Source organism: Ictidomys tridecemlineatus, unplaced genomic scaffold (assembly GCF_052094955.1).
Source record: "Ictidomys tridecemlineatus isolate mIctTri1 unplaced genomic scaffold, mIctTri1.hap1 Scaffold_46, whole genome shotgun sequence".
In the NCBI taxonomy this organism is placed as follows: Eukaryota; Metazoa; Chordata; class Mammalia; order Rodentia; family Sciuridae; genus Ictidomys; species Ictidomys tridecemlineatus.
The window spans coordinates 1,561,813-1,633,901 of record NW_027522984.1 but is presented as its reverse complement, the minus strand read 5'-3'; the positions used below and the strand labels follow the sequence as shown (position 1 = coordinate 1,633,901).

Here is a 72,089-nt window from a genome sequence, read left to right as displayed (position 1 = left end):
AGACACACATACATAAAGACACACAGACACACTATGCACAGAAACACATAAAGACACACATACATAAAGACACACAGACACACACATACCCATTGCAGCTTCTATGGGACGCACACAGGGGGCTCCCCCACCACAGCCTGCCCCTGCATGGGAGCCAAGTGTGCTGACTCCCCTGCAGGGATGGTGAGAGAGGAACTGCGTCCCACCTGGTGTCCCCAGGGATGAGTCAGTGATGGCAGTTGGAGCTGGCAGGCACTGCACACTCCCTGCTGTCAACAAGGCTCAGTGGACAGTCGGCTTCTGCCCTACCGGCTCCCACAGGAGGCTGTGGGTGGGCCCTCTGCTCCTCACTGCATGGTGTCCAGCGGTCCATCGGGGCACAGCAGAGGGGGCAGGTACACCTGAGGGAGACAGGTGGGTGGAGGGCAGAGAGCACCACCCGGCACAGTAGCAGCACAGTGGGTGCCCCGCCCTGGCTGAGAGCTGGGCAGGGCCCAACAGGAGCTGTACAGTGCATACCCTCCCAGCCATTCTGGGCACTGGCTGCTCTCCTGGGTATGGCTGGCAGGTGACCTCTCAGGCCTTGGCTGGACTCTCCACCCTCACAGCAGCTCTGGTCACAGAAGAGAGTCTCTGATTCTGATTGATGGGCGGAAGGGAAGCACTCTTCCTTCAGGGCACCTGCTCTCTGTGTTGAGTCTGGGAAGGTGGCTTCCCCCAGATCCCATGGGTTTCCTGGCACGTGTCTTCTGAGGCTCTGCACCAGTGCATGACCTGAGTACCCTGCACTGGTCAACCACATCAGGAGGATGGCTGTGACCCTCTGCATCCTGCAGATGGCCTGTTTCTCGGGATGTGTCCCCAGGCTTGTCATGGGCCAAGGTTGAGGCCAACACCAGCGGCCTGTGTGAAAGGGTCCAAGGCTGAGCCCACAGGCTTCTCGCTGGGCAGCTCTCCAAGGTGCTGAAGTGTGAAGGTGCAGGTGAAGAGCGACTCCAGGGCAGGGTAGGCAGAGAGCTGGCAGAGGGCCACAGTGGGGTCCCCTGGGCCAGGGCAGGAGCTTGGTGGCTTTTCCCTCTGGTGGGCGAACTTACAGTGGAGATGGGCATCTGCAGGCAGGACAGAGAACACGAGGCAGAAACCAGAGGCCTGTGGGGAAGGCTGGGCCTTCCTGACTCCACATACCCAAGGTGGCCATTTGCCGTGCCCACCAGAGCCACTGCCCAGCAGTGGTCCTAGTGGCCCATGGACTCTGCAAACAAGAGGCAGAGACACATTGGGATAAGTAGGTCGATGTCTCCAGAAGTCCAGGGCTGGTTGGAGCACTCCACACTTGTCTGTCTGCCTCCCTGGAGCCCACCTGTGGCCACTGAGTGGATGGCTCTGGAGGAGCCCAAAAGGACAAGGATGTGGGCACCTGTGTGAGTTTCTTGTCATAAAAGCTGGGGGCTTCCATTCCATCAAGGTTCCAAAAGAGGGGGCCATGGCTGGTGGAAGATAGGGCTTCACAGGAGACACAGGAGAGCTGGGCAGGGCCACCCCTGTGGGCATCCTGATCCAGACGGCCAGATCTGGAGCTTTCTGAACATGAATGTGATGTCACTCGTGAAGAATTGCACACCATGAAAACTCGTATCCTAACCCAAATTATCAATGTGTGTAAAATGGCCACCAGGCTGCGTGCACCAGGTGCACCTGCGCGTGGTCAGTCTCGGGGGCCTCGTCCTTCTGCACCTTGCTGTGCATATGCACAGGTTCCAAAATCTGAAAACACCTCAGACCCGCCACACTCCTGGCCCTGAGCATTTTTCATAAAGGGCACTCCACCCCACTAAACAGCGACTACTCTAGACCCGGGAATGAGGCAAGGGCTGGTGGAGCTCGGCACAGAGCCTCTTGCAGATGAAGGAGAAGGTAGAAGCTGGTGGCTCTGCTCCCAAGAGACTTTGATGTCCAAATGCACGTCGTCTGTGTGGCTCCCTTTGAAATGGCAACTCCAATTGCTCGTTTTCAAATCAACTCTATAATTACTGATGCTACACAACATCTCCCAAATAATTAGGGAGCAGTCCGGGAATCACTGGTTATGAGATGTGACCAGAGTTCCATGAGGCTCTTAATCTGTGGAGTTATAAATAATGTTAAATGGCCAGGAGCTTCAATTAAAAGATGTTTACTTGTGTAAAATGAAAAATGAGGTGGGGGGAGCATTTCCCGAGCCAGAAACTGGGACAAACACCGGGGTAGCTAAACCCACCTTCAATCGCGTCCTCACCTCCTTTGAAAGTTTAAAGCGCAGAGGCCTCTTCTCCCTGCCCCCAACCCAGGGCTGTGTCACCTGGGCCAGACCCAGGTCAGAGGGTTTTCAGCTTTGTCTGGCTGGTCCTCGCCTGGAGGGCCTTCTGCTCCCTCTTTTCCTAACCATGTCTGTCCCCTTCGCTGGACGATGCCCCGTGCCCTCTGGGCCAGGACAGGACTGGACTAAACTGTGCAATAAGCTGAGAATCATCCCTCCCCTGTCTCCTAGGACTGAGCAGGGTGCAGCTAGGAATGGCACTTCCTGGAGTTGTAGGAAGCCACAGTGTGGCACTTCCCGGGGAGTCATGGCTCATGATGTGTTAAACATTCCCTCAAAGGAAACGGCCATGCCACTGCCTCTGGTCACTCCAGAAACTAAGAGGCTCTGATGGGGAGGAGGTTTTAGGGGCAGACCGTGCACCTTTGGGCATTGGGCTCAGGCCTCTGTGGAGGGGTCGATTTTGAGTGGAGTCAGGACAGAACAAGGCACTTTGGCAGGTGGCAGGACCATGCCCATTGCTCTGCCACTTGGACGTGAGAAGCTACAGGTCGGAGTGGCCACAGTAGACTAGAGTGCAGCTGCGTAACCCTTGGAGTGACGCAGCTCAGAACCCCAGCATTGCAGAGCAGAGCCTGGGCCTCTCTTCTTTGAGGGCCACTCCCAGGTCCTCCTGGGCCCTGGTACAGATTGAAGCACCAAGTCAGTCAGTGGCCTGTGGCTGCTGTAGCAAGTGACCACAGACTTCGTGGCTTGGAAATCACTCAAGTTCATTGTCTTCACAGTTCTTGAGGTGAAATGGGCAAACCAGGTCTCACCGGGGCAAGGTCTGGGCAGGCGGCTCCTCCTGGAGGTGCTGGGGTGGGGGGGCTGGCCGATCTCACTCTGGGGTCACCTATGCTCCATGGCCCATGGTCCTCCTCTCTCCAAGACTTGTGTCCATGGCCACATTCCCTTCTTCTCTGATTCCTGTCTCCTCTTCCCCTCATAAGAACCCTGGAGCAGTGACTTTGGGAACGGCCACTCACCTGGTGGCAGGGGTTGGGTTGGGCCACTTCCATCCCAGGAGAAGCAGTGGGATGTTCTGTGGCCTGCTCACAGTGCTCATGGGCCCCCGGGAGGCCCCAGGACCTCAGAGTAGTGAGTATTTCAGAGGTGGTGCTGAGGGTCTGGGGGATCCACTGTGGAGGGGAGGTCAGGATTAGATTGATTTCCTTGCTGACCTCCAATCAAAGAGCCCCAGGGAAGAGGCTGGGTCAGGCACACCCCTCAGGAGGCCACTGCAGCAACCCCGGGGACTTATGAACAACCAGCAGAGGCCGGGCTGTGAGCTTCGGGAGGTGGAGGAGGCAGATGGACCCTGGTCCTCAGCGGCCATGCAGGGGGATGGCAGGAGGAGCTGCCCCCTCCCAGGCCTGTGTGTTTGGTTGGACTTTCATCTCTGAAGCTCTTCACAGGAGAGAGCACTCCTACCTTCCCGGGCAGCTCCCGTCTTCTCTAAAGGTTGCTCGTGCTCTCTCTAGATGGAATGATGATGGATAATGGGCTGGGAAAGCTGCCACGGATGCCGAGCAGTGGTGAAGAAGTGGATGTCACAATCAGAAGCACTGGCAATTCAGACAGAAACACGCCAGATGAGATTACCATGGGAGATGCTCCAGGCCCACTTAATATGTCAACTCTTCTCCACGGCGAGGGTGGGGGGGCTGCTACTCCAGCGGCTTGGCCTGCTGCTGGCAGTCAGCTGGCCTCTGGCCTGCCCCCGGCTGGCCTCTGGCCTGCCCCCGGATGGCACGGCCTGGAAACCAGAGAGCTCAGCTCTGCCTATTTTGCTCTGTAGTTATTTTCTTCCCCGGTTTAAGAAATAACTCCGAGCAAAAATCACAAGTTACATAAGGTACCGCAGTTGAGGACCACAGAGACTCAGGCTGGAAAGAAATGTGGCTACTCCTCAGTCCCGATCACTTGTTCTCCAGGAGGGAACTGAGGCCCCAAAGAGGGACTAAGCCTTCCATCACCTAATCTGCTCCTGGGTTTTGACCCAGTGCTTTGCAGGTTCTCCTGCTGCTTGGAGTTATTTAGGGAAATTTAAACATCTGCTGCTCAGGCCACCTCCAAGGTCCCTCAGCCCAGAGCCTCCCAGGTGGGACCGGGTGTCAGCATTTTTTGGGTTTTCACAGGATGCTGCCAAGCAACTGAGGTGCTGACCCGTTTGGGCCCAGCCTCACCTCCACACTTGTGGCTCCCGGAGTGCCTGGGCTGGGGCTCCGGCCAGGCACCTGCTGTCTTTCTGTTTGGGATTGGACCTGGCACCCTGTTTGTCCCTGGAGGTGTCTCTGCACTCTGCCTCACCCATTGCGCACCACATGGCTCCTTGTGTTTCTCCTGCTTCTGGGCGATGGAACACAAAGTTATAAATAGCCACAGAGCTGGGATGGCAGCTCTCCGTGGCTGTCAGGACCAGGCTTGTCAAAGGCCTCCTGTTGACAGTTGCATACATTCTGCTGCCCACGCCAGTCCGTTTTCAACAGGCTCCAGAGCTGGACCCCAAGGCAGGGGCTCCCTCCTTGGCCTGGGAAGCCTTGGATTCCAGGCCAGTCCTCCTCAATGTCCCACTTGCATCCTGGCCCTGTGAGCTGTGTCTGTCCCCTCTCTCCTGGGCTGGGGGGCTATGCAGTTCAGTTGTGAGCCTCTCCTATGTGTGCATGAGGTGGCTTTGGTGAGCAGGTGCTGACACTGAGGAGGCTTTCTCTGGGCCTCAGCTCTGGAGGCTCAGGGGAAGCAGGAGGAGGCAGGAGTCATCTCTCCCCACCATAGCCGATGGCAGCCATTCACCTGCTGGTCAGGCCACCGTCACTGCCCTGGAGTCTGTGGACAGGCACCGGGAGTCGGATCCAGATGTCACCTGTTTATGGTCTGATGCTGAACAATGGACTGAGCCCTGGGGACCTGGGTTTCCTCAGGTGCAAAGTGGGATTAAGAAGGGCACCACTCTCTGACCCTCGGGCGGCTGGCGTGAGAACCATGAGTAGAATCTCTGACACTATTTGGAAGAGAGAATGTGGTGTGTGTGCTAAAAGGAAATATGGGGGCTGGGGGGCTCAGCAGTGGAGTGGGTGCCAGGTGGGCACCAGGTGGGCACAAAGCCCGTGGTCACCCAGCGTTGCAGTCAACCCAGCAGCGAGTCGATGGTGATCCACTCAGGAACTTTGCAGTGCTGCCCCTCTCCATGTCCTCCCCATGTGGCTGTGCTGCCTGTTCTGCTGCCTCCCAGGGGTCACACCACACCACCCCATCAAACTGCTACCCCTGCCTGGCAGAAGGAGGCCCTGTGCCATCTCTGCCTGCATGGAGTCCTGGGAGTCAATGGGACCAGGGCTTCTGTGGACAGGCCGCCGGGCAGCAGTTGTATTCAGTGTGTTGGAACCGGTGGATTGCAGAGGCTGGTTCTCTGGAAACCCAACTCTAGGTTAGAACTCTCCGCTCAGAGCAGTACAAGTGGAAACTGGGTCTCCACACTGATGGACATGTTGCATCATACCTACCAGGGAGAGGGACAATGACACTGCTTCTGAATACCATGTGCCCTCAGGTGTTAGGGTGGCATCTCCTCCTCGAGTTCAGGCCACTGGATTTGTGTTAAAGTTGGCCACAGATTTGTTGTGGGCCTAGACAAGGCCACCAACTCACAGAGCCTCAGAGTCCGAACCGAGGAGGAGGAACACCCCTCTCTGTAAGTCACAGGGATGTGCGGAGGCCACTGGTAGAGGGAGTCCCCGCAGCCACGCAGAACCCTGGCGGAAGAGGATATGAGCCATCAGGTCTGGAGGAAAGATGGCGTTATTTAAATGTCAACAGAGAGACACGCGTATTCCCACACAGTGACCTGAGTCCTACCTAGAAGAGTGCGCCTGGCCTTGGGGAGGCTGGCCCTGTGTGAGGAGCTGGCCCAGGTGTGGGGGACAGGGCCAACAGCTCTCACCTGGAAGCCAGGGAAGGAGGAAGCACGGGGGTCTGGTGTGGCAGAGGGGCCCAGGGCATTGTTCTCCCTGTGGTGGGGCAGGAGACCAGGCCTGGCCAGGAGACCACCACCGAGTGGAAAGTCCTGGGGGTGCAGGCAGAGGAATGGTGAGCGTGGGCCACGGTCCCCAAGGGCGGGCGTCCTTTCAGGACCAGGAGTCTGGCCTGCTGCCATGCTCCCTGGGAGCCTTGGTGGGGTCCCTGACCAGGCGCCTTTTCCTCAGTGCTGGCCACGGAGTGACTCACCGGCCTCAGCACAGCAGCTCTTCCCCTGCACCCCACACAGCACCACTGAGATCCTCCTGTTCTGATTTCTGAGTAAAAAGTTATTCCAGGAAGAAAGCGCTAGACATGCTGCAGCTCAGGAGAGACTCTGGCATCCAGCAAATCAGAAAATGCATATACGGCCCTTGGGGGCATAGACAGTCCCAGTGAAAGCGTCTCAGGGCAGGTGGATGCAGGGGCACCCAGAGCATGGTTCAAGGCTGGTTGTGCTCCACAGGGTGAGGCTGCCATGGAAGTGGGTGTCCATGGGAGGGGGAAGGATTCAGAGGATGCCAGCTCCTGTCTGAGCCTGATGGGCTGCCATGTGCAGTGCAGAGCAGGTCGATTCCACATGGCCACAGGGACTACAGGGCAGATGGGTGGAGGTTGCAGGGAACAGATGGACATCCAGAAATAGGACAAATTATCAGAGCATACCTAACATTTGTTGAGCCAGACCGCGGTGCCAGGCACTGGTCTACATAATGTGCAGCGCAAGTCCCCGTCTTTAGGAAGCCTCCGGAGGCAGATGTTGCTGTTGTTGCAGGCACAGGGGCTCAGAAAACTTCTGCAACTCATCTAAGGTACCACAAGTGGAGAGTTCAGAATCCAGATCAGGCCTGGTTTGGCAAATGCACCTTCCTGGTAACTGCTGCTGACCTGTGCGCCTCCGAGGGACATCTTAGGCAAAGAGCTGGGGATAGACAGGTGAAGTATTCCACCCCTGCCTGACATGGTGCATTGGTCCGAATGACTTTCAGATTTTATGCTCCACCCTGACATGGTACACACTAGGGGAAGAATCAGTGATGCAGATACCAGTGAACAGATTGATTAGAATAGAGGGAGCCTGATTTGGGAACCAGTGTGTTGTGTTAGGAGGGGGCTGGCCGGTAGCTGCCAGGTGTGGCTGCCTTAATACAGGATGAGAGGACACACCTGAATCTTGATCTGGACCACATGGGGCCTGGTAGTGGTGTGGAGCAGAGCTGAGAGCCCAGTCTCACCTTGCTCCCGGAGCCCCGCCCCACGGCACTCTTTGTTTCCCGCGTATTCGTCCACTCTACAGACAGTGTCTGCGTCCCTGCATGGGCAGAGATCTCCGCTGGGGTGGGAAGGCCAGGGCGTAGCCATGCTCCTTCACCTGGACAGCTCACAGCATCAGGTGGAATCAATATCGAAGAAATAATTATGTCAATTAATCATGACTTATGCACAGAAATACAAGCTCATAAAGCAGAAGTGTGGTTCAGTGAGGGATGTTGGAATCACTGCGGAGAGCCCCAGGAAGGGCCTTCCATGGCGAGGACCCTAGGGATGACACCCAGATGATGGCAGAGGGGCGTGGGGACTGGAGGTCTGAAGCTGTTGAAGGCCTGGGTGGGTGTGTGAGGGTTCTGGGAGAGGAGACTGGCACCTGGGCATTGAGGAGAGGGGATGGAGGGTGTCAAAGGTGACAAGGGAGGAGGGTGATATCCTGGCATAATATGGATAAACGCTGGCATTTTTCGAAGAAAAGCAAGGAGACAGAGAGAGGGAGTCCCTGCACGTGGGCACTGTGTGCATGAACACAGACCAGATCTGCGTCTGGAGCTGGGCTGGACTGCAGTGAGGGGGCTGCAGGGAAACCAGGAGGCAGGCAGTCCTCTAACCCAGGCAGCAGAGCCAGGTCGGAAGCTTGACCTTGGAGTCTCTGCACACTCAGGGCCAGTCTGGTCCTCGCTGAGCCCTAGGCCTGCCTGGTGCCCCACCTGGTGCCCCTCTTGCTCCACCTGCAGCCCAGCTCAGCACCCCACGCCCTGCAGGAAGGAGCTGCTGGGACGCACTGGTCACCTCTGCTCGGAGCAAACACACCACCGTGCTCTCAGAGCATTGGCCAGAGTGGTGTGTGACCTCGGCTAACTGCAAGGGAGGCTGGGCAGCCCATCCCACCACACAGGGGAGCCCATGCATACTTCCGCCCATGTGGGAGATGGTGGGAGAGAGACGGTGACAATCTCACACCCACGAAAAAGTAGAAGGAGGCTGCATGTGACAGCCAAGGACAGGGAGGGAGCTCTCAGAGGTGGCTTCCTCAGCCTGGGAAGTGGCCAGGTGGTGGTGCTCACTGAATGGCCCTAGGGTCAGGCTGGGTGAGGACAGAGTTCCAGGGTCAGCTCACATTTCTTTGAGAAGCCCCAGGGAAAACGTTCAGGTGGACACGTGGGTCTGAGGTCCAGGGGGAACCTCAGGGAGGATCCAGGCCCCATGTGACCTTCTTGGTGGCTAGCCGCCTCTTGCGTTTTGCCTCATCACCCTTTGGTCAGTTTTGCTAAGGTCCTGTTTCCTGGGCGACGGTCATCCTCCTAGCACTCCCTGCTTGAACGCTCCTGGTCTTGCTGCTTGGCGGCTCCTGGCAGCCTCTCCGACCACTTCAGGCTCCCTCCTCAGCCTGCCCATCCTCTGGGCTGACCTGTGCCTTTCATTCTTAAAGCGTAGCCTCTGGCTTCCTGTCCTTCCTGGTCTCCCCTCCTCCTTTCTGTCCTCTTGTTCTGTCCGCAGTTTCACAGGACCCAGCAGGACTCAGAGCCCCTGTGACCCTGGGCCATCAGGTTTGGTGCTGATGTGCCTCAGTCAGCCCAGAGGGGCCCCTGGTCTGCAGAGCTTAGAGCTAAACAGGGAGGACAAAGAGCACAAAGCACCCTGGATGCAGCCCACATGTGGCCACACGTTTGGCAACAGTCCTGCCTACAGACCTCAGGGTGATGCAGGAGGAGCAGCTGCCCTGTGGGGGCAGCCTCATGCTGAGGACATCCCGTGCCATGCGGTTTAACACCCCGTAGTGTGTCTTTATCACTGTCACGTCCCGTCTTTGGAGTCATCAGGCCACACCTAGAGAAGCCGATGGTGATCGTCTCCGACTCTTGTTGTTACAGGGTAATCCATCCCTCGGTGCGTTCTAGGAACACCAGTGGGATATGACGCTACTTGGGATCTCGTCTGCAGGGGCGCCCTGCCCAGCGTGCCTGGTGTGGACCATCAAAGGAGCAGGGCAGCCTGGGCTCCACGGGGGTGATTCAGGGCCTCTCAGCGTCGGAGACATTGATGGGTTGTCTCCTGAGGAGGATGTGCATGTGCAGGTGGCCGTGCTAGTAGCTTTGCCGTGACAAAGTCCCCAGATAATCCACTTACAGTAGAAAGGCTATATTTTGGCTCTTGGTCTCATTGTCTCAGTCCTGTGTCACCACCCATTGCTTTCAGCCTGTGGTGGGGCAGGACTTCACGGTGGGAGGGGTGTGCCACCAGGAAGCAAAGAGGAGAAGGGGCTGGAGTTCCCGAAACCCCTCAGGGACACTCCTGCAGGACCCACTTCCTCCCACAAGACCCCACATCCCAAAGGCTCCATCACATCCTGATAGCACCTCAGGTGGGGACCAAACCTTCAAAACGAGGGTCTTCAGGTCATTCAAGGCCCAACCCTGATGCTGCCTAAAGTTGTTTTTCTTTTTAAAAGTAATTGAAAAAACTATTTTTTGATGTTGTGTAATTGCTTATCTTGGGATGGAAAAAGAGAGGCATGAAACCCAGAAGCTGTGTAGACTTTAAGTGTGTGTCCTGCAGGCACATCCAGAGGAGGCCTCAGTGGTCACTACTAGCTTCTTCTTTTCCCAATGTTTTGCTTGCCATTCTGAGCTCTCGAAGTGCCCTCTGCTGCTGATGCTCATGCAGGGTCCTGGGTTAGGAACTTGTCCCTGGGAGCTAAAGCAGTACACACATCTGGGTGTTTTCTCAGGGTCATTGCTCCTGCTTGGGGGCAGCAATCACACCCCACCCAGCAAAGGGTTAACATCTGGGGATATCGTGGAGTATGCAGCGGGAACCTGAGGCCGATCTGCTGGGCAACTGTGCACAGCTGCAGAGTGATTCTATCTCTGGGTTATTTTTAATCACCATTATTAAAAATCAGAAATAGTTTGCTAACCTTGGCCTCAGTGGAGCAGACTTGGAACCTTTGCTCCTGTTTCCTGAGTCAGGACCTTCCTGTCACCCCAGCCCACATTTGCTACAGGGACATCCCCACGGAGGTGTTTCCTGGCTGCCCCTTATCCTTGTTTTGCTGCATACCTAGAGTTAGGAGGCGGAGTCTTTGTCCCCGATAGCCTTCTATGGCTCATGGTTGCACCCCACCCCCTCAAAAGAGTCAGGAGCTCTCCCTGTTTTGGCCACCTCAGCCCAGGCTCTGGGGACCCTCGCCCCAGTGTTCTCTGGGCAGGCAGGCAGCCTGGCTCTTCTGGCTTTAGGTTCAGCATCCTTGGACGGAGGGATGGACCACCAAACCCCACCTGCTGTAACTGTGGAGACTCTCCAAGTCTAAATCAGGGACAGCACAGGCCAACAGCAGCAAGGGGCTTCCACAGCCATCGAAGCACAAGGGAGAAGACCAGCCTCAGGGCCTAGCTTCCCCGGGCACAGCAGGCCGGGGAGTCAGGAAGCAGGCAGGCTGGACAGTGGCCTCCCTGAAGCAATGGACGTGGGAACCCAATGTGTCTGTGATTATTTATTCAGCTCTGACACTACATTAAACAGCCTCCCGGGGAGAGCGCAATTGGATTCCCGTGAATTAAGGCACACGGTGAGGAAACCACAGCGGCAGCAATTTAATTTAAAATGACAGCGTTGCTTCTGAAGGAAACAACCAACACACTCACTGAGAAAAGCCGGGAACCTCCAGACAAGGCAGCCTCAGCACACAACTCCTGTGTCACACAGGGGAGTAGAGGGCTTGTGCTGCGTCACGCGAGGCTCCAGGGTCCACTGTCCACCGCTGAGGCCAGCACCTGGGGCTCTGCAAGTCCAGGCCTGTCTGGGCCCCACACAACGTCCCCCAGGCCCTCTGCTGTGTCTAGAGGTTGGCTTTGCCCATCTTGTGGGATTTCACTGGACAGAGGTAAGAGGTGGCCCAGCCCCTGGCCAACCCCTGGCTCATAGTAGATGTCTGTGTGTTGCACGCAGGGGCGTTGCCAACTATGCCTGGTGGTTTAATCATGTGTGGGGTTTAGGACCCACATATGCATCGAGGGGAAGGATGTACAACAGGGACATTGTAGGCATTTCCAGTCCTTGACCTGAGATCTGGAGGTGGGCAACTGAGTGGCCTACCCCTCACAGCCCAGGGACCTGACCCTCCTGCCCCACTTCCTGTGTAGCTCCCTTTCCTGACCCTCCGGCCAGGCCACACAGGCATCCTGGCCCTGACCCCACCCACATTTTCCCGTGCACTGATTTATGATCTGCTGCCACATTCTGAAAGGTCATATTTTTGATTTTTTCATTTAATTCAGGAATTCTATCTGCAGACAGAGATTAAACTTTGAGAACATTTGGAGAAGAAATGTTATCTATGTACAAGGGGCGATTTCTGGTGGGTTGGGATCAGTGGCTTTTGAGGGCTTGGGGAGAGAAGATGTGAAGGCAGAGATTGGCCTCAGCTCTGTTTTGAAGAGCGCCAAGACCTGCTTGTGCTTTGAGGGACTCAGTGTGGAGACAGGTAAGGCTTGCTCAAGTCACAGGGCAAAGCCCAAGGGAGCAGGAGACACGTGTCCAGGCAGGGGCGTGGCTGGCTGTGGCAGACACTGGGATCAAGGCCAAGAGCACAAACTAATGGAACCAACCCCCTGAGCCCCCACTCTTGGCCAGAAGCTGTGCTAGGGTTTGGGGGATAGAGAATAGAGAAATAAAAGACATCACTCAAGCTGAATGGAGACTGACCTTGGGTGAGCCATCTCTAGGGGACTGCCAGACGGTTATTACAGCCGCTTAGCAGGAAGCCGAGTGCCATCTTTTCACTGTAGAGGCCGGGGATCAACTCTAAATGATCCTTAAAGCCCAGGAAGATTAGATGATTGACTCAATCACTGAGTATTGATTTAGTGCTGCAGTAATTAAGGTGAGTGAGATTAACTGAAGGTTGCTGTGGTGAGGAAAGAGGCCTCGCTGAACGGGAGGACTCCTAATGAAGAGGACAGAGTAGGGTGCTGGGGTTCCTACAGGCACACGGGGTGGGCAGTGCAGGCCCTCGGCCTCTTCAGGCAGCTGAGCACGTGTGAGTGCCCCCAGAGAGCCCAGCGCTGCCACTGCCCACAGCCTCACAAAGGCCTGTCATGGGCTTCTGGGACACACACTGACCTCCTCTAGGATATGGAGGCTGTTTGGGGCGGCCTCAGGCCACATGGCTGATCTGATCACCTGTGTTGACTCTGCTATATGCCTTGACCAGGGCCCCAGGCCTGTGCCCAAACCTCATGAGACTTGGCTCAGGAGCAGCCATGCATCAGGCCCAACTTCAAGTGCTAGCCACGGAATAAACTATTTGTAGAGGAGAGAGCCCAGGGACACATGCTTCCTATTTCACCCCTGCACATTCCCAGGCAGGGTGGAAGTGTGCCTGTATTCTGATAAATAAAAGAAGGGAGAGGAGGGACAGGTGGGAGAAGTATTCATGGGTGACTTGAGGGGTGGACAGAGGGGTGGACAGAGGGTGGACGGAGGGTGGGTAGAAGATGGATGAGTGGGTAGATGGAGAATGGATGGATGGGGGAATGGGTCCTGATGGATGAGTGGATGAGGACAGATGGATTGATCTGTGGGTGGATGAATGGGTGTGTAGATGGACAGATTGATTAATGGATGAATGAGTGTGTGGGTGAGAGTATGGAGGGAGGGAAGAATAGGTGAGTGGGTGGAGGCAGGGAGGGGTCAGCAGCTGCCTGAAGAGATGGATGGATGAATCAATTGATGGATGAGTAGATGAATGGATGGATGGATGGTTGGATAGATGAATGGGTAGGTGAATGAGTAGATGGGTGGACAAATGGATGAGTAGGTGGATGAGTGTGTGGGTGGGTGGAAGTATGGCTGGCTGGATGGGTGTAGGGTGGGTGGGTGGAGGTATGGGTGGTTGAGTGGATGGATGGATGAGTGTGTGGGTGAGTGGATGAGTAGATGGGTGGATGTATGGATGGATGGATGGATGAGTGGGTGGGTGGAGGAATGGATGGATGGATGGATGGGTATAGGGTGGGTGGGTGGAGGTATGGATTGATGGGTGGATGGATGGATGAGTGTGTGGGTGAGTGAATGAGTAGATGGGTGGATGAATGAATGGATGGATGGATGAGTGTGTGGGTGGAGGTATGGATGGATGGGTGGGTGGGAGTAAGGATGAAGGTAAGAGTAGGTGGTGGCTGGAGGCAGGGAAGGTACACTGGCTGGATGGATCGATGGCCCAATGGATGGATGAACAGATGGATAGATAGGCTGGAGATGGGTGGACTAGAGTAGCCAAAGGCCACACTTGTTACTCTCCAGTAGTGGCAGTGAGAAGGAATAAACCCAAGAGCAGAGCACAGAGCAGAGGGGTTGTGGAGGCGTCACTGGATCTTAGACGTGGAAGAGGCTTCAAGGGCGTGTTGGTTCTCACTTTCCATTTTATAAGTTAGTAATAAATATTCCCTCTCACTTAGATCAAACTGCATGTGAATTCTATGCCAGAGTGGATTTCAGAGCAGAGCAGAGCAACTGGCTGTCCACCACAGCAGGGCCAGCATGACCCCATGGCTGGAGACCCACCCATCTCCCAGAAGACCCAGCTCCAGGGATGTTTGCCTGGGGGCTTTCTTTACCTGTCTGAGTGATCCTAACAAGCACTATGTCCTCTGATGCAATGCCTGCAGCTATGCAACCCTGACCATGATCGACGCTCCTGCCAAGCTGACCTGTCCCTCACAACATGCCCCTTGGGTAACCACGTGGGCTGAATTGCTGAGTCCACCCCATTTTTCAAATACTCCAGGATCATGGAGAGGACAGAAAATCATGGCATCATATAAACAGGGGGTGGGGACACTCGATCCCTCAGGAACTTCTCTCCCACTGACCCCAGCTCATTCCCTGCTCAGCCCTACGTGAGCCAACCTGATGGCATTTACTCTTTAGTCATTTGAAGAAGGACAGTCCCCAGGAGACAAGGAGGGGCACAGCTTCAGGTCTCTGGCATAGGGCCTGAGTGCAGAGGCGATGGAACCACGCCCTCCCTCCCCCCACTGCCATCCCCTCCTGCCTCTTGCTCTGTCTCTGTTTCCTCCAGTGAGCTCATTCTCCAGCAGCCCCAGGGACCCCTCGGCAGCACAGCAAACAGACCTCAGGCAGAATTCCGGGGCATTGTAAGAAGGATCGTAAACAGCACAGATCGTCTGACCCACAGTCTCTGCTCAGCGAGTGTGTGCGTGTGTGTGCCTGAGGGCAACATGGTGTGCAAGTGTACCAGCACGTGAGGGCTCACACGGGCCATACAGCCTTACAATCCACCCTGATGCAGACCATGAAGTGCAGCATCGGTGCTGTTTCTGCAGGTGGCCGCAGCCCGGGGAATGGGTGCAGTGTGTGCATGGTGAGCACAGAGCCACTCTCTTCTGCCACTTGGTGCCTTTCTCCCTGGTGTGTCCCTCAGGCCACCTTCCCATTCACAAACTTGGCCTGCAGAGCTGTCACTGTGGAGCCATCAAACTAGGGTCAAGGGTCAGCCTCAGGACTGCCCCAGAGACCTCCAGGTACCTCTGTCTCTGCCCCCAGCAGAGACTGTGTCCCCCAGCTGTCCTGTGTCCCCCAGATGCATAATGACTGGGATTTGCTATAAAACGGCTCCTCAGGAAGGCTAGGGAAGGGGCAGAGCATCTCACTTTAATACCTGAGGCCATGCCATGAGGAATGAGAGATTTTGGGGAACAGGAAACATTTTCCCTGAGACAAACTAACAAATGACAGCATCCTCCTGGCATTCCAACGATCATGTGCTCAGGGAGGGGATGGCTGGTCTGGATTCACAGCCCAGCTCCTTGGCTCGGGTGGCTCTCCTGGGCTGGGAATCCTCACTGGTTCCTCAGACTCAGCTGGAGAAAACACTAACGTATGCTCTGCCACGGTTAAATATGTGGTGTCCCCAGAAGCCCACATGTGCAAACTGGAGGAAGAGACAAGCCTTCCCTGGTTATGAGTGTCTTAACCTAATTAGTGCATCAGTCCCCTGATGTGATTCTCTGGGTGTCAGTGGGGTGTGGCTGGAGGAAGTAGGTTCCTGAGGGCCTGCCTTTGGGGATTACAGTTTGTCATTGGTGACAGAGCTCTCTCTCTGCTTCCTGGGTGCCAAGTCCTGAGCTGCTTTCCTCCTCCACAATCTTCTGCCTGATGTTCTACCTCACCTTGGACCTGCAGCAATGAAGTTGGCCAACCACGAACTGAGACCTCTGAAACTGTGAGACAACTTTTCTCCTCTAAAATTGCTCGTCAGGGCTTTTGGTTACAGCAATGCAAAAGCTGACTCAAAAAGCCTCTTGATTTTCTTTTCAAATATTCAGAAAATAGTGGGAGCAGGGCTTTCCCTCAACCCACTTAAACCAGTGCATGTAAGTCACTCTCTAAGGGCTGCTGGGGCAGGAAGACTGGCAGAGGAGGTTGCCAGGGAGCCAGGGAGCCATCTGAAGCCCCAGCACTGAGGTGTAGACATCACACTGGTCCCCACTGGCCCACCAAGGTGCCCCCAGGGAGCAGAGAGGCAAGCAGTGGTGTTGAAGGACTTTAGGTGGCTGATAGTGGGCATCTTCCCTGGGAAATAACAGCATCTTCTCTGCACAGCTCTGTGATAGTCCCTGCACCTGGACCACCACCCTGGAAATCTCATGAGTGGGACTCCAGTTCCAGGGTGTTTTGAGTACACAGAGAAGCCAGGCACTGTGCTAGTCGAGATCTAAGATGCCAGAATGAAATATGCCTCACAGAGAGTTAGGGAAGTCAGCATCTTCCCAAAATCAAACCAGAGAAGGATGAACTTACTGAATGTTGGAGAGATAAGGCTGGGCCAGAGGCTTATAACTTTGACCAAGAAAATATCGAGGACTTAATATACAGGGCTTGATAAATCCTGCCTCTGTCAGAACTGCTCTGTCTTAGAACACCGGGTTAATAGGAAGAGATGACAAGGGCTAGACTTGGTGTGACGTTTTTTTGGAACTCTGGTCTCCCGCTGTGGCAGGCACGTCAGCACCCTGGAGAGAGCTCCACGAACACCTCCCACTTGATTTAGCAGGTCCTGCCACCCAGAAATACAATACAGACATTCTCAATACTCCAGAGAGAACAGGGGGTTCCAGGACTTAGCTACATGACAGAAACTCCCAGCAGGAATGAATCCTTGAAACCAACAGGGAGACGAACATTTCCAGACAGTGCCTCAAACTTGAGAACGAGATCTGAATATTGAGGACGGGAGGCCCAGCTGGATATACTGCAAAATCTCCATCATGAAGCCCTTGCAACAGATGCCAGATTCACCGGGCAGTGGTCCTCCCCCTTTACGGGTCACTTGCTCACAAACCAATGGCCCCAGACCCAATCCCAACCCTACGTGTGCCTGCATGTGTGTGCCTGCATGCACGTTTGTGTATGGAGATGTGTGTCTGTGGTTTGCAGCTCATTTTTAGACCTTTCCTTTTTTGGCTCTTTCTCTGGCTGGGAATTTCAAATGACTTGTGCTTGAGAAAACCTATACAGTGGAACATGTGGATTTTGTAGGGTGAGAACAAATAATGAATACTGATATATTTTGGTTTATTATTTTGACAGTTTCAAATTCCCATAGCACCCTTAAAGCCAAATCTTGCAAAAGTGTTTCTTCTATTGTACTGGCCAGAATGAACACAAGCCTGAGAAGCGCTTTTGCCTTGTACATTCTGTATTCCTCTGCTCAGACTCTTGGGCCACCAAGAGCTGTCCTGAGCCATTCTGTGCCTGGCTGTCCTTAGTACCTGGAGGTTATTTGGGGTGTACGGGACAGAGCCTCTGAACACTGAAGAGGGATTTGTTCTCCCATAACGTTGTGATGAGCTGGATTTTCTCATCATTTGAGCAGGTATGAGAATAATATTGAACAATTAATGTTTTGTGAAAGCTCAGGTGACGAATGGACCCTGGTTGTTGTGCCACCATGGCACTAGGCAGCCCTTGACAGGTGCTGTGGTCATTTTCACCCTTATCAAGGGGTGGTAGAGAAAGTCTGGGATCTTTACGAGGGGCTTCACGAACTGCCGTGTCCATTTGCTTCTGTACACGTGTCAGTGAGAAGGAAGGACAAAGGATGACATTGTGGCTGTAAATCATGGTTGGGAGAGAATGATAGGGACAGAGAATCATCATGTGCACACACAGGAGGAAAATGGAGGAAATCTGTCCACCAGTTGATAAAAATGTGTCATGAGGCAAGAAGTCCCCAAATCACTCAGTGTCTCAGGTCTCAGAACTGCCTGACGGATTACTGGTTGGAAAATTTAGGTCAGGCAGGGCTCCGTTCATCACCCACAGCCACAGCAACGAAGGGGAAGAACCAAACACGGATCCCTCCTGGATGGGACAGTGTCCCTTGACCCCACCTGACCCCACACTGCCTCAGCAGGCACACCCAGGGGCAGTGCCTGCTGCCTTTTCAGCTGGCCACCATTTTGCCCACGAAGTCTGATGCTGTAACTCCCAGAGTCCCCTGGGCATGTGTGTTGGTCAGCTGTCCATCACTGTAAAAAAAAAGACCAGAGAGAAAATACTTAGGGGGAAAAGTTTACCTGGGCTTGGATTTCAGATTTCAGAGGTTCTGGTCATGGTGGCTGTGCCCATTGCTTCTGGGCTGTGGTGCGGCAGACAGCCATGGCAGGGAGGGTGTGTTGGAGCAGAGCTGCTCCCCTCATGGTGGCCAGCAAGCCAAAGAGAAGGGAAAGGGGCTGGGAAAAATGTCCCCTTCCAGGGCACACCCCAGGCTCTGCTTCCCTAATGAGGTCCTAAGCCTCCACTGCCCCCGAAGCACCAGCAGCTGGGGACCACACCTGCCCATGGGGGCCTGGGGGGACATTCCAGGTCCTCAATGGCCTCTGACTGAGTGAGGACTGGACAAGCAGCCTGCGAGAACCACAGAGGCCATGAGTGTCATCCCCCCGAGGCTGAGGGTCAGAGAGGTGAACTACAGCAGTGTGGAGCCCCTGGGTCAGCTGCTGGCTGGCCAAGTGTGCCCACCACTGACATCTCCTTGCCTCAAAAGGTGGCTGTGAGTCCCAGTTGGAATATTGAGAAGAACAGGCCACACTTGTCCTCCCCACTCATTTATTAAATCAGGGTCCCTCTGTTCCAGGCATCGGCCTCAGCTTCATGCACCAGTCCCCAGCACCCAGCCACATCCTCCAATGGTATGACATTGACATTGACATGCAAAATATACAGCATGTTAGAGGCTGGTAAAATTACAGATAAAAATAAAGCTGAGGCATGGTGAGGCTGGATTGCGGCTTTAAACAGGACCATCAGGGAAGGTCTGACTGAGGAGGTGAAATTGAGAAGAGACCTGAGGAGATGAGGAGTGCAGTTGCCAGCCCTCTGGTCAAAGTCGTTGGATATGATGGTTCATTTTAAACCCCTGCACTGCTCATCAAATTTTATCCTTGCAGAAACTTTTCAGGAAATTTCAAGAACTTTTCCTTCAAAAGAGAACGCAATAGCCTCTCTGTGTTAAAAGCAGTAAGGAATGAGCAGATCGGGCTGTAAACCCTGCAATTTATTATGCACCAGCTCAGGTAGGGACATAAATACACCCTGTTGCCTGCACACAGACGAAGCTCTGTGCACCAAAGTGTAGCGTGCGGAAGCCCGGGTCTCAGGAAGAAAGTCAAGGTGTCCACAATCTGCCTAGGAGCTGCGTGATCACAGCAGTCACTTAGAATGCCAGAGTCTCAGGCTCTCAGCACGATAGAGAACCTCTTCAGCTATGTTCTGCCTGCAGAGCAGCTACGGGCAAAGGAAGAGGACAGGCTCATACTCTGAAATCAGGCCCCCAAGCAGGAGGCTCTGGGCTGGGAAAGCTGTGGTCTCTGCACTTCAGAAGCATGTGAGAGGATCCCAGCAAAGGAGTGAGTGATGCCAAGAGGGACTTCCGGCTTGGACAGTGGTGGGTAACCCCACTGGAAGCCTCCTGCATGCCAACAGGTGGGGCTGGACTTCACGTCCGCCTTCCCAGAGTCCCATGAAGCCTTAAGAAGAGGACAGGAGAGCTTCACAGCACAAGGCCAGTGAGCAGAAGTGGAGGACCCTCTGGTCTCCAAGGTGTGCTATGTCCCAGGAGCTCTGGAGACTGGACCATAAGGGCTGCAGGTGACCTGTCACTTGAACCCTTGTGAAATTGGCACCCCTCAGGGAACAGTGAGCTAGGAGAGAAAATCCCACCCACCTCCAACCTCAGGGAACCAGGAAGTTGTCCTCCCAGTTCCTGGGAATAAAATGACAGGAGCCATGGAGAATGGGAAGCCCCTTGCCAAGTCGGGGTCACCGCCAGGCACACTGTGGGGCAAACACACATCCCCCAGGGACTCAGTCCTCCCCAGCCCCCACCCCCGTGACCTCCACAGGTTCTAAGAAACCCAAGGAATCCTGGAAGTAGTGAAGTCAAATAAAATACAGCAAGGGGGAGAGGAGCCAGCAAACAACCAGCAGATAGAAGCAGCCCAGGCCCAGACCCTGCTTGTGAAGGGACACGGCCCGTGTTCCCGTCTCCAGAAGCCGCTGCCTATGTAGAGCAGGAAGGAGGTGACTCCAGCAGAAGACAGGTGGCCCTCACTCAGCACCCAGGGTGGAGCCGCTCGCTGACCAGACCTCGCTGTCAATGGGTGCCTTGAGTGGAGGTCGTCAATGAGGATTGGGGCCAGCAAGAGTGGACGAGAGGTCCCAGTTAATGGTCCCCAGTACGCAGTGTGACTCAGACATGGGAAATAGGAAGAGAAGATTCAGAGGAGCAGGGGAGTGACATGAAGAGTCGCTGTGGTGACTTCTAGGAGAGCATGGAGGAGGGGAGGAGGGAGAGTGGAGACAGAACACAGGCAGGATGGCCGAGGAGGGCGTCTTGGAGCTCAGGACCGCAAGGGGTTACCAGACACCAAGGCCATGAATCCCAATCAAGATAAATAAAAACAAGTATCAAGGTGCCTCAGGGAACAGCCCTAAAATTCATGGGAAGAGAAGATTGTAAACGCATCCAGATTACTTAGGAGAAAATGTCTCACAGCAGTAGCGTGTGAACATGGTGAGAACGGAAACCAGAGGAAAGTGGTTCTGTTTTCAAAGAGACACACATGGTGACTCCAACTGTGGCACATCCTCCAGATCAGAGGGTCACACCTGGCAGGACTTACCTCCTGAGAAAGCTGCACCCCCCGCCCCAGATATAGGTACCTGTTCCAGGAGGGAGGGGAACCACAGGACAGAGACATCCTGGGCTGGCCAGTGACCCTCAGCAAAGTGCTGTCCACACAAAGTAGCAAGGAACATTTAGTTCCAGAGCTCAGACATCTACAATGCTCTTAATTAATCACCACACAGGTGTTAAGAATGAAAGGACAATTCCAGGCAGCTGTGTCAGGTCAAGAGCAGGTGGTGAGGACAACCTTGGGCCAGGCACAGGGCTTTGGAAGGTGAGAGATACCAGCCCCTTCTCTGGAGGACCAGGCCACAGATGGCTGCAGCGATGCAGCCCTTGCAGCCTCTGTGCACATGACCCCAGCCCTCACCTAGCCCCAGTCTGCTCTCCAGTGCACCCAGGGACCGCCCTCCTGGCTTCCTGCCTGTACACCTCCACATCCCACCACAGTCTCCTAAGATCACCTGCAGCAAGGACCGCCACCTTCAAGGCCAACCCCCAGCTACTCTGTCTGGCCTGTCGGTGGCTCTTCTATTCCTGCCTCCTCATTCCAACCCCAACTTCAGCTTGTAGGGTTGGTCCCCAGCTGAGCGACCCTTCCTACCTGTGCCTGAGCACACGCATGCCCACACCTGCACACTCCACATCCACATGCACCACGTGCTACTGCGGTCCGGTGTCCTCTGTCACGACCTCTCCCTGCCACCCAGACCTTATGGGAGTTTGTTGCCCCATGAAGCTGGGTCCTCAGGGAAGCCTCCCTGCCCACCTTTTCCCTCTGCCTGTCTGGGTTGCTATGGACTGAAGAACTATGTTCCCAAGTCCTTGTGTCAAACCCTTTTTCTGGCTTCAAGAAATGTACCCTTGGCTGATTTGGCCCGTCACCCGCATTAGGAGTTCTCATGAAGACATCTTGTGTGGTCCTCTCAGTGACCACACATAATTGAGAAATTGACTTTTTTTGTAACTTGCAGAGGAAAGGAACTCGCATTCCAGGAGGATTTTTAAATATATAGAAACAACTTTGGAAGCATGTTCCATTCCCTTACAGTAGAATGGCGGTGGGGGACGTATCTGGTAGGTATTTGAAGCCCAGGTTCTGTGGTGATTTTCAAGTTCAGAGTTGGGTTGTTCTGCTCTCATTAATGAAGTTCCCCAGCCCCGGGCTCTGCGGTGGCTGCTGTGCCCCATTAGGACAGATGCACCTGCTCCTGATTAAGGCATGGTCTGCCAGCCCCCTTCACTCAGGCGAGTCGATTAATGTGGCAGCGATGATTAAGACCACAGTGGCTCCAGTCACTGTCCCCTGCTCCCAGAGCGAAGCAAGCTGGGGAAGGAGGCAGGGAGGGAGTGACATTCGACTGTCCCTGTAACTCAGGGGACTAGGTAGCCAGTCCCTCCAGAACCTCAAGTCACATTCTATATCACAATCTACCCTTTTCCAAGTAAGCCCCCATCTGGAGTGAAAAAGTAAGGTCCAAATCGTTTCTCCTGCACACAGGGGTAGGGATCCTCATCAGAGTACATGGATGGTGGCCCAGAAATTGTCATGGCTGTGTCCTGCGTCCAGGTGCTTCATGGAAGATTCCTTCTGCACAGTGAAGACTCCGGAGCCCTCCTCCTGTCTGGAGACACCAGCTCCCGGGGCAGGCACCAGGCACCGAGTGCACATTCCAGGCTGGTGCTCTGGAGAGGCCTCTCTGTGCTCAGGGATGTGCCTGGTCCCTCTGGTCTCCTCAGGGAGTCCAGGGGTGATGGTGGAACTGAAGTCCTCTCTGGCCACAAACTCCACTGCAGCCAGCCTGGCTGGCTCCATGGCCTCTCCCTGTTACCTCCGTGGCCTCTCCATGCTGCCTCCTGTAGCATGCCCCTCCCTCCCCGTGGCCATGGCTTGCAGACCCCACCACTCCTCCCCCAAGCCCCCCAGCTCTGCACCTGGGCACCTGCTAGTGAACATCCAGACCCAGCTGGTGCCCCCGGAGCCCCCAGGAGAGCTGGCCTCTTAGCATGGGTGGCCTCTGGGATGCCCACACTGCCCCTGAGGGGCTGTGGTCCACAGCTCTGCCTCCAGGGTCCTCTTCCTTCACCCTTCCTGATCAGCTTGCAGGTCCCTTTCCAGAAAGCTGTCAATACTCACATCCATGAGACTGGCCACCGCCTTGGGGCCTCCTGTCTCATGCTCTGGAGGCTGAAGTCTAGGGTCAGGCCAGCAGGGTGGCCCCGGCAAGGCCCCGTCCTGGCTTTCAGAGGGTACCTTTCTGCTGTGTCCCACAGGAAGGGGAGGGAGCGAGCTGCTGGAGTCTTCCTAGAAAGGCTGATCTCGTCACATGGGCCTCACCCCCATGGCCTCGGCTAACCCCCATCTCCTCCAGAAGCCTATCTCCTAGGAGCTCAACATGGGGGGCCAGGGCTCCTGCAAAGGACATGAAAGGACACAGATGAAAGTCTACAGCACCCTGGGCACCCAGTGGCCCCTGGGGACAGATGCCACCCTCCCAGGACTTTCCTGTTCTGAATCTGCAGCCCCGTCCTGCTGACATAGCTCACAGCCCTCCCCTCTTCCTCTGTTGTCTACTGTAACCTTAGCCACAGATGGTGGCATCCGAAGGCCCACCACTCATTCTGAGGTCTGTAGTGAGCAGCAACATCTTGAGCTGTGACAGGGAAGGGGGCACATAGTCCATTCATGTCCCCACTTGGACCTGGTGACTCTCACATCCAAGTGAGGACAACCCAGGCTGGCAGTTGTAGGCAGCCTGTGTGACTCCAGCCCCAGCCCTGTGCCCTTCTCCTGGGGAGGAGCCCTTTGCCCCTGTCATCAGGGTGCCTGAGCACGCCCCATGGTGGCCACAGCACAGGGTGCTCAGGCCAGCCCTGCACCACCATCAGCCCCAGTGACACCAGCATCCTTGGGGAGAAACCTAAACATCCAGTAGGGAAGTTCCTGTGACTGAAGGGCATCCTGGCCTGGGCAGGGGGCACAGTCAAGCTGCCTGCCCATGCCCTCTTGGAGGACACACTGTCCCTCATGGCAACTCCTGTCAGGACACAGAAACTCAAGTTCACAGATGCAAAGACCAGGGCTAGGGGTGGCTGCTGGGGCCTGGTCTGTCCACTTCCAGCAGGGCCACTGCACTGCGTGCTGTGAGGGGACTCACTGTGGCTGAAGCACACGTCTGTGTGTCTGCAATGGAAGAGGTCTTCACTCCAGCCCCGCTTGATCCCCCCACTGGAACCCCTAATGCACCTGCGGCTCCCTCTCTCCTGGACACGTGGGCTTTCCTACATTGGCTTCCATTCATTTAAAATCTAGGAAGTGGTGTAGGGAGGCGGGGTTGGGTTTTCAAGCCTGCAATGGCCTGAGAGCCTTTCACTGCAGCCCAGTGACCAGGAGCAATGGCAGGAGGGCCACCAAGGCCTCAGGTAGAGCCCATGGATGCTGCCTTAAGCTCTGCTCTGGTGCCAGCTCATGCGCCCTCCCCTCCTGCCTTTCTGGGGGTGGGAGGCATTTTAGGCTGGCTTTCTACCCCTGTCCTTCTGTGACCTTGGTGGGGAGGTGGCTTCTGAATGATATGCTCCCTGGGAGGACATGCCACCTTCAGTCTGAGATAGGGGCTTCGGTTGTCCTGCGAGAGAAGAAGAATGCAGAGGGTTCATCTGACTCAGTGTCTTTGAAACTCGGAGCCCAGCAACAACATCCACTCTGAATAATGCAGGGCTTCTAATTAATGCTGTCAATCTCGGAAATTCATGTGGCACCTTCCCAAGGAGACTGCTCAGTGTACCACCTGGGGCTCAGATGGCCCGAGTCTGCATTCTGGCTCTGCTGTGCCCCGGTTGCATGACCAGTAGCCACTTGAACTGTCAGACTCCAGCATCCCTGGCTGGCACTGCCTGGTACTGATGAGGTAAAGGTCACCGGGAAACTCTGGCTCCTACCAGGCGTCCAGGGAGCCCTGGTCTGGCCTGCCATCTTACAGCTCCTGCCTGGGTGGCTCGGAGCCCATAGAGCAAGGGTGTGTGGTGGCCTCAGCCTGGCCCCTCCTGCATGTGTCTGTTCCCAGTTAGGAGAGACCACGGGCATTGAGAAAGGAGCTGGGTCCCCAGTGTCCCCTTCCAGCGCCTCATCCCAATAAGCAGGTGGGGTGGAGAGGGGACAAGGTTCCCATGGCCTGTTCCGCTCCATCACTGTCTGGGTCTGAGCCACGTGTCCACTGGCCCCACTCTTCCCTCTCCTTGCTGAGCCAGTCTGTCTGGGAGACTCGGGTGGCGTGCCCGGGGCCTTCAAGCCCTCTTCCCCAACGTACAGTGTCCTCCCTCATACTCAGAGCTCAGAAGCCGGTCCAGCTGGTGTCTGCCACCAGGCCAGGGCAGCCCAGGTCAGGCACCTACTGAATCCCCCCTGAGCCCCTCAGCTTACAATGCCCCCACCCCCTGGCCCTGGGTGGCTGCCGACCACTCCCCCTTCCCCTGTGCCTTCCAAACACCCTCCTCTCTGCCCAGGGGCAGCACCTATAAAATGGGGGAGGAGTCCAGCCTCTCAGGCCTGGGAGGGGCCAGGATTCCTGCCACTGTGGTGGGAATCAGGGGACTCTCAGGACAGCTGGTCTCCCAGGGAGCATGGGGCTGGAGATGGTGGTGTCTGAAGAATTCAGGGACCAAGGCTGGTCTATTTGGCAGTGAAGTCAGAAGTGGCTCCCAGGACAGTAGCAAAGATGAGGGGTCACTCCGGGGTGGTGAGGGGAAGTTATGGGAGACAGGAGGTTTCCCTCTTACCCAAGAAGGGTCCCTGGCTCCCTTCCCAGGACTGCAGATGGCAGGTTCTCCAGGCAGATGGACTTAGGGGAGGGCCATTTTGAAACCTTGTGAAGAGAGGGGACGACCCGTGGGGGGAGCCACCCTGCACGCTCCTGGCAGTTGCAGAAGAGGGGACGTGGGAGGGCCAGAGAGGCACCTACGTAGTCACTCATTTTCTGTGACTCTGAGCTGCCATGTCACTTTTCTTTTCCTCAGTCCTTGTGCAGGGGGACTCATGTCCTGGCCAACTAGGAAGACGAAAGACCTGCCTTCTCCAGGGCTTGATGGCCACACAGCTCGCTACCTGTCCCCCTCTGTCCCTGGACAAGCTAGCTCGGTCTCTGGCTCTGAGGTTCTCTGTCCAGCGGAGGGTGGTGTGGACAGGAGGTCCCAGGGCTTCCTCCAGTCCTGACATCCCAGGACCCTCCCACTGTCCTTTCTGCCATCAGTGCTCACGGGAGCGCTGGACCTCCCCAACATGAACTACAGGAGGCTGGGCCTACCTCAGCCTCCTCCTCAGCAAAATGGACTGTGGTCTGTTGCCACCATGTGCAGGTGGCTCTGTGTTCTCTGTGACAGGCCACCCCTCCCACAACAGCTGTCTCCCCTCCTCCTGACCACTGGAGCAGTGTTCCTGGGAAGGAGGGGAGCCTGGATGCTGCTGCCCTGACCAACCCCTTCACTGTCACCTCTGTCCTGAAGGGGCCCGGGCTCTCCCCCTCTGTACTATTGTACCCCTGTGACTCCTGTGACCCTAGGAATAGAACCCAGTGCAGTGGCCTGGCCCCTCTGAAGTACTGGCCATGAGGCTGGAAAGGAACCCAGGTGCTGGGCCCCAGCGGTGGCTTTGGGCCCTCAGGGCCTGTGTCGAGGTGGAGGCTCCGGCCGCCAGGAGCCCCTACCTGAGTTGACTCCCATACGTCGGCTTCCCTGTGTTCCTGGGTGTGCTGGCTCTTGTCTCCCCACAGATGCTGGTGAGGGGCACGATCCCCCTGTGGCTCTTCCTGCTGCAGCTGGAGCAACCATCAGCCAACAGGTCCTCACTGGACATAGCCCAGTGTCAGTGTCTGGACTAGGGACACAGCCACTCCTGCTGCCGCAAGCCCAGGGCCTGTCAGTCCTTAGAAGCAGCCACAGCTGGGGGACTGTTGGCCTAGCCACTGCTGGCCAGAGGCAGGAGCACCCTGAAGGTTGAGATGGTGCTCAGTGACTTAGTGATTCTTGTGTTTTGCTTTTTAAATTGAAGTTTGAAGGAGTGAGAGTTTGATGTTTTTCTGTGATTATTTTTTATTTAATTCTTTCTCTGGATCATAAAGTGAAAGTATTTAAATTCATATTTTAGGAGATAAAAGAAGCTTAACATCTTTCATCCACTTTCAGCATTTTTGCTAATTTTTTTTTAAAAACAAAACATTTTGTTCTGGCATCCTGAAGGGTACAATTTCATGACTCAGGAGAATATATAACAGATAAAAATAAACCTACTTCTAAGCAAAGGTGAGGTGAGGAGAATGGAGACGTCAGGCACAGATGCGACCCACAGCCTCAGCACAGCCCCACAGAGCTGGAGGGGCTGTCCCGGACCCTCAGGGACACCCCAGTGCCTGCCACCCACCAGGGACCTGCTGCCCTGTGCCATCCCACCTGATGGCCTCAGGTGCTCAGCTTGTGTGTGAGGGTCTTCCTTTGGAAGTTCAGGCACCCAGGGCCCCCGAGCCCCAGTCATGGAGATGACATGGCGAAGCCAGTGATCTTGATGATGACAACTTCTTGATTGTCACCATGGATGTGTCAGCACTTTGCACGCATTACCTGATCCCATCCTCCTCCCCCGGCTTTATGGAGTTATGATTGACAAAAATTATATACACTTAGGCTGCACACGGGGTGTTGGGGTGCATGTATACGTTGAGGAGTGAACTGCACCATCAAGCTAATTAGCATATCCATCACCTCACTCTCGCTCTTTTTCCTTGTTTATGAGAACACCCAACGACCTACTCCCTTGGCAACTTTGGGGTGCAGGATGCAGGTGAACTGCAGTCCCCACCCATGCGTTGGAGCCCAGAACTTACTCATGCGCTTAACAGAAGCTTCACGCCCTCTGACCCACGTCTCCCGTGCTTTCGAGGTTAGCTTGCCTCTCTGATAGAGAAAAGTGACACCTCTGCTGTGTGTCACTGGGATAGCCGAGGAGGTGCTCACAAACCTTCCTCAGGAGCGAAGGTGCAGTCAGCGGCAGCAGTCACCCTGGGAGCACTGGGTCACATCCTCTGCAGGTGTCCTGGAAAGATCGCTTGAGCATGAGCAGCCTGATTGTCAGGAGACAGCCCAGGAGGCGGCTCTGGGGGCCACCTGAAAGGGACAGAGGGAGGTCACAGTAATTCTAGTCCCCCAGGAGCCCCAGAAGCACATGTTGTCCTTCCCACATCCAAGTCCAAGGCATCTATATTCAAAATTAGAACAAGCTCACAACCTTCCAGACTTCCACAGGCAGGACTCTGATTTAAGGCTGAGCAGTGATCAGGAGAGGGCACTTCTATGGTCCAGATTAGTGGAGCAATTGCTGACGGTGGCCGGCAACTATCCAGGCTGCACCCCTGCCCAGTGCCATCCTCAGGCGTGTGGCAGGAAGGGGGTTTTCCACACTCATGTCACATTTCTGAGGTCGTCACAGGGCTGGGTGCCTTGGACCAACCCTAACCCTAACCCTAATCCTCCCAGCACAAAAGTGCTGCAATGCAGGTCAGACCTGGGGCTCCTTGGGCCTCTGCCCAGGGCGGATGGTGCCCTGGGATAGGGTTCGGTCCTGATAGCTCCTCACCCTCTTCCTGCAGAGAACACACGGCCCAGTCCCATCTCCCTGGGTCCTGCCTCCCTGGGTGACCTGCTCAGGTCAGCCTTGCCCACAGGGCAGAGGCCAGACCTAACAGATGCCCAGCACTTGGCTGCACCTCCCCTACAGGGCTGCCACCCTGCTGCTGCCCCTGGTGGCCCTGGCTGGCTGGGAGGGTGTGTGTGCCTCTCTTGGGCTGCTTGCTGGGGTGTTTGTCCTCCCCTGGGTATTGACTGGGATTCTAAAGAGCCTGAGGTTGGGGCTGGTCAGGGCCCCCTGGCCCACAGTGGGGTGATCACAGTAATGGACAGGAAACCCTGCTGGCACAGGGTGTTAGGCTGACGTGGTCACAGACACGTCCACGGGAGACTTTCTGAACAGGTGCCAGCCTGTCTTTGGGCACTTTAATTACAGCTCCAAGTTTGGCAGGGGAGTTGTTACTACTGACTTAGTCCCTCTCTGGTAGCTCTGGATGGGCTGAGGCTGCCCTGGACAGGAGGTGGATTTTGTGGGGTCATTTGAGCTGGGTCCTGGGTCTGTGACTGGGTGACACCATCTCATTCTGTTGCCTGGCTTGGGCCCAGTTTTCGGCCGCTCGTGCAGCCTGCGCTACTGTCAAGTGACAGTGGGCAGATGTCCACTGAGGAGCCCCGAGCAGGTGGTCCACTTAGCCCAGCCCACCCCAGGGCCAGCTGGGGCATCTGCACAGGTGGAGGGATCCAGCATGGCCAGGCAATGGTCTGGGCCCTGTGATGAGCACTGGGGACTGCAGAGTGCTGGGTGAATTGTAGGGTCCCCAGCTCCGACCAGGGACTGGGAGGGGTCAGCTCTGCAGATCCAGGGAGCAGAGCGTGCAGGCCAGCATTGAGGGCCCACATGAGATTGATCTGGAAGGCAGAGATTTGAGGACCCTCAGGATAAATTCCACAGCACCGTCTGTGACTGTGATGGACACCTGGCCCCAAGAGAGGCCATGTCTGACAGGGCCTCGGGCACTGCGGGGCTGCGTCCCCACTGCCTGTCTGACAAGAGCTTGGTCCCCACACCCTCCCCAGACCACATCCCAAGTCAGTTCTGATGAGACCAGAGGCTTCAATTTCCCCTTATGGGAGATGAAGGAGCTGCGTCTCCTCCTGACCCAGCTGTGGAAAGTCACAGGGAAACAGGGAAGGGTGGGGTCAAACCCATGCATCCCTTGGAACGTACCTCAGGCCACATCGGGAGGCTGAGTCAGAGTCAGATTGTGCTCAAGCCAAACAGGTAAGCCCTGGTACAGGTCAGCCCTGACATAGGTAAGCCATGGCACAGGTAAGCTGTGGCACAGGTAAGCCGTGGCACAGGTAAGCCGTGGCACAGGTAAGCTCTGGCAGAGGTAAGCCGTGGCACAGGTAAACCCTGATACAGATAAGCTGTGGTACAGGTAAGCTGTGGCAAAGGTTAAGCCATGGCACAGGAAGCCCTGGCACAGGTAAGCCCTGGAACAGGTAAGTTTCAGCACAGGAAAGCCCCAGCACAGGTAAGCCCTGGTACAGGTAAGCCCCACTGTTGTCCGAAGAGGAAGGGAGGAAGTTGGACCAAATGCTCAGCCCTGATGTCAGACCTGGGGTGGGAGGAGTTGGGAAGCCACATGGCTGGGTGTCAGCTGGGGCTGAATTTGGCCTGGAGGGGGCCCCTCCTCTCTGAGGAAAGCCCACCACCCTGCAGAGCCCAGGGCCAGGTGGGGCAGTTGCTGTTTGGGGTGGAGGTGCCTGAAGGAGGCACCCCCACAGAGCTTCAGCCTTCCTGATGGCCGACCACGGCCCTGGTGCCCAGGGCTGCAGCACATGATCTATGTGCCAAGCTCTGAGCAGGCCTGTCCCTCTCAATGGTGTCCACAGCCTCTTCATTACCCATGGGGCCTGTGACACCAGCAAGCAGAGAGGCCGTGCGTGGCTCCCGGGCCTGCGATTCCTCCGCACAGGGCCACTCTTCCCCGCCTTTTCCTCTCCCCTCCCTTCTCCCCCACTGACCCAGCTCCTGGTCCAGCCTCCTCCTGTCCCATCTCCTCCCCTGCCCCTCACCCAGCCCTCAGCCCCTGTCTCCTCCCTCCCTGGCCCTCCCTCACCTTCTCTCCTGTCCACTTGGGCTGTGACCACTGCAGGGGGCTTGGAGCCCTGGGCCCAGTGTCAGCTGCACCCCCCCTTTTGTCTCTGTTGGAAACAGGACCATCACTCCCTTCCACACCCAGAGCTGGCCAGTGAGCACAGGCGTCACCTGTGGAACTCATGGCAAGGCCACAGGATGGTCACAGAGCAGGGACCAAGCCATCATCCTCATCCTGCCTTGGCCACCAACGCATCCATCTGCCACACACCAGGACCCCTGAAGCACGGGGCAGTGGGCCAGGCGCCTGGCACCACATGCAGGCAAAACCATCCCATTCTCATCCTCTGGTCAGGGACGGGGCACTCCCAGAAGCCGTGTCCACCAGCCCTGGCAGAGACGGGGCAGCTGAGCAGATGCAGAGTGTCAAGTAATAGCAGGTCACTCAGAGCCCTGGGGGCCAGGACCCTCGCTGCACCGCCCCGACAGGCCTGGGCTCTTCCTCCTCTGCCATGGCTGCTCCCCCAGCCAGCTGCCCTGCCCTGCCCTGCCCTGCACATCAGTGTCCGCTTCCTCCAGACGGTGCCAGGCCACGAGAGCACCTGCCAGAGCGGCTTCCCAGGGAATCAGGATGGTGTCATTAGCAGCCACAGGGCTCCCTCCCGACTCCAGGATGGACAGTGCCCGCCACCAGCCAGCCAAACACAGGCCAGAACAAGCAGAGCTCTGGGCAGCTTGTTTTCCACCTATTAACACTAATCTGTTTTTCTTCTGCATTTCCAAATTCCTCCCTTCAGGTCCCAGTCACAGCATGCACAGCCAGATGAGATTGGCTTAGTCCTGGCTTTGCCGCTTATGAACAGTGTGACCCTGGGACGCGCTGACAACCCTCCTGACCATGACTGCTTCATTTGTGAAATGGAGAATATGCTCACTTCTCAAGTCAGACACAGACAGGAGAGGCTCACATTAGACGGTATCAGGGATGTGTTCTGTGGGAACTAGTTAAGATTTGCTTTCAGTTGTCAATAACAGGCTCTCATAAAATGATGTCTTAAACAATATAGAGGTTTATTTAATACTATTTAAGGAGAAATCCAACTTGCTAACTGGTGCAATGGCCCAAAGTCAAGGTCTTTAGCTTTCTGGGTCTTTCCTTCCTTGCCCACAAATGGCTGCTGTTGCTCCAGGGTTCACACCCATTTGCCCAACAGCATGACAGAAGAAACATTGGCGTTAATATCAGGAAATCAAATCTTTCAAGAGCTCAGAAGAAATATATGGACATCTCTTAGGACAGAATTATGTTGCTCGCCACCCCTACCTGTAAGGGTGCATTCTTTGTTAGATACATTATTTCCCCTGAAGAAAAAACCAAGATTCTTTTGCCTATAAACAAAGGAAAATGGGTAACAAGGGCTCAGAGGATTAAGTGCATGATGGTCTGGGTGGGCCTGGGAGTGGAGGCCTTTCATAACCAAGTAACCAGGAAGATGCTGGGCAAATCTGAGGGAGCAGGGTCTTTGGTCCTGCGTCTGCTCCTCTGAACTTGCAGTGTTCACTCAGGAGGCTCCGTGTGCAGGGCAAGGCCTTGCTTCCCAAGCTGACCCTTGGCTGGAGCACCTTCTAAACGGGGTCTTGCTGTGTTGCCCAGGCTGGCCTTGAACTCCTAGCTGGAAGGATCCTCCCGCCTCAGCTTCCTGAGTAAGTGGGTGTTAAGGTGGAGATGTGAGGTGACCCAGAGCTCCTGTGTGGGGCAGGGCACGCAGGCTCAGAGGTGAAGGGACTGGCTACTACTAGAGCCTTCACCAATCAGTGCTTTGCTCGCTGCTGGGGATTAACTGGGTGGTGACGTGGCAGGGTGGCCTGGAGGAACTGGTCATGGGCAGCGGCTTAGGGTCTTATTTTCTGAGCTGACCTTAGTCTCTCTCTGCTTTCCCATTGCCGGGTCCTGAGCGGCCTTCCTTAGCCATGCCCTTCCACATGATGCTGGGCCTCACCTAGGGTCCAGACAATGGGGTAGGCAGTGGTGGGCTGGGACCTCTGAATCCCTGAGATCCAAATAAACCTTTTCTTCTTGAAATCATTCCTGTCAGGCCTTTTGTTCACAGTGGTGACAAACTGGCTGAAACACTGGGACTGCAGGCAGGCACCACCATGCCTGGACGGAGCACTTTCTAAGGACAGCCCACTCCTCTCCTGCAGGGGGGCGGCTGGGAAAGCTTGCTGAGCACAACCCTCAATGTGATTTGGAGTGAGGGGTCTCTCTGCACCTGTCTCTGCCCCAAGAGAGCCTTGTTGAGAGCAGGGTAAGGTCCCCGGTGCCGGCCTGAAAGCCCTGCCTAGCAGGTTGGAGGTTAAACGACGCCCAGGACATGTGGGGTCATTAGGTGAGGTTTGCAGCCACCAGCTGTGGTTCCCCCCTTACCACCCCTAAGCCCATCCCCAGCATCTGGAGCTGAGCCAGGGGCCATGTGGTTGGGTCACAAAGACCTGCGGGCTCCAGGGGCAGAGCTTTGTACGCCCTTCCATTGTGCACATAGCCAAACATGGCCTCCACGCTGCCTGTCCTTCTCCAGCTATGGGAGCCCCAGGAGGACCATCCTGCACCATCAGGAAAGTCACAGAGGAATCCAGGCCCGCTGTGCTGGCCGGAGACCAAGTGAGCAATGTCTGTCCGCCCTTGGTCACCTGACAGGCTCTGAGTGGGGACAAACGGAGGCACGATGCCAGCAATGCCAAGCTGCCCAGGGGAGGACAGTGTTAAGCTCCCCATGGAGAGAGCCCAAGTTGTGCCCAGAGCCAGCGCCTGGGAAAGGAGGCCGAGTGTTCAGAAAGGGCCTTGTCTACAACGTATCCAGCGGTGTCCCACAACCTGATGCTGTGACAGATCAGCCTCCGCAGACACGGGAGAGTATGGGACGAACCTTCTTCCAGGAGAAGCAGCTAGGTGAACAGGCATGTCGTGCAGCTCCGCAGAGGCCAGGGGCGTGCCCGCATCCTGGCGGCCTGAGGCCATCCGCCGCCAGCTCCAGGCTGGGTGGTCACAGTGGTGACAAACTGGTGGAAACACTGGGGCTGCTTCTCTGTCCATCTGCGGCACACTGAGGGCCTCCCTCCTCCTGGGCTTTGTGCCTGAACAGATGGGTGGTCCCCATCCTCAGGTGTCACCTGTAAGAGTGGCTCCTGAGGATGAGATGACCAAGAGGGGTCCCAGGGGCCAGGAGGGCCTGGAGCCTGACCCTGAAACACCCTGTTGTGACCGAGACTGTCACCCTCTCTGCAGGCAGGACCTCCCTGATGACGCTATGCTTACCCCCTGAGAGAGGGTCCTCACACCAATGTGAGAGCAACTGGCTCCTGGGGCAGGCATGAGCCCCCCCCTGTGTCCCCACCCCGTCCTTGGTGGCTCCCAGAACTGCCAGCTCAGCAGAGGTGAGGGGACCTGGGAGCAGCTGTGAGGCCCCTCCCCTGATGCCAGACCTGGCCACAGCTTTGCCACCAAGGGTCTCCTCTAGGAGGTCGGAGGCAGAGTACATGTAGCTGGCCGGTGACTCCTGGGGTTTCCTGGGTGCAGCCAGTGGGCGCAGGGTGCATGGGAGCAGGCCGTCCATCATGATGTGGAGCAGCTGCTGGCTCTGGCAAGCCTGGGCCCACATGGGCCAGGGTAAGTCCTGTCACTGCAGTGGGCTTGAGCAAGGTCCAACCTCGGCCTTCCTTTGCCATTCCTGAGCGCAGCGTGGACGGGTTTCAGGTGAACGCAGCGAGGCGAGAGGCGGCCCGAGCTGGAGCAGGCTGTCCTCCCAGGCAGCTCTGTCAGCCGCCATGACAATTCCAGAGTACACCTGCCTGGAAAGGAGACCGCCAAGGACAGAGCCAGACACTGGCCAGGAGCCACCTTCCACCAGTGGCCTGGGGGAGGATGACCTGAGGGAAGGTTTTGTGCAGACCCCAGACTTCAAAGCATGTTGGACAAGCATCCTCAGTTTAGTCCTGCCAGCATGACGAGGAGCCGTCCTGGCAGACACACATTTACTCTGAAAGCTGACCAACTTGGACGTGCCAGCGTGCTGGGACAGATGGAAGATGCTTGGTTGAAAATTCAGGCCGTTGACTTTACAGGTGGCCACTGCTGTCCAGGGGAGGAAGTCTGGTCTCCAGTCAGAGCCCTCTCCCAGAAGGCAGCCAGGGAGCCCTGAGCGCCCACCCGCAGCTGCTGCCTGCCTTGGTGCCAGCAGAGCTGGGGGCAAGGGACAGGTGGGCTCCCTGCTCTGGGTACAGCCTTATCAAGCCTTATGAGCACAACAGGGAAATGGATTCCCAGGTCCCCTCAGCTGCCCATCAGCCCTGCTGAAGCTCAGATGCAGCCTCCCAGGAGGCCCAGACCTCGCCCCTGCCTCAGGCTGGTGCAAGGCCCCGACTGCCCTTCAGGAGCTCTCCCGGCTGCTGGTTCAGGTTGGCGAGGCTGTCGGGAAAACAACTCCCTTGTAAGCCAGGCCTCTGCCGATGGCCAGGTCCACTGCTGACTGGGGACCAAGGCCCCCAGAGCCCCCCCTGTGGCTCTGTTGGCAGGAGCTGGCTCAAGACAGCTGTGGAGAGGGCCTCGCTCATGAAGCTTGGTGCGCAGGCTCCGGGGGAGCCTTGGGTCATAGGCGCCTGGCTCCGTGGGGCAGCTGGCCTGCCACCAGGAGAAGTCCAAGGGGCTTAGGAGCAGGAAGAGCCCCTCCTCCCACCTCCCCCAGTCACCTAAGCTGAGCTCTTCCCAGCTGCAGCCTCAGCCTCCAGGAGACCCTCCCTGCCCAAAGGTCTGGTCTCCCTCCCCTGTCCTGTCCCATGTGCCCAGCCCCTACCTCTGTCCACTAAGGGTGAACGTCAGGTCTCCCGAGATGCATGGCTGCCTGAGCATGGGAAACCCGTCATCTTTGACACTTCAGCCCCATCTTGGGCCATAAACCCATTGAAGGGTCAACTGGCCAATGTCCCACCATGGACCTCCCCATCCCTATAGCCAGGAGGGAATGTGGACACCTGGACAAGAGTGTGTGTGACACATGTGGGAACCTTGGACAACCAGATGGATTGTTCTGGGGTTGTGTGCCCTGGTCACTGGACACTATGGCTTCCCTGGTCTGAACCTTCATGGATAAACACCCAGAGCCAAGGGCAGCTCCTGGGGTGGCCATGCAGCCTTGACTGCTGTCCCCACTGCCCACTTGCTCTCTCCAGTCCATGGCCAGCAAGGCCAAAGGTGGGGCAGAGGGGACAGTGAGCCATGCAGGCCTGCTCTGTCAGCACCTGACCCTTGCCTTCCCCGCCAACCTCTTCCCTCTGAGAGGTAGGTTCTGTCCATCCCTGCCCAGGTCCACCCTTTGCTGGGTAAATGAGAGACCCTGGCCACCTGGCCCGGTCCTTGCTTTTCTCTGGGCTGTGGGTTCTCCTCACACTACAACGTGGTCTTTTGTTTTGGGTTTAACCACTGACCACGTCCCCAGCCCTTTTTTTTATTGAGACAGAGTTCCACTGATTGCTCAGGACCTCACTGAGTTGCCTCTCCCTCCTCTGTCCTGTCTGGCCTTGAACTTGCCACCCCCTGCTCAGCCCCTTCAGCTGCGGGTGTTTGTTTTTGGGTCAGCTCTGAGACACCTCCCGGCCTAGAACCATGGTGGGGACTGACTATAAAAATGTGGCAGTGTCCACCTGCCCCACAGGCTGGAGGTGGAAAGGCCCTCATGGCCCAGGGCGCTGCTGACCCCAGTCTGAGGGGCCATCTCTGTGGCCTGGCTCCATGCTGAGCCCCAGGAAGACCTGGCTGGGACCAGTTAGCCTGTGTTCAGGCCAGTGGCTTTGGGCTTCCTTGCCTTATGCGTGCAGTGGGATGGGGACCCTGTCCTCAGGGGAGATGAGGATGATGGCAATAAACCACATTTGAGAGCCTGGTGACAGTCATTGCTCTCAGAATGTGTCATTGTCTCATCAGAGGAGGCTGGGCAGGGGACAGCAGTTCACAGGATCCTTAGAGAAGAAGGGAGAGAGGGGACCTGGAGAGACTGAGTGGGCAGTGGATAAGGGACCCCCCAGCGTGGTGCAGCCGAGGACGCCTGCCTCTGCGGGGAGAGAGGACATGGTCCCATAAGCCCCCCCAGGCAGAGGACCCTGTGGAAGCTGAGCTCTTCCTGTGCCTGCCGTCCCACTTCACTCAATCCCGTGGTCTCCACATGGGACTGCAGGTGACAGCAGCTTCATGTTCCCAGCAGGCAGGGTTCCACCGTGTCCACATGCCCGTTTCCTTGATCTGCCGTCTGTCCATGGGCCCTTGGGTGGATTCCCTACCTGGCTGTTGTGACCAGTGCTGCAGTGAACGGGGGCGTGCAGGGGTCCCTGGGGCCCGAATCTGTTTGTTTGGATACATGTGCCCAGAAGTGGGGCCGGTGGGTCACAAAGGAGGTCCAGGAGGAGGGCGAAGAGAACCCAGGGAATGGGCGCAAAGCCCCTGGGGCAGGAGGTTGCCAAGTCCACCCCACAGCCAGGGACTGTATGTGATGCATGTGTCCACAGAGCTGGAAGAGCGGATGGGGGGATAGGAAGGACATAGAATGAAACCGACATCATCATGACTGTGTGTATATGCATGACTGCAGGACCAATGTGATTCTGCAACCTGTATACTCAGAAAAATGAGAAATTATACCCCATCTCATTCAAATGTGAGATGTGTCAAGGTCATTGTACTGTCATGTGTAACAAAGTAAAACAAATAAAAAGTTTAAAAAAAAAGAGCTGGAAGAGAATCGTGAACCACAAAATTGATAATTGATATTTAAAGCAATGGATATGCTGATTATTCTGATTTGATCATCACACAATTTACACATATCAAAATATCACATTGTACCCCATAAATACATTCTATTATTTGTATACATACAAATACATACAATTGAAACTTCCTGGAGATTACTTCCCTTCCAATAAATATGGTGCTCTTTAAAAAGTTAAACTGCAGCCAGGTACATTGGCACACACCTGTAATCCCAGTGGCTTGGGAGGCTGAGGCAGGAGGATTGCAAGTTTGAGGCCAGCCTGAGCAACTCAGTGGGGGGTTAAGCAACTTACCAAGAGTGTCTCAAAATAAAATACATGTATATAGAAAGGAGCCGGGGATGTGCTCAGGGATTAAGCACCCTGGGTTCACGCCCTGATGCAAAAACAAACAAAAAAACCAAAAATCATGACTGCCTGGCATTTCACCCGTACACCACATGCCGTTCTCATTCGCTCAGCAGGTCCTACTCTAGTCACCGCCTGGGCCTGATGACACTCTTCCTTTCCATGGTCTTCCCAGGGGACTGGGAGCCTTTCCTTGGTTCGTTCCTGTTTTATGGGTGCTCTTCCTTCAAGCCCTTCCACTGCCTTTCTCTTGGGCAGTTCCGCTTTTCTTAATGATTTCGTACTATCTTTCAATTCAAGAAAATCCATTTCTTGGGACAAACGTTCTTCTTCTATCTGTAGGCACACAACCCATGTAGACATGTGGTGCCTCATGTTTGCTGCTGACTTAGGTCCTGCTGTTTAGGAGTCACTGTGTGCCTTTTCTCCTTGGTTCTGATATCCATCTTGGAAAATCTTCCTGCTCTGAGGTCACTGCACACAGATCCCCTGCTTTCCCCTGTGACCTGTAGGGAGCCACATCAACCCGAGCAGAGCTGGATATGGGTGTGCCCTCCCTGGGGGGCTGAGACTGGAGTCAGAGCATGAGGAACCAGGACAGAGCAGGGGGTGCCAGGCAGAAGGGACGTGGCTTGGGACTCCCAGGTCCTGCTGGCCCCGGAGGGGCTCCAAGGGCACATTGTGTTAGTCAGCGTTTTGCGGCTGTGACTGAAGGACCCGACCAAAACAATTTTAGAGGAGGGCTCCTCTGGGCTGCAGGTGAGGCAGAACATCATGGCGGAAGAGTGTGGCGGAGGGAAGCAGCTCACATGGTGATCAGGAAGCTGAGAGAGACTCCACTGTGCAGATGAGCCACGTCCTCCAGCCACACCCACCTGCCTCCAGTGACCACCCAGGTAATCCCATCAGGGACCAAGTCACTGACTAGGTCAAGGTGTAGCCCAGTCACCGCTCCTGCAGACCTTCCTGTGTGTCTCACACCTGAGCTTCTGGAGGACACCTCATCTAAACCACAACCACAGCTTTGGCCCCCACCAACAGCAAGTAGATGCACTTTCCTCTTAGCATGTCCAACTGTGGGTCCCTCCCAGGTGCTGCTGGGCTCCACAAGGAGGAGACCCTCCAAGGAGGTACCTGTGAGCCTGGGCCCTGTGTCAGCAGCCGGGGGAGAGCTGGGGGAGGGGGAGGCAGGAAAGGACAGAGCTGCCATGGGGCTCTGGCCATGCCTCCTCCTCGCCTGCGGGCCTGGGTCCTCACTGGTCTGGAGAGCTGTGCTGATGTAAAGAGCGGGGCCCTGGCATTTCACAGAAAGCAGCACTGAGGTTCATCCACCTTCCATCCCCTCCCCAGGTTGGAAAGGATGCTGTTTCACCTGCTCATCTCAAATGTGCACCACTGTCCATTTCCCTCCTGCATTGCTTGTGCCCTGGATGGACTGATCCATTTGTAATTCCACCCTGCTCCAGGGAGTGGCTGGCCTTGGACTGCCTTCTGGGCACTCAGGAAGTGATGTGAACCTCTCCATGGCCTTCCATAACCCGTGTCCTGTGGGTGGATTTGCTAGTTCAGGAGCCTCTCACACACTCAGGGGGCCCGGAGAGGAGGGTAGCACACGTTAAGATCTCTGCACCCTCATCCCTCAGGGAAGCCTGACATCTGGTACACACAAGCTGCCCCCCCCCGAAGGCTGCTCAGGACCTCCCCCTTGTCCCAAGCTCTGGGAGAGGGGTTTCTTAGCACAGTTTATTGTTCATCTTCAGGTAATGTTGGGCATTTCAATTCCAGTTGGTTCTCACACACCTGTATGGTATTATGTTCCTCGTGTAAGTAGCATGTGTTTTTTGTGTTATCTGTTTTAGCCTTTTTGCTGCTCTGACCAAAAAACCTGGAAAGAACAACTTTAGAGGAGGAAGCATTTATTTGGGGGTCACAGTTTAAGAGGTCTTAGTTCTTAGATGGAGGACTCCATTCCTTGGGACCTGGTGGGAAGCAGAGCATTACTGCAGGAGAGTTTGGAGGAGGAGGAGAGTGGCTGGGAACAGGGCACCAGGAGGAGAAAGAGGGAGGAGGAGGAGAGATGGGGGAGGGAGAGAGAGGGAGGGAGGGAGGGAGGGAGAGGGGAGGGAAGGAGAGGGAGAGGGAGAGGGAGAGAAAGCAATCAGTTTAATGTTCTTCTTTAGGTATCGTTGGGCATTTCAATTCTGGTGTGTTCTCACACACCTGTATGGTAGTATGTTCCTCATACAAGCAGCATACACATTTTTTTGTGTTATCTGTTTTACGGAGAAGGAGACTGATTAGATTAAGACTCATGATCTGATCATTTCACTTCTGAACTTTCTTGCAGGGTCTCATGTGAGTTTGGGGACACTCGCATCTAAACCATAACAATACTTTTCTATACTGTTTAAATAGGATTTATTGACCTCCCCAAATGACATACGGTATGTGACATATGATAAATGTCAAGTGCTGGTGGTGACCCAGGGCTTGGTCTCCCTCCTTCATAGGGACCTTCTAAGAGGCTTCTTTCTGCCCTCTGCAGGGCGGCCTGACCTGGTGGATCCCCTCTGGCCCTTCCCACTTTACTGAGTCGGCCTGTATCTTCATGCAGCAGACTGGCTGTCTGTGCTTTATTCAAAGGCACCAGCCCCTGTCACCTCTGCCATTGGCTTTGTCGCTCAGTGTGAAGGTGGAAGGTGGTGGTCTGGTGGAGGGGCTGTGCCCCACGCCTCGTCCCTGCTGCCTGGCGATGACTCGCTCACCAAGGGCTGTCCTCCTGGCCCTGCCCTGCCCTGTTGTAGATGCCAGGCTGGGAGCATCCTGCACATGTGTCCCTGCTGTTTACACAGATCTCAGGTGTTTGATTTTTGTCATTGTTTAAAGGTACACAGTTAGAAATGGATTTGCTGGGTCATAGGTTATGAATATATTCAGTTTTTACAGATGAAGTCAAATCATTTTTCACTATCAGAATGTTTGTAAGAAATAATATTTAAGCAGTCCAATTGCTTCGTATATTTGTCTATAAATGTCAGAATTTAAAAAAAAAATCCCTCACTCTCCTTGGCTTGAAGCATGAATTCTGCTCTTCATTCTTAGGGCAGGTCATTAACACAAGCGGGAGTTTCCTGTGCTGCATTCTGTGAAATGCTCACCCACCTATTTGACTGTGGGCTGCTGTTAACTATGATTATTGAGAAGATGTTTTCATTCTGCATTATGGACATCAGCCCCGCGACTGGTAAGTTCGATTGCAGCTTGCACTCGGCACTTTTATGACTCCTCCATGAAGAGTCCTTTTCTTTTACGGTTTGCTCTGTGGCTGTGTAAATCAGCCTTCGCGGCAGTCACTGCTATCTTTGACAATGTCTCAAGATCTTCATCTCCTTTCTGTGCCTGATCTTCATCTCCTTTCTGTGCCTACGCCGCCCGCACCCCGGGCCAGGTAGAGGTCTGATGCCGCACCTTCTCCTGCAGCCCGCAGGACAGGTCATCTCAAGGGTATCCTTCACCCACCACACCGCATGTCTGCTCAAGGTCAGGGGTGGGCACCTCTTGCTTTTTCACTAATGAGAACACAGGTTTCCTGGTCTTGCTCTTTACTTGCCAAGTCTTTATAGAGGACTTCCCTAGTCTGCAGTGTCAGGTGGTAGATTTTCAGTTTCTCCTGGACTCTGCAGGGCCCAGGCTCTGTGGTGCCTGGAGCAAGGCTGCAACCTCCTCTGACCCCTTCCAGGCATCCTGCTGCTCCTGGGCTGGTGCACCCTGCTGCTCGCCCTCCTCCGGGGCTTGAGCTCCTGGCTCTTCTACTCATGGTGCCTCTCCTCCCCACGGCCCTGGACTATTCTATGGTAGTTCGGGTTCCTTTAGTGAAGGATTCTTGCTTGTTTCTTTTGGTGTGGATCCTGTTCTGTCACCGAGGGCAGGGCAGGAGGGAGCCACCCTGACCTGATGGTTCCCTGACCTTATGGAGCTTGGTCTATGAGGAAGGCAGGAAAGGAGTAATAGAGATGAGCTCTTAGGTCAGTGGACGGTTCTGTTAAGGCAAACGCAACAGGGGGCGGGCACCGAGGGAGGGATGGAATCTTAGGGGTGTCACCAGGGCTTCCCCGAGACACAGTGCCATGGCTCTGGGAGCGAAGCTGGAGATCTGGAAGAGGACACATGCCAGGCATGGAGGAGGCCAAGGCAAGTGTACTGGCCTGGGGAAGGCTCAGCCACAGGCCAGGTGGCTACAGGGGGACACCGGGAAGATGGCAGTGACAACCCTGAGGATACAGAGTGCTGTGGGTCCTTCCTGTTGAGACAACCAACTGAGGGTCCAAATCATTTGAGAAAAAAAAAGTCTGTCCTGAACATGTGCAAACTGCCTAGTCCCTGTGGCAGTGCCATGTGACAGTGCCCTGTGACAACTTCCTATTCCGCACGGACGCTTGCTGAGTCCAGAGGTGACTGACACTCCCTGGGAGGGTGTGCGCAGGCTGTGAGCGGCACACTTGAGGTGGTAAGGGTCCCAGCTTAGGTGGTGGGCATCCTGGACAGAGCCTGCCGACATGGAGGGTCAACCTGCTTACTTTAAGAAAGGCCCAACGGCAGACGTTCAGTTTGAAGGGTCAACAATCTGATAAAAAAAACATGCAACTCAATCATATATTTCTAATGAAACTGACAAATATAGATGCCCCTCAACTGAAACACAAATGCTTAAAGGTATAGAAATCAAGTACACGCTGCGTCTTACGAATTGTTGGGAGGAAAATGGACGTGAGGGTCCTACTTTACAAAGAACGCTGCCCACGGTGAGACCAACATCACGAGGCACCGACTTCTATAAAACGCAGTCCTCAGGAGCAGCAGTCTTCATTGGTTCCAGGATTAACTCCCGCGTTCATTGCTGTGCAAATGTTTCCATTGATCAAAAGCCTCCCTGATGGAGGACTATCAATGTGGGGAGATACATGGTGCTTCTGGATTCTACTCCACTGCTCCTCCCTCTCAGACCATCCTGCACCCCTTCCACGTTCCGAGGTGATTTTCAAGGACTGGGCCTCCCATCAGGGCCTGGCACCTCCAGTTCTTTTGTGTCCTTGTTTTGGTCCCTTGTCAATGGGGACCCTGCCATTGCCTGCTCTCATTTTACCCGTGTCCTTTCTTTCCCGAGTTGTGTGAAAACCTTTTGCCACATGGTGGCCAGGAGGATCCCACCCAGTCAGGAAGACCCTGCCTGTGTGTGACCTTAGCCTTCACCCCGTGAGCAGGCCCTATGTCCTGTGCTGCAGGTACAAGTAGCTCAACCTGCATTTTGTCATTTGGACCAGGACCCTGGAATGTCAGCCCAGCAGAACAGAAGTGCTGTATTTGGATCGCGAACAGGAGCACACCTGGACCCCCAGAGGTCGCCAAGGCTGAGACCCTGCAGGGCAATCTGAAGAACTGAGGTAGAGGCAGAGCGTCCTGGGCTTCACAGGGCAAGCTGGGGACTCACACGACACCCCTGGACACCACGGCTGCTGTAGGCCTGTGAGCCCCTCCTGGAATGTGCACACAGACCTGAGGGCCAGAGAGCGTCTGAATAGTCACCTCCAAAAGCTAATGCTAGCTGCTCTCACGGGGGATCCACAATTTTCTCTCCCACCCGAAACAAAGAGAGCACCCTGGGCACTCCCATCCTCCAGTTGTTATTTAGCAAACTTGTCAATCAAATGTGTGTAGAAAGGGACCCATTTACTAACAAGCCTGAGGTCTCTTCTACATCTTCTGGCCCTGTATGCGTTTGCCTGGATACAACATTTAAATAAAAACAAATTAAATACACTAATCTATTTATTTCTAGTTTTTATTAGTGCATTGAATAAATCTTTCCCTATTCTGAATTCCAAAAGAAACTCCGTTATTTTTTTCCATGAGAAGATTGGCAGTTTTGTTTTTGCCATCATTAAATAAATACATTTGGAGCTGGTTGTGTCTATGGAGTGAGGTAGGGGTTCATTTTATTTTCCATTCTGCTTACTAACAGCCCCATTTTCTCCTGTTTATTAAGGTGCTCCTCCTATCATAATCTGAAGCTTCATTTATATCATGAGTTTGCTTCTGGGATCCATATCTTATGTTCCCTCCCCCCCACCCCCGTGACCCCTTACCAGAATATTAGGACTTTCTGTAAAAGTGGAGGAAAACAAGTCTGTTTCCTTTCCTTGTCCATCTCATTCAGAATCATCCTGGATTTCCTATACCTTTACTTTTCTGTATGAATCTTTTTTTAGGTATTTGGGGAAAGTGATTTGAATCTAAAGATCATATCACACTAGGAATGATTGACAGCTTTATGCTGGTAGATCTTCTTATCCACAAAGATGGCATTTTAAAAAATAAGCCTTTATTTGAAAGCAGTTTTTTTTTTAAAGAGAGAGAGGTAGAGAGAGAGATAGAATTTTATTATTTATTTTTTAGTTATCGGCGGGCACAACATCTTTGTATGTGGTGCTGAGGATCGAACCCGGGCTGCATGCATTCCAGGAGAGCGCGCTACCACTTCAGCCATATCCCCAGCCCCAGCAGTTTTAAAATTTATAGAAAAATTGTGATTTTAACATAGCTTTCCTTATTGCTAACATCTTATGAGTGGGGCACGTTGATGACCACTAATAAACAAATATCAATGCTTGAATCTTTCAACTCAGATTTCTTGAATTTTTATCTAATGTTCCTTGCTAAACCCTTCTATCATTTCTAAAAGTTCTTCCATGTATTAAATTGAGTTTTTTTATAAACAATTATTGACTCTACAAATAATGGTAATTTTAGCATATCCATTGAAATCCTGCATCTCTATTTTTTTAATTGTTTTTCATTGTTTTTGTGATGGTTGGTATTTTCAATATAACACTGAACAGAAGTGTTGGCAGCTGACTTTTATATCTCATTTTTTTCTTACTTCAAGGGACTGTTTCTAAGCTGCTCCACCTTAGATTCATTTTTTTTCTGGGTATTTCTAGGTTTTTTGTTGTTGTTGTTTAATAAACATTATTGTTTGGTAAAGATGCCTAGTTATCTCCTGAATTTAGGAAATGCTTTCTGACATAAAGAGGGGTTAACTTGTCCATGAACTTTTGAAGTCTGGCACCCACACAGAAGGGGGAGTGGAACCTAGATGCACTGGTGCGTGACCCTCCACCAGGTGGACGCCCTCCTGCAGGAGTCAGCACTGAGGTCAGGACGATGCGGGTCCCTGCATCCTGGGGAAGCCCACTGCTGCCCACTCCGTGGGAGTTCTGCCTCTGTCCTTCGTGCCCTGAGGTTTCATGCCAGCATGCAGCTGCGGTGCTTCGGGCATCGTAGGTGAGGGCTCTACTGCTCCGAGCACTTCATTGTTCAATACATGGAGCGTGATGTTTCCTTTCCATTATTCATGGACATCTGGGATATTTCTAGCTCCAACATAGTGAATAATGCTGGTACAAGATTTTGATGTGTCTTTTGAAGAATCTACGTGTGCAGGTGCCAACGGAGGGATGAAATTGCTTGTGTAAGATGTGGGCTTGTTGAGCTGTGGAGAACTTCAGCAAAGATTCTCCCAAACAGGCTGTTCCCAGTACACGCTCACAAGCACAGCATGAGCCTCATCCACTCCGCGGCTAGGTCAAGGCCTGCTCCTGCCCATCATCCACATTTGGACCTCCTGGTGCACATGAATGATGGTGTCATTTCATCCCTCTGATGACCAACGGAGTGCAGCAGACCCCCGTGTGAGTTTGACCATTTGGATGTTGGCTTTCATGAAAGGTCCCAGGTTGAGGGCCTTCTGAGCCGCCTGTACCTCTGACTGACTCGCACACACTCCACCTAGGACCTGGGCACATGTGCCACGTGGATTCCACTCTTTCCTGCCTCACTGTGTGTGTGTCTTCCACTGCATGACTGCGTCTTCTTGGGAATGGATGCTCTTAGCCGGGAAGCGGTCCAACGTGGCTCTTCTCTGTCCTTCATGCTTCACGATTTTAGCACCAAGTATAAGGTTTTAGTTACTCAGAGCCCATGAAGATGTCCTTCTAGGTTCTGGGTACCAATGCATTGTTAACCTGGGATATGAATGCTAACATCCCTCTTTGGCTGCCATTTGCATGTGGAGGGACGCACCACAGGAGCCACTTAGGGCTGCTACTAGACTACGCCGTTTGCTCCCACTCTGCGTGTGCGGTGTGTCTTTTGCTGTAGTCAGGTGGTTGCACAGGTGTGGGCTTGTCTGGGGAAGCTCAGTGTGGTCCTACTGCATCTGTCCAAGCTGGCAGCCATGTCCTGTACAGCCTTTGATAAAGAGCTGCGCCTCCGTGGTGCAGGGAGGCCGCTGCGGCTTCCCCCTGCCTAGGCTCTTCCCTGGGGTCTGCAATTCCACATGACCTTCAGACTCAGGTCTGAATTTCTACACACTCAAATATGCTCTTGGAATTTTAATTTAAATTACATTAAATCTATTTATTAATAAAAGAAAAACTGTCATTTTTATATTAACAAATATGGATGTTTCCTTTTGTAAGTAGGACTTTTCTAAAAAAAAAAATCATAATTATTTTCAAACTGTCTGTGAAGGACCCGCTTTGGTTTGGGTTTTTGTATTTCTAATCTAATGTGTTCATGAAAGAAAATAAAATGTGGTAATGTTGAGATTTCCATAAAAATTTTATCTCATCATAAACAGTTAACATTTTACCACCTGTGCTTTGTGTTGCACTATCATAAAGGTCATATACATCTTTCATTACATTAATTTCTAGGTATTTGTTTATTTGATGCTATCAGAAAATACATCAATTTAGTATTTTTGTTCTGCATATTTTGTTTCTGATACGCCAAAACATATAAAATTCAATATTATTCTTGCAATATTTATTTACTAATTCTGACTATTTGGACTCCTTTGGATTTCTAAACCCATAAATTATATCATCTGAAACAAAAATTTTGTATTCTCTTTTTAAGCTCCTTTGGGCCTTGTCACTTGTTTTCCTTGCCATATTGCACTGGCTGTGATCCACTTTGCATTGAGTTTGCATTGAGTTTGCTGCATGGTTGTAGATAGGTGTATTCCTGCTGTTGCCAAGGACAACCTTTCTCAGAGATCTCCTTGTCTATGTTAGGCTGTCTGCTCTGCTCTGACCCATGTTGATGCAGAAATTTTGAGTTTCAGAGGTCTCAGCCTATGGGAAGCCAGCTCCATTGCTCTGGTCATGATGTGAGAAAAACTATCATGGAAGAAGGGTAGTTTGCAAGAAGCCTCTAAACCCATAGCTTCTATGAAGCAGAAAGAAAGGAGGACCAAGTGGCAAAATATAAACTCCAAGTACATGCCCGCAGGGACCTCCTTCTTCCAGACACGCACATTCTCCATTTACCAACCAATGCAGCACTTCTTCCAAATTATGAATCCACCCAATGGTGCCATAATCCATGAATAAATCCAAACTCATAATGTGATCATTTCACCTCTGATTATTCCCACATTGACTCACTTCAGCTTTTGAGGTACACTGAACTCCAAAATTTTACATGCCACCCATGATCCCCCAAAGCTATTAACATCTCACCCTGGAAAATGTGTGCAGTATATTTACAGTAGATGCCCAAATCTAAATAGTTTTAGCACTGCTACAAACTGCAAGTTCAGAGTCTCTTCTGGGACTCAAATTAGACTTTTGGTTTTCAGACCTTGTAGGAATCAAAATCAACTCATGTATAACTAAGGTACAGTGGCACAGAGTAGGTATTTGCATTCCAAAGGGAGAAATAGACACGCAGAAAGTAAAGCTGGCTATGATCAAAACCTAAATGTAGCTGGGCTAACAACACCTCTTTCCCCATGCTCAGCATCTGGGCACATGTTGTGGACAGTGGGCTCCAAAGGACTTGGGCAGCCTTGACCCATGTCCTCTCACATAGGCTAACTGTATCCTTAGCCAGAAATCTCCTGACATATAGTCCACATTGCCACCATCTCTTAGTCCCAGGGGTCACTACTGAAGATTTAACTTCCTTCCACAACTACACACATGACCCTCTCAGGGCCTACTTACATGAATTCTCACTTTGTTACACTTTGACCTTCCTGGCCGACCTTTGCAATCCTATGGAAGCCTTTATGACCATCTAACTCCAGGATTCTGCATTCCTGCAGAACCAGCACCACATGCTTGAAGCCACTGTCTGCCCCCATCTCAAGCAGTAGCCAAGCCTCTGAGGAACATGGAAGGGGCGAGTTTTGTGTGGCTGAGTGAGCATGGAGAACAAACTTCCTAGTAGTTTCTCTTCTCAATGGAATTTGTATATTCATACCTTGTGAACATGATTTGTGAATCTGGCCAATTCCTGAAATGACCTTAAGCCACTTCTCTACTGTGTCTGTGTAATTTTTTAGAATCTCTTTGGTGACTGTAATGCATTAACAACCACAATTTCTGAGGCCCAGAATTACTCCCCCTTTTCTGACCAAAATGCAAGCTTACACTCTTCCTTGTGCTCCACATTCTCCCAGTAAACATGAATAAAAGCTGCTAGAAACATCGATATCATTGCTTGAATGCTGTGCTTCCTTGACATTTCCTCCATCAGAGTAATGAGTATATCACCTCTAAATTTAGCCACAGGAATGTGATAGGACATAAGCATAAAGTAGACAACATCTTTGCCAGAATGTAACATAAATGTCTTCTACTCCCTTTTCCAGCAGAATCCTCCTCCTGTGCAAACTCATGAGCACAGTATTTCCTAGCAACAATCCTATCAGCATTGTTGTTTAGAGCTTCCACCAGAATCACATAAGTTCATTAACAATGTTCAAATCTTTTCCAGCATACATCTCTAAACTATTCAAAGTATCTATCCCAATTATCAAAGTCCCCACAAGTTTCTGAACGAAATATTTAGGCAAGTCACTGCAAACAACTCACCTGTTGACACCTATTTCTATTCTAGGTGGCTTTTTTTGTCTGTATGAAAGAGATGACTAGAATAATTAGAGGAGGAAAAATTTATCTTTCTTGGATTCAAAGGTAATTCATAGTCAGCTGTGTTCCTAACTCTGGGCACAATATGAGGCCAAACATCCTGTCAGAAGAGTGTTGTTTAAGAAAGCAGCTCAGGCATGGCCACTTGGAAGCACAGAGGCGGCAATTCACCAGGCACAAAATGGAAACCCCCATGCACGTTCACATGGAACTACTTCTTCTAGCCAATACCTACCAGCTTATACTGGTCTCTCATTTAATCCTATGCATGCATTAAAGCTCCTGTAACTCTATCTTTTCACCTTAAATATTTCTTGCATTGTCTCACACAGGAGCTTGTGTGGGACACCTCATATTGAACACTTTAACACTTTATAGTGTCCTGTTCAAATATGATTTGTCCTGTATTGCAAAAAGCCCATTGAAACCATGCTGAGAGCAATAAGAATGGTCCCTTGAGTGAAACTATAGGAGGCCAGACTAATGGAAATATTTTGAATAAAATGTGTCCTTTCACAAGTGATGGTTTGTTTTTGCTTTTTTGCTGGAATCTTGTGTCACTCTATATCCAAAAGCAAAGAGAGTTCAGCATCCCTGTGTTTGCCAACTAAGATAAATGAAAAAGACAAAGTTCTGACCTGGCACTGATATGGGTTATTTCCACTATGGACCAGTACAGGGACATGCTCCATGGGCCCTATTGCATGGTGTCTGTTGTCCCTGCTGCATGCTGCATCACTGACACCCCCTCACAGCTCTGATCTCTACTGGGACTGCACTGCAGTGACCTACATATTCTGCCCTCAGGGAGCATGAATGAGAGAAGGCAGGCTGAGGACCTTGAACTATACTACAGAGCAATAGTGACCCAAACAGCATGGCATTGGCATCAAAATCGCCTCATACATCAATGGTACAGAATAAAAGACACAGGGAGTAACCCACATAATTACAGCTATCTTATATGAGACCAAGGCACCAAAAATGAACATTGGAGAAAAGATAGCCTCTTTGACAAATGGTGCTGTGAAAATTGGAAATCCATATGCCACAAAATGACATTGAACCCCTATCTCTCACCATGAAGAAAACTCAATGCAAAGTGGATCAAAATTAAACAGAGACTGTATCTACTAGAAGAAAAAGTAGGCAGAATTCTCCATCATGTTGGATTAAGCCCCAGCTTCCCTCATAAGACACTTATAGTGGAACAATTAAAATCAAATAAAAGGGATGGATTAAACTAAAAATCTTCTCAGCAAAGGAAACAATCAGCAAGGTGAATAGAGAACCTCCATTTTGGGATCAAATTTTTAACAGTCACACATCAGATAGAGCCCTAAACTCTAGGATATATAGAGAACCCAAAAAACTAAACACCACAAAACCAAATAGCCCAATCAACAAATGGGCTAAGGAACTGAGGAGACACCTCTCAGAAGATGATATACAATCAATCAACACATGTATTTTAAAAAGCTCTACATCTTTACCAATTAGAGAAATGCAAATCAAAACTACTCTAAGATCTCATCTCACTCCAATCAGAATGGCAGCTATTAAGAATACAAACAACAATAGGTGTTGGCAAGGATGTGGGGAAAAAGGCACATTCATACATTGTTCATGGGACTCCCAATTGGTGTAGCCAATATGGAAAGCAATATGGAGAATCCTTGGGAAAATGGGAATGAAATCACCATTTGATCCAGCTCTCCCATTCCTTGGTCTATGCCCAAAGGACTTAAAAGCATCATACTATAGGGACAGAGCCACAACAGCTATTGTGAATTCTGCTGTTTCTAGTAGCAGAATTCACAATAGCTAAACTGTGGAACCAACTCAAATGCCTGTCAGTAGATGAATAGATAAAGAAAATATGGTATATGTACACAATGGAATACTACTCAACAACAAAAGAGAACAAAATCATGGCATTTTCAGGTGAATGGGTGGAGTTGGAGAATATAATGGTAAGTGAAGTTAGAAAATCCCCCAAAACCAAATGCAAAATATATTCTCTGATATAAGGAGGCTGATTCATAGTGGAATTTGGAGGGGGAGCATGGGAGGATTAGATGAACTCAAGATTGGGCAGAGGGGTGGGAGGGGAAGAGAGGGAGCCTAAGAGTAAAAAAGATGGCATAACGAGATGGATATCATTACCCTAAGTACATGTATGAAAACACGAATGGTGTGGATATACTTTGTATACAACCAGAGATATGAAAAAATGTGCTCTCTATATATGTGTGATATGAGCTGTAATGCATTCTGCTGTCATGTATAAAAATTAGAATAAAAATAAAATAAAACCTGAAAAGTAATCAAACAAAAAATACCTTCAATTGACCCCAAGTTTATTCAGAACAAGGTCAATGGCATTATGGCAAGCATTTACAGAGTGGCCTCTTTCTACTCCTTGTTTATGTTTCTACCTCTAGTTTTGCATTTTCTCCTCCTTTAACATGTGTTATCAAATAGTATTTTGTTATCTTTTAAGCAACCTGAAATATTAGGGGGATGAGATGACAGATAAATGTAATGTTTTTGAGAAATACAAAGCTGCTCTACTCCAGCTTCTTCAATATAGAGAATGTGAAGCAAAGCAAAGCATAGTGTACAGAGTCATGGAAACCAGCACCTCAGGGTTCTCATGAGGACACACATCATGGAACAGTTTCATGGTCAAAGTCATGGTGCTATCAAACTGTTGACAACTTACATAACTTCATTGCTGCCCTGTTTCTGGCCTGGTCACGTTTCCTCCTGTAAAGCCCAATTCTGCTTTCTACGTAAACACAACATGCACTCGTTCTTACATCAGTTCCAATCCACTGTGATTTACGCTTTATAGTCATTTTAGATGTTTTCTTTTCATTCTGAAGGATTTTCAAACTTAAGAATTCCATAAGACTGTTAAGAGAATTTTTATAAGGCCTTTCCTAATTGATCTAACCAATCTTATTGAATCAATCTTGTTGAGCAACAGCTTTTAAAGATTTTAACATATCATTAATGGCGGAGACAGGTCTATATTATAATAGTTGAAATATTCATCTATGCATGTGAATTATTGAAGTCAGGGTATTTGAAAATGAATGCCAAACTTTTCTTCATAGTGGGGGAGGGAAGACCACTGAAATTGCCTGGACATGAGAGTTATTTTGAATTTCTAGAAGAGGTCACAGACTTTTCACATTTTGCCACATGTACTTTATCTTGCCTCTTTCCCTAATTAACCTTTCTAAGCAGTTTGAGAAGTGTATTTGTGTCTCATACCCCTGGACACTTAATGCCTTTACTCTGCTATGAATTGTCTAGGATAGCACATCCTCTCCCATAACCCTGGAATATTCCTACATTCAGGAAACTAACATTGACATAATACTCTCCTCTAGTCTATAGCCTAATTTGGTAGTTGCCTGTTGTCTTAATCCATGCTTGATTTAAGTCCAGGCTCCCACAGTTTATACACTTATCACATCTATTTAGTCTCCTTTATAGTTGTAGAAAATTTTCAATTTGCTTACTTCTGAAATTTAGAGACAAAGACTGTGGCATTTCTCTCTGTGTGTGTGTGTGTGTGTGTGTGTGTGTGTGTGTGCGTGTGCGCATGTACACATATGTGCTGCTTCAATGGTGATAACATCTTCAGCTATTATGTCTAAAGCCAACATTTGCAAAGCACATTTTACCTCAAAAGCAACATTGGGAAGACATTGCAAGCAGAAATCAGATCCAAAATATGTGGTACCAGGCCTACAATATACAAATAGCTGTCGACGTGTCTGCCATGCTTACCAAATTGTGTCAGTCTAAGAACTTGGCAGGCAGGAGGTGACTAGAACATGACAGCCTTTGAAGGAGGGGTCGTATCCATGGCCTCTTCACTGGCAGCCTGGGAGGTTGGTGGTGCAGATGCCCTCTGTGCCAGGATGGAGGACGGTGAGTGGTCCTTCACTGGCAGCATGGTAACCATGGGGGCATTGGGAAGAAGGGCTCTTTGCTGTCCAGGAGGGTTCCCAGATGCAGGCTGAGGGGTGGATGGTGGGACAATAGAATGGGACATATTGGGGTTGGGTTGGGAGAACTGAAGGGTTGGGGGGCCGGGGAGGACTGGTCCCTTTGCTGGCTGCCTATGATGCCTATGGCCATGGACACTGCATTGTGGGCCAGAGCTGTCACTGGACACAAAAGATTTGAAAATGACCACAATGAAAGGGGCGGTAGTGTCCATGGCCTTGTCTTCAGGCAGCACAGCGGGATTCTGGGAAAGGTGAGCCGATGACATGGCAATGAGGGTTGGAGGGGCGGAGTGTTGGCCCTGGGTATTGGGGTTGTGGGTGGAAGGGACAGGAGTGGGTCTTAGGAAGGAATGAGGAGAAGAAGGAAGAGGGGCAGCAGGAGGAGCAGCCAAAGGAAAGGGAACATGAGGAGGAGGAGGAAGAAGAGGAGGAGGAGGAGGAGGAAGAAGAGGAGGAGGAGGAGGAAAAGGAGATGGAGGAGGAGGAGGAGAGGGAATAGGGAGAGGGTAAGGAGGGAGAGGAGGAGGAGGAGGATAAAAAGAAGAAAGGAGGAGAATCAATACACATGGGGGTTGGGGATTCAGTTCTGGAAGAGGTAGGATTGGAAGGGAAAGGGACCTGGGTATGAGGTGTGGGGAGGTGGGAACTGGGAGGTATCACAGGTCTTGACAGTTGTGTGGTTGGGTGAAACACATTAGGGGTAACTCCAACTTGGGGACTGGGGCTGAAGGGAGAAGGAGGTTTAGTGGGAAGAGGCAGAGGAATGGAAGTTGGGATTTTTCCCTCATCTTTATTACATGAGGGGGAAGGTGGAGGAATGAGTAGGTTCAGGGGCCCAGCAGGCTGGAATTCCAACTGCCTGCTAGCAAGGATGGTTGCTATGGGAAAGGGGTCAGTGGGTGGGGGGAGGGGGCCTGCATTCCAGGAAGGGCCTGCAGGTGGGGAGGATGAATGGACAGTGGTGGTGCAGTACTCCAGATCCTCTCTTCTGCCCTGTGAGACTTCCGCCTCAGGCTCCACTTTGTTACTTTTGGCACTCTGAATCCTCCTCAGGGTGCCTTTTGTACATAAAAGTGGCCACTTTGCAGGTGGGGGCAGCCCATCCTGATGCCAGGCAATCAGTGATGGCAGGGCCACTGGCATGAGCTGTTTTCTTTTATTTGGCCTCCTGGAAGCAGCAGTTAGTGAGGGCCAACTCTGGGATAGAACACAGGTTTGGCTTTAGGCCCTGCTCTCCCTGGATGGATGCTTGGGAGGCTGGAGAGGTGGGCGGATCCAGTTCACCTACAAGCTCCTGGGCCCACTTGTCCAGTGTTAAGCAGCCCTCAGCTTTAAGCAGGACAAGCACTCCTTGAGCAGGGCAGTGGGAGCTACAGGTGACAGGGCTCCCATATGTCAAGTTCTTGGGAGACACCTGGGCCCTCTCTGGAATACTGTTTCTCTCTGTGGGCCACGAACTGGGCTCTAGGGCACTGAGGTCTCCCTGAGTGTCGTACTCCTCCTCCTCCTCCTCCTCCTCCTCCTCCAGCTTCTCCTCCTCCCCCTCCTCCTCTTTCTCCAGCTTCTCCTCCTCCCCCTCCTCCTCCTTCTCCTCCTCCCCCTCCTCCTCCCCCTCCTCCTCCTTCACCTCCTCCTTCACCTCCTTCACCTCCTCCTCCTCCTGGTGGATCTTGCCTTCTTCGAGCTGTTTCTGGGCCCTGAGCTCAGCATCCTTAGATGCACCAATAGGGCATCGAGCAGCTGTCATGGGCCCCTCAGCTTGGTGGATGAGCTGAGGAACTAAAGACAGGAGGAGTGGTCTGCGCCCAGGAGGGGGGATCCTTACTGCTGTTTAGGGTCCGAACATCTGCGAGTTCTTCCAGGATAGCACTTTTTTTTGCGGAAGGACCCCCAGAACACCGGCAGCAGGATCCCCCGACAGAGGAGCAGGCCTCTGTCCCTGCCAGCAGCAGGAGGCCCCTGAGGTCGGGGATCCTAGAAGAAACTCCTGCTGGCAGGGCTGAGGGGAGAGGCAGGTGCAGCGGGGTGGTCCCTGTGAGGAGAGGGAGCCTCACGGGCAAGGCGGAGGGGAGTCTGACAGCCCAAGAGAGCCCTGTAGCGTGGCCTGCAACCGCACTTGGTCAAAAGACTGCCCATTGAGGGCACCTTTGGCTCGTCACTAGGCAGAAGTCCACACTAGTCCAATGCTAGTCAGCACAGAGCAGCTTGGCTGAGAAGCCAGCTCCTCCTTGGACCAAAGGCTGAACTGGAGTTTAGCCTTTGTGTGGCTGGAACGCTTGACGCAGAAAGGACTTGAGCCAAGACAGTTGGTCAAAGGAAGGCTCCAGTGTGAAGAGACCCCCACCCCCAATTGGTCTGAGCTCAGGCTTCTCCCGACTCTGTGCTGCTTCTTCTCCCACACCCAGCATACAGTTATCCTCACTCTCCAGAGGGTCATTCTGAGGCTGCTTTCCTTTGGGTTACTTAGGAAGTCCTTCTACTTGGCTCCAAAAATATCTCCACAGTTCTACTGGACATGACTGTAGCCAGCCAGAGTCAAACCACCATCAGTTGCCCCCAAATAGCTCTAGTCAATTTTTCCTCTATACTTTCCACCATACTATCAATTTAGAGAACCATTACAGTGGTCCCTGCAACTGTCCCACAGGATCCTTGAGCCAGTAATGGTGCCTGACTCTGGTATTATTTCAGGTAAAATATGTATATTTTGTTTGGGAGGAGTTCCCTCTCATCCTGACCAAAGCACATACACATCCTTCTCTCTATACCATATTGAAGGTGTGCAGTGTTATTCCTGTTGCCTAGCGTTGCATTTTCCAGAGATCTCAGTCCATGTTTGGCTGACTGCATTGCTCTGGGGATAAAGTGATGCAGAACATTTAATGTCTCAGAGGTGTCAGTTCATAGGCAGCCAGCTCCATGGCCCTGGGCCAGAGGTGAAGCAGAACAGTAGGATACAAGGACAGTTTGAAAGGCAGCTGCTCACCTCATGGCAGCCACAAAGCAGAGAGTTAAGAAGGAACACCTGGGTTTTAGTCTTGATTTGGTCCCATCTCTTCTTTCTATGTACCAATTTCTCCCTTTTGGAATGGGAGAGGCACCACTTCCAAACTCATTGTATTAGACCAATATTACCCTGTTTCCAAAACCAGGCAAAGACACAACAAAGAAAGAAAATTTTAGATCAATATCTCTAATGAATACAGATGCAAAATTCTCTATAAAATTCTGGCAAATCAAATACAAAAACATCAAAAAGATCCTGTACCATGATCAAGTGGGATTAGTCCCAGGTATGCAAGGTTGGTTCAACATATGGAAATCAATAAATGTAATTCATCACATCAACAGACTCAAAGATATGAATCTTATGAAAAAGAATTTGTCAAAATATAGCACTCCTTGATGTTCAAAACACTAGATAAACTAGGGATAAGAGGAACATATGTCAACGTCCTAAAGGCTATCTATATTAAGCCTGAAACCAACACCATTCTAAATGGAGAAAAATTGAAGGCATTCCCTTTTAAAACTGAAACAAGTTGGGAATGCCCTCTTTTACCATTTCTATTCAATGTAGTCCTTGAAATACTCGCCAGAGCAATTAGACAGACAAAATAAATTAAAGAGATACATGTAGGAAAAGACGAACTTAAATTAGCACTATTTGCTGACAGTATAATTCTATACCTAGAAGACCCAAAACGCTCCACCAGAGTACTTCTAGAACTAATAAACAAATTCAAAAAAGAGGCAGGTTATAAAATCAACACCCAGAAATCAAAGGCATTTCTGTGTATCAGTGATGAATCCTCTGAGAAGGAAATGAGGAAAACTACCCCATTTACAGTAACCTCAAAAAAAAAAAAAAAGATACTTGGTAATCAACTTAATGAAAGAGGTGAAACATCTGTAAAATGAAAACTACAGAACCCTAAACAAAGAAATCAAAGAATACCTTAGAAGATGGAAAGATCTACCTTGCTCTTGGATAGGCAGAATTAATATTATCAAAATGAGCATACTTCCAAATGCACTATACAGATTTAATGCAATTCTGATCAAAATCCCAATGGCATTTCTCATAGAAATAGTAAAAGTAATCATGAAATTGATCTGGAAAAATAAGAGACTCAGAATAGATAAAGGAATTCTTAGCAGGAAGAGTGAAGCAGGTGGCATCACTATACCAGACCTTGAACTATTCTACAGAGCAATAGTAACAAAAACAGCATGGTACTGGCACCAAAACAGACTGGTAGACCAATGGTACAGAATATAGGACACAGAGACCAATGCACAAATTATAATTATATTAGACAAAGGCACCAAAAATATGCATTGGAGAAAAGATAGCCTCTTCAACCAATGGTGTTGGAAAAACTGGAAATCCATAGGCAACAAAACAAAATTAAACCCCTGTCTCTCACCATGCACAAAACTCAACTCAAAATGGATCAAGGATTAGGAATACAACCAGAGACCCTGCTTCTAATAGAAGAAAATTAGGCTCTCGTCTCCATCATGTGGGATTACTCCCCAACTTCCTTAATAAGAGCCCTATAGCGCAACAATTAAAATCAAGACTCAATAAATGGAATGGACTCAAACTAAAAAGTTTCTTCTCAGCAAAAGAGACAATCTGTGAGGTGAATTGAGAGCCTACATCCTGGGAGCAAATTTTTACCCCTCACACATAGAGATAGATAGAGCATTAATCTCTGGGGTATATAAAGAACTCAAAAAACTAAGCACCCAAAAAACCCTACAAATATTCCAATCAGCAAATTGGCCAAGGACATAAACAAACACTTCTCAGAAGAGGATAATCCATCAGTCACCAAATATATGAAATAATTTTCACCATCTCTAGCAAATCAAAACTACTCTGAGATACCATCTCAGTTCAGTCACAATGGCAGCTATTATGAAGACAAACAACAATAAGTTTTGTGAGGATGTGGGGGAAAAGGCACACTCATACACTGCTTGTGGGACTTCAAATTGGTGCATCCAATATGGAAAGCAGTATGGAGATTCCTAGGAAATCGGGGAATGGAACCACCATTTGACCCAGCTATCCCTCTCAGTCTATACCCAAAGACTTAAAAACAGGATACTCCAGAGACACAGCCACATCAATGTTTATAGCAGCACAATTCACAATAGCTAAACTGTGGAGCCAACCTAGATGCCCTTCAGTGGATAATGGATAAAAAACAAATGTGGCAAACATACACAATGGAGTTTTACTCAGCAAGAAAGGAGAATAAATTCATGGTATTTGCAGTTCAATGGATAGCATTGGAGAAGACAATGCTAAGTGAAGTTAGCCAATCCCCCAAAACCAAATGCCAAATGTTTTCTCTGATATAAGGAGGCTGACATGTAGTGTGGTAGGGTGGGGGAACTTGGGAAGATTAGATGAATTCTAGTTTGGCCAGAGGGGTAGGAGGGAAAGGGAGGGGACAGGGGATTAGCAAGGATGGTGGAATGTGATAGGCCTCATTATCCAAAGTACATGTATGAAAAAATTAAAAAAAAATCACACTGGGAATTAGATTTGATGGCATCAAATAAAGCAGTAAACAAAAGATGGACTATTGAAACATGATTATTGTATTAGAAAATCTGAAATGAAAGATCACCCTTCCTAGATCCCCAGAAATCCCAAGAACACTCCATAACTTCTATCCAAATTTGCTTCCCTAGAGAGAAAATAAATGTACATTCTCCATAAGAAGATACTCCACTCTTAATACTGTCAGGACAATACATTATTGGCCAGCCTCCAAGCATGCTTCGGAAATTTTGAGGGTTTATATACATTGGTTTGAAAAATACTTCAAAATCCTTTCATATAAGAGGTAGTCAATAAACCATGTTAAACCAACATGTCACTGAATCTGGGGATGGAAAAGAGGCTTCATTCCATGTCTAAACCCTGAAAGTTGCTATGGAAGCTTCTGGAAAGACCCTGTTAGAGGCCAAATTGCATATAAGTGAAAATGTCTTTGAGAGGAAAGGTTTTATTTTCAAACTCTAGAATTCATGATAGAGATCTAAGAATCAAGCCTCTGCTACCTAAATTGTCACAGAGAATTAGTGACAGCCTAAATCCTTGTGATTGTTTCATTTCAACTCTTCAGTTAAAATCCCAGATTATATTGGGATGGCATATTGAGTCCCACAAGCTTTATTTCTCACCACTTTTCAATATGAATGAAGAATTTTAAACATTTCAAACTTCTTGCACAGGAAAACAGTGTTTTTCAGGAATTTTTAAAAGAAATTAAATATTCTGTGCTTAGGAAACATCACTCTTCCCTCATGGTGAGTATCCTAGGGAAAGCCTCCAGCACATCTTTTCCCACTGGGCTACCTGCTTCCAGGCAACATCCCCATTGTATTAGGAATGAGCCCCTTTACTGACCACCTCCCAATAGCTTAGTGCACTCTTGTAACGCAGGGTGATAACCTATCATGGTCTTCTCATGATACTTTATGAGCTGTCCTGGAACTATTAGCACCCCATGTTTCTTAATCTTGACCATTCATGTGGCTCCAGCCAAACTTTGTCCTGCTGTTTCCTCAACTGCAAATAAGTCAAGTTACTTCTGTCCTCAGAGAATTAACATTTTCTATGGCTTCCATTCAGACTGCTCTTACTTCAGAAATGGACTTTTCCCTCAATCTTTTTAGGTCTTGTGTCAAATGTCCACCTGAGTTCTCAGCAATGTCACTGACCAACTTATCAAATGCCCTGTCTCTCCCTTTGTCCATACCTTGCTTAACTATTTTTATAGGACTTATTAGTATCTAACATTAGATTATATCTTTGTTCATTTTCTTTCTTCTTCAGCACAAGCAGCTGATTCATAAGAGGAAAGACAGTTTCTCTGTCCCCAAATGAAGTATTTACTCCTGGAGGAAGAATTCAGCCTCTGTGCAAAGACAGTCAAGCAAAGGAGTCTTGCCAACAGTGCAAGGTGTTTCTGGGAAACTGAGACAGCACATAGCTCTAGCCCCTAGGTCCAGGTTTTATAGAATCCTCTTTGAGGAAACAAGTGAATATAGGTTGTTACACATTGCCTAATGTGAGAAATACACAAATGGGGGAAAGCCAGTTCCTGAAGCAGACCCTTGTTTTTTCACTATAAAAAAAATCAAGGGGTTTCACCACGAACCTCAAAATGCTTTGATTGACTCATGAATAATACTTTCAATTTGTCATTACTTATTTCTATGCTTTTTACAATCATAAAATGCTTTTAAATAGAAAATGAATTTGTGAATATGTGAAAATTATTGATTATCTCTTGAATAGAAGTGGACTTAATGCACTTACATCCCTTAAAAATTTTGAAGCATCCTACTATGTTTCCTAAGGGGACGGGGTTGGATAACTGAAAATAGGACAACCCAGGGTTTATGTAATGATCTAAAGGAAACCCTAAGGTCTGTGCTTCTCCTAGCCCATCATTCTAACATATTATTTCTCAAAAGGGTGATCTATGACCACTGAGCATCCTGAAACTTTTCAGGGAGTCCATAAGATTGCCATGGTAATTTCATGATATCACCAAAGTCTTGTTTACTTCTTTCATTGTTTTTGACATAAGCCTACACTGGCATTCACCAGAGGCTACTTGGTTTGTGAAATGTAGAAGCAGATATGAAAATGTAGGTATCTTCTATTCAGCCAAACGTTAGAGATATTTGCAAATATGAAAAACAATATCACTCTTCTCACTGAATAGTTTTGTCTTGGAAATGCAATTTTGGGGAAGTTTGTGTGGCTTGCACTCTAGTAATTGAACCCAGAACCTCACCCATGCGCAGTATGTGCTCCAAAACTGGGTTTTACCTTTAGCCCCAGAAAATGTACTTGTATTAAAAAAAAAAAAAACATTAGTTGATAGACATATAATGAATATGTCATTGTCATTTTAAATGAACTAATAATTAACAAATTACTGTCATATTTAACAACTTCTGAATTTTAATTTCTAATAAAATAAATATCTATAGATAATCTTCATGTAAGCAAAGATTTGAGTGCTGAATAACTTTTAAAAGCAGAAGGAAGGTCACAAATTTTAAGAACTACTGTTCTAAGACATTAAGCTGTCAACAGATACACTCTTAGTGAATATTTTATAAATTAAACTTTAAAACAATGAAGACGTAGTGATACTTTGATAATTTTCATTAGCTGATTAATTTTAATTAGCTATATTTCTCTGGACTCCAAGATAATTGTGATTCATTTTTGTATTCATTATGTCTTCCTCTTTCAACAAAGGTTTTTACTATTTGACATTTGTTTCAGCTTGTCTGTACATACAGTTAAATAAAGTCTTGCAGATATGAAACCATGGAAATCAGTGGAAATTTTTCTGTCCTAGAATTGTGGCAGTGAGCACAGGGTCCTGAACTGAACTGCCTAGATTTATTCAACCCTTGGGTTTCCTTAAATTATTGGTTATATTACTAGTTCAATCAAAATTCCAGTAATATGATTACATAACTTCATACTTACAAAGAATCCAGATTAGCACTAGATACAATTAACAAATGTTAGTTACCCTTATAGCTAACTTCGTAACATTAGCTATCATTATATTCGATACTGAGAATAGCATCAAAATAAGACTGGGAATTCTGGAGGGAAAGGGCTATTAAAAACTTAGGAAGTATTGATGAATCAAAGGAATTAGGAATTGGATAGTAAATTAAATCTTCAAATGAGTCAGTTTTCTTTTCTGAGAAATCCTTTATGTTTTCATCCAAGAGTGAAGTTCCCCTTCTGGTACATGAACTAATAAGAATATAATAAGGCTTCATTATGCAGTTTAAATATATGCCTCAACAAAGAGAACAAAGACTGCATGTTATGAAGACTAGTAATTATAGAAAAGGCAATCTGTTAGCTCCCAAGTATATCATCTCCTAATGACATCGTTTTCCAAGCCGGGACACCATATTTAAAATGATATTGCTAAAGGATAAAAGTCCTGATATAGCATCCTGAGAATCAATGAAAACCAGCCTTATAAAAGACAGTCTGTTGAGACATGTTCTCATTGTTTGCACTAGGACAACAGTAGGAATCATTTTAAATAAAATATCCTAGATCTTACAAAATATTCTTATATCTGCATTGTGACTATGATGACCTGTGAAATGATAGCTTTTGCAATTTCTTTTTTTCATCATGGAAAACTGAACCCAGCGCCTCATGCATGTTAGGTCAGCAATCTACCAATGAGCTATATCCCCAGCACAGGTGATTTTTAATCCTAATCAGTATATGCAGATGTTTATATTAAAATTAGAGTCACTAAATATATTTTTTGAGTATCGGAATTAGGTCCAATGTAAGAATACACTTTCAAATATCTGGTTTGGCCAATCATGTTTGAGGTGGTGAGTGCCCCACCATTGGCTGCATAAAACAAAAGTCTACATATCTTCATTAGAAAGAAATTTAAAATCTCACAGATTCATTTAATTCTGCTCTTTACTCTTTCCATTAATGTTCACAAACAAATCCACTGCCCTTCTTTTGCCCATGTCAGAAATAAACATTTCATATGCTGAACAACTCTCATTCAATTATTCAACAAGTTGGCTCTCTGAAATTACTCTCCCTAGATACCATTTTCATTCTATGATATTATTCTACTCAAAAAAAGAAAAGAAAAGAAAAGAAAAGGTCACTGAACCATTAAGTTACTATTTTTGACAAGGGTCTACCCTGTTTGGTCAGGCCACTATGGTCCTACAAATGTCCAAGGTTGAAATTGAAATATCTTGGTTATTTTGTATCATGAGTTCACCCTCTTTGAAAACTGAAACCACAGATTGTGCCTCTCTCTTCTTTTCTCCTCTTATGCCTCTTTTCTGCACCATGTATTGTTTTTCCTTGTAAGAACATGCTTAAAGCATCACAGTGAACTGTAATTTGTTGATTATTTCCTTATTTGAGTCATCTAATAAAACCTCCTATTCTGCTCGCTGGATATGACCTCTTGCATTTAAAACTCTCTCAACCTAACTAGATTGATCCTAAATAGCTGGGTTTGCCTTGATATAGTCATTGTACAACAATGTATCTGTCACTATGTTAGCACATTAAGAATGGAGGATGGATGAAGAGACAGAGAACAAGGGAACAATGACCAAAAAAGTGACTCATCTCCTATGTTAAAACACAGCAAATTACAAGTGCTTATTATTTAAATGAACCTTTGACTCCAAAATATGATATAACCATTAAATTTTCAATTATATCTATGGTCTAATAGACATACTGTTATATAAACTATGATACGTCTAGCACTATCCCCTACAAAACATTTGTATAATAACCACAAATTCCATTTTTAAAATTCAATATTTTAAGTAATGATTTATTTTTTGTCATTTCTACAAATGTTACTACAGGGGGAAATGAGACCCAAAAAGATAAATTGTACAAATTAAACTAGAATCATCTCTCCTATGCTAGACGATGCATTTATAAAGCCACATAAAAATATGAATCATCTTTATCACAATCATTACAAGAATTACTACTAGTAGTCTTGCTTTAAGTAAGAAAATAAATTGCTTTGCCCAAAATTTAATCCAACTATTTCTTTACATAATAACTAAAGTGAGCAGCATTTTAAATGCTAGAGGGCAGCCGAGGACCCTAAACTCTTTGCAGGGAACAATTAACATGTTTATCATTACAAAATTTCTAAATTTTGAGAGTATAATTAGACTAAGTTGCTTTAGAGGCTTGTTTTGATTTACCTGACCTATCAAATTAAGTCAAAAATCAAATAATTTTTGGCAGGGACAAATAATCCCATGCTTAAGAATACCCAGTTTCATAACTCATTAGAGGAGACATTTTTAGGTAGCAGTAAATAACAGAGACACTGTATATATCAGTAATAATACTCATCATAACAAGAGTTTCTATTTTCCAAGGCTCATGACATTTTATCTCTTGGTTTTCTATTTCATAAGAATTAAATTATCTTCTGTTGTTTTCTTGTTTACGTATCTTCTTTTTCTTCATCCAGAGAACTGCCTTTTGGATATTGTTCTAGTAATTTACACTTTGTGTGCTTTTGAGGAAGATTCAGGAAAAGGAAACAAAACACACACAAAATTCCTTTCCTTTTTTGATATCTGTAAAATGTTGTTAGAGGAGACATATTTATTTTAAAATTAAATCTTGGGATTATAGAAGTTCATTCACCAATGTTGCGGATTTATCTCAGTAACATATAATAGTAACTTGGACTCAAAAAACCACAAGGCTTGAAAAAGTATGAAGAAGCACGAGGTTGATAATTCTTTAACTGTTAAATTTTAAAAATTTAGATATATGCAGCATTTTTAAGTCTATCATCTAAAAGTAAATCTAATGCTAGTAAGTGACATATGTAAGAGAGGTCTTCCAAGTCTTTCAAGAAAAACCTATGGTTTCATTTTCTACTGGAAAAGAAAACGTTAGACTATGCCATTTGTGCATAATTGGCTCTGCTATCAGTCTTTTCCTATTTGACACAAATTCCATAGTATCACTTTATAACCTATTATTAAAACCCATCAATTTGTGTCAATCCTTTGCTTTAAAATAAGCCAGCTCTTTAAGTACAGAATACATTTTTATAATAGCAATAATACCCTTCTTATCCTGACCTTAACTAGCTTTAAGTGCCTTGTTTACTTTCCCAATCCTATGGAGGTTGGCCTGAATAAACTCTTTATTCTCATACTCAGCATGCCTCACCTTGCCTTTCAGTTTGACACATCCATCAAAGCCTGGATGATAGTTAATCTTGGATGTCAACTTGACTCAATTGAGAGATGCCTAAAGATTGGTAAAGCACCGTTTTGGGTGCTTATCTGAGGGTGTATCCAGAGAAGATTGTCATGGGGAGCAGCAAACTCTGTGCAAAGCCCCCCCACACACACAGTGTATGGCACTATTCAGTGGGCTGGGAGCCTGGATGGAACAAAAAGCAGAAGAGGAGGAAACAGACTAGAGAGCATTTGTTGTGTGTTGCTGCTGCTGTGGTCCATGGATGGACATCAGATTCCAGATTCTTCAGCCTTTGAATGCAGACTTGCCCTAGTGACTTTCCAAGGAGGTTCCAAGTCTTCAGTCTCAAACTGAGGCTGCATCACTCATTCCTCTTGTTTTGAGACTCCAGCTTCTTGGCCTGGAAGCTACTGGGTCCTCTGGCTTTGCAGTCCACAGATGGCTACTGGGGACTATCCACAATCATAGGAGGCATCTAATAAATCCCATTTTCTAATACTACAGCTCAATATAAATACAACTTCCTCTGTGAAATCATTACCTACTTCAAGGAGGAGTAGATTATTTCCTCCCTATTTTCTAAACAGATATTTATTCATAAATATTATATCAGGCATCAAATTAGTTTATAAAAATTACACAAAAAATAATGTGGTATATTGATGATAAATTACCATCTAGATTTGGACCCTGTGACCTCACAGGTTTTTACATCAGATGATGGATATGTAAGTCCCCAGCCCATTATATGTGTATATGAATGTGTTATAAGCCTTCTATGTCTCAATATGAAATGATAACCTAAAGATACACTTAAAATATAAAAAGTGTATTAATTATAAATGAAATAAAGAATGCACAAGATGGGTTATACCTATGACTTGATATTATATGCTTAAAGTCAATCTCTATAAACATTCCATATTCCATGGGCTGGGGTTGTAGCTCAGTGGTAGAGTGCTTGCCTAGCACATGTGCAACACTGGGTTTGATCCTCAGGATCACATAAAAATAAATAAATGGAATAAAGGAGTTATGTCAATGTTCATTTTTAGAAATGTATATTTTAAAAGACTCCAAATATTTTCAATATTGCTGCAGAAATTAAAAATGTATCATTCTTAATGACTTTTAAATGGCTTCTTTTATAATTGGTAAGAATGAGCCTTTGTTGACAATTCTAAATCTTTGTTAAAAATATTTCTGTTCATTTTTACATTTTACATTTTTTATTTTGTACCCAGTCTTTTTCAAAACCTATGATTTTGAATAACAGGAAGGGATAAGCTATAAATCTAATAAAATATGTTTCTAGCTGGAGGAGTTCTAGTAATTTCCAAGATTACACCTCCACAGGTGACATGTTAAAATGAACCATAAAAGAAGTGCAAAAATAGGAATAAAACAGAGAAGATAAAACCCAACCCCTACATTCCCTACCACTAGTAATGAATAAGTCAACAAATTCAAAGTAATTAGGGGAAAAGAAAAACTAAAATAAGCCCCGTCCTCAAACTAAGCAGATTGAAGGGTTACATGCAGAAATTACTGCTAATTTATATATTCAAGATGATTTCTTTCACAGATCCAGATTGTTGTATACTCTTTGTGCAAATTATTTGAATGTGTCTTTCCTAAACAGTTTAGGAAATTGCTACTCTGATGGGGATTGCTAACTCGCATGGGCAGCATAAATATATTTTCTGCACAAATTATCTATGTATTAGAGTCACATTATATAAGCCAATTTTACTCAAAATAAATATCAGAGATCAGATTTTGGTTTCTGCAATAATTTTATTCTAACTGAAAAGCTATAGAGTTTGGTTCATAATCACTGAGTAGTCCTGGTTAGAGCAGCTGTACTCATTATCTAAACACACAGGTCTAGACCAGCGAATCTCAAGTATATTTCTGGCTTAGGTGATTTAGAGGCTGTGTTAAGTAGGCAAATTTTCTGAATCATTTATGATAAAATGTCCTTACAAACAGTATTGCAAACAGGGCCTAAATGAATGTGCACTCACATGTGTGTCCTCTACAGCATTTCAAATTGGTGGCTTGTAAACCATTTAGAGAACACATCCAATCCCAGATGGCTCCTTAATTTTCTCAAGAAATTACTTTAAATCCTCAAACATTAACCAATGATAAGCTATATTGGCAAAGATATATGTGATGGATTAAAATTGATGTTTATAGCAGGTGGCCAAATTACATAAACCTGCTCTGCTATGAAAAAACACCAATCATAAACATAACCTGCCATTTTAAGGAAATAGTTGGATCCAATCTACTAGCTGTTGCTTTTTAAAATTTTTTTAACATTTATCTGACTATGTCCTACCAATATGCTAATATCCATCTGGGACACAATCCATAAAAACAATCCAAAGCTGCCCAATGGAATGATTATCCAACTCTCACTCCCCCAAAATAGTAGGTGAAAACACTCATAAAGTCATATTTTTCTCCTTTTTGTGTGTTTAATTTTACACTATTTAAGGAACTTTGAGGAAAATGTCACTATGGCCACAAGAAACATCCAAGCTGTCTTTATACTCTACTTGGATCTATTAAGCACTTGGTAAGATGGTGAATAAATAGTTTAAAGGGGAGAAAGCTCATATAGGTCTGGTAACAGGTCCCTATCTTATCAGAAAGGTAGAATATGGGACTTCAGGGAGAATTTGAACTGACTCCAAAATTCAAAGGTTTTATAAGCAACATAGTTAGTTGAGCTGACTTTGGACCTCAGGAGATGTCCATGATTAAGTGATGGAGGTTAAAGAAGTCAATGCTGGTTTACAAATATGTCCACCAATAAACTTGTACTACCTTCTGACATTTCAGTTCCACAATGTAATGGCCCTTACAAAGGGCGAGAAAAGAAATCTTCCTAATAGTCAGAACCACATTCATTTTCTTTTCTTTTCCTTAAAAGACCTACAAAATGGACAGTGGATAATGATTTTCCCATTTCTCAGAATTTTGAAAGTAACAAAAACTGAGGCATTGATAACAAGTTCTGAATAAGAAGCAACAAACTTCTGGAAATGGCAAAAGTCTGAAAGTATTTGTGTTCTAAGTTAGTGCCCAACTGCAAAGCCTTTTCTCAGTAGCAAAGTAAAGCTGACAACCTTTTCTGTGAACATCAGTCAACCTTTTTCCAGTCATTTCAGTTTGAACAATGGATTCATACACAAGACAGTCAAGGAATCAGATAAAGAAGCTAGACCTGTGGGCATAAAGGATAGTTTTCCCTTCAACAAGACTATTCCAGCTTCCACTGTTGTTAAACACATCACATGCCATCAGTGGTGATTGATACTGGCTCCTTGTGGCTCCATTCCCACTGGGATCTGCTCCCATGTTGCCTATTTCCATGATGGAAGAAGGAACATCCTTCACCAGAACAAACACAGTAGATATAAATTGCCTTCCTTGAGTGCTCTGCTTTTTCAATAACTACTAACCATAGGCTAATAGTTATTATGGTTCTCTATAATGATACCTACTCAACCTAGCTTCTGGCCAAAGAACACATTACCAGCAAGGAATGAGGGAGAGGTTCACACATCTTATCCCATACCACATCGCCTCAGGTTGGCTTGCTTGAGATAGCAGTGAAATATCCTATTAAAGAGTTATAGTGCTGGCTAAGTATTAATAATACCTCATTAGGGATGTACTGTCCTACAAGATTTGATGTATTTTCTGAACCAGCAACAAATATGATACTACCTTTTCCCATAGCCAGAATACATGCATCAGGGAACCAAGAGGTGGGGATGGACATGGTTCTTCTCTCCTGCAATCCTTAAGGGCCAGTCACAAAGCTTTGCATCCTGTTTTCCTTTTTTGGCTCTGTAGGTTTAGAGGACTGAATTTCTAAAAACTAACAATGAGTCCATTGAACTTGCCTAGTCACTTTGAATTCTTTATACCTTCAAGGAAATAGACAAAGGATTTGCATACTAACTGGAGAGAATTATACTGATTATCAAAGAGAAAAAAGAGTTGTGGCCACCTTGATAAAGGCACGAAGGATTCAAGGAATTCACTGAGTTGCTTCCTAGTACTCATATAGCTAATGAAAATGTTAACAAAGGAGAAAGAAAGCAGTCCAATGAAGGTAAAGCTCTAATAACTCCAGCCCTTAAAAAAAAGATTTGCATTACATCTTTAGATAAAAAATGATGATGAGACAAGGTATTTACTGAAGACAAAAGGAATGCATAGTGAGAAAGTGAATTCAAAATACTAATTGTGGGGCTGGCGTTGTGGCTCAGCAGTAGAGTGCTTGCCTAGCATGTGCAAGGCCCTGGGTTTGATCCTCAGTCCCATGTAAAAATAAATAAAAAAAAATAAAGAAATTGTGTACAGCTACAACTAAAAAAACAAATATTTTAAAAATTACTAATATGGCTCTTTATTTATTTGTATGAATAAGGCATGTAGTAGTTAGGCGTATTTCTTTCTTTACTTTATATATCAACCCATCAATCCATTTTTTGCAAACCATTCTCTTCTAATGATGCATAATAGTAAAATTGGCCTTATAATTCAGCCTAAAAGTTACACAATATTAATGGAGAATTGGAACCAAGTCCAGAAAAAGAATGAATATCGCTCAGAGATAGATCAGTGGCTCACAGAACTTTGTATCCACCCCTCTGTGGAGAGGGTAAACTGGATGGCTATATAATGCAGAGTTATAATATCCTGTGAAAGATGAATTTGGGTGGTTGTTTTTGAAGCTCAAATATGCACAGAAGAGAGTCTATGGATTCTGAGTTGACAAAATTTGGACCAGTTCAGATTTAAGCTCAAGCTGACATCATTACTTTCCCTCTCACATATTTTTGTGTGCTTCAAAGGAGAGAAACCTGAAAATCCATTTCCCAGAGCTCTTTTAACTGAATGGTTACAGAATTAGTCTGCAAATGACCAACAGGCATTATGATGCAGAAAGAAGCAAAAAAAAATTGCTTTGTGGCAAAATTTTTAAAAATGCAAAGGAAGACAGGAGCTTCAATGTGAGAGGGCTTCCAAATCATTCACTTCAGGAGCTTCAGGCAACATGAACATTAGAGATTTCTGAGATTCAAAGTAGCATCCTGGTGAACATGAGGATCCTCTTTGGGACACTGGCCTCTGATATCAGCAGATAGGTTTCCCTGGCCTTTATCCCCACCCTTACTATGGCTACACCTGTAATTTCTTGATCCTAACCCCTTCTATTTGAATATTCAGAGTGGCTTCTGGCATCTGGACTGAAATCTACTCTTTTTTGTTGTTGTGGCCAAAAGATATGACAAGAACAATTAGAAAAGGAAAAGTTTAATTGGTGCTCAAGGTTTCAGAGCTCTCAGTGCATAGATGGTTGGCTTCATTCCTCAGGGCCTTAGATGAGGCAGAACAACATGGCAGAAGTGGATGAAAGTTTCCACTGCATTGCACCAGGAATTAGAGAGTGAGGGAGGGAGGGAGGGAGGGAGGGAGGGAGGGAGGGAGAGAGCTCCATTCTTCAGATACAAAACATATACCCCCAAAATATATCCCCAATGACCCTTCCTCTCCCAACACACCCTACCTGACTACTGCCACTACTCAGTTAATTCTGTATCATCAGATAATTTAGTGATTGGTTAAGGCTTTCATAACCCAATCATTTCACCTCTAAACCCTGCACTGTCCCACACATGAACTTTTGGTGGACACCTCATATTTAAACCATACATCTACCAATGGGAAAAAATGCTATAAATTTAAAATGGCCCAAGTCTTCTTTTAGACAATTTTAAATGGAAAACAAACAACATCAAAAACTACATCAATGTTGGTCCTGGTGAAGTCCTAGATCAGGACTTCACGCTATGCAAATTGTCTTCCTCAAGCCTGTGCATATGGTGTAGAAAGGGTGTTGAATTTATTCAAAATAACTACTTTTCTCTTGTTACACTTTTTAATAGAAAATGAAGGGAAAACAGTTCACACAAGCATGAACTCAAAATCTTTAATCCAATGTCTGAACCCCTTCACAGTTCCTATTCACAAGGCAAGATAATCCTCTACAGATATCTCCACAGACTCCAGTGTTAATCTCAGAAAATTCATTATTAGTTAGATGGTATTACATTTAGTCTAACAACATATTTACTCTAACAACAACTGAAATATTTTATGAATTACCCATCATCTGAATTTATTTAAAATATGGCATTTAGTATGAGGTGATAATAATGACTGAGACTGTGGGAAAGGAGAAAAAAATTCCAGTCTCCTGGGCCCCAAAACATTTCATGCCAGTGACCCTAATTAAGGTTTTTATTTTAAAATTAGTCCTAAAATTAATGCTGATTTAGAACAGATTCTTATGCCTCCATGATTAAGGATAATACCTCCACGAGCAATCTGAACACGGGCTGATATCTAAGTATTAAAAATTCAATACAAAAGTCCTTTATGTTTGTGATTTTACATTTAGTTGTAAAGAGATTATCCCTGCTTAAAAGAAAATACTTGTGAGTGCCAAAAAGAAATGTTATGTGGTTAAATGCTCCTAGTTAAAGCATTTAGATATTTAATTGTTACAGAGAACCCATCATTCAAATCACTGAGTATTTATTCCCATTACATGTCTTAAAAACAAGACTAAGTTAAAGAAGTTATTCATTAAAGATCTATTTAGTCTATAAGCAGTAAATGAAGGGCTGGGGTTATGGCTCAGCAGTAGATTGCTCACCACATACATACAAGGCCTTGGGTTTGATCCTTAGCACTACATAATAAAAATGAATAAATAAATTAATCAATTAAAGTTATTGTGTCCAAATACAACTACAAAAATAAATATTTTTGCTAAAAGAAGTATATGAAGCTTTTCAAACTGAAAATAATCCTGGTCTCTTGCTATGTTTTCAGCAAGATGGCAAATGACATGTGATATGGGAAGAGCTAGACAGCCAGAGTGAACTCACTGTGTCATTCGGCACAGAGTCAAAAAATCTATCAAAAAATTCTATCAAGCTTCACGACTTTCTGCTATACAATGTGACACCTACATCTACTAGTTACATCATCTTTAGATTCCAGATAAGTTTTACTGTTGACATGTTCTTCTTAGCATCAATTGACAAGAGAAAGTGTCCAGTAAAAGTCCTGTACTGCAAGCACTCCAGAGGCAGGACAACCTAATCTACACCCAAGGAAGCATTTGGGTCAACTGATAAAAATGTAGCTAGTGGCAACCAATCATGTGAGGCAGTTTCACAGATGGCAGAGTGCCTGAAATGATTCCATAACTCGGCACAGTTCAGCCTGAAACATGCAGGGACAAGGAGAAGAGCCAGAATAACAGCAGAGCAACCATCACTGTCAGAGATAGTGCAGAGGAGAAAATGTGAGTTTGAGAAAGAACGAATAAAACTGCAATCAGCAAATATCTCTAAGAAGTAGTATTTCCTAAAGGACAGAAAGCAGAGTGGGGAAGAGAAATGCTGAATATTTTTA

The 72,089-nt window shown here is 49.0% G+C and overlaps 1 long non-coding RNA gene across 1 annotated transcript; it reads left to right on the top strand.

Annotated features, from left to right (window-relative positions):
• Window positions 1-42,327: 42,327 nt before the first annotated feature.
• On the top strand, window positions 42,328-43,540 carry LOC144373697 (uncharacterized). The gene is made up of 2 exons (XR_013433276.1): window positions 42,328-42,750; window positions 43,041-43,540. It is a non-coding gene; the product is annotated as an uncharacterized LOC144373697 (long non-coding RNA).
• The last annotated feature ends 28,549 nt before the right edge of the window (window positions 43,541-72,089 follow it).